General features: G+C 42.8%; 2 non-coding genes and 1 gene segment (V, D, J or C); all 3 read left to right on the top strand.

The window, feature by feature from the left end:
- The first annotated feature begins 36014 nt into the window (after positions 1-36014).
- Positions 36015-36087, top strand: trnak-cuu (transfer RNA lysine (anticodon CUU)). The gene has a single exon. It is a non-coding gene; the product is annotated as a tRNA-Lys (tRNA).
- Positions 36088-38365: 2278 nt separating this feature from the next.
- Positions 38366-38438, top strand: trnav-aac (transfer RNA valine (anticodon AAC)). Its single transcript has one exon. It is a non-coding gene; the product is annotated as a tRNA-Val (tRNA).
- A 15750-nt stretch (positions 38439-54188) lies between these two features.
- On the top strand, positions 54189-68694 carry LOC145362567 (Ig heavy chain C region-like). The segment is given in 6 exon segments: positions 54189-54234; positions 54375-54674; positions 55892-55936; positions 64546-64845; positions 66260-66568; positions 67816-68694. Coding segments are annotated over 6 exon segments (1392 nt in total).
- Positions 68695-72089: the final 3395 nt, after the last annotated feature.

Here is a 72089-nt window from a genome sequence, read left to right as displayed (position 1 = left end):
GGCGCCCAAAACTGCACACAGTACTCCAGCTGCGGCCTCACCAATGCCCTATACAGCCGCAGCAAGACCTCCCTACTTTTATATTCAATCCCCCTCGCTATGAAGGCCAGCATCCCATTCGCCTTCCTGACCACCTGCTGCACCTGCAAGCTGGGTTTTTGCGACTCATGCACAAGGACCCCGAGGTCCCACTGCACCGTCGCCTGCTGCAGTTTTTCGCCCCGTAAGTAATAGTCCTTCCTACCATTCTTCCTACCAAAGTGGACCACCTCGCACTTGCCAACATTAAATTCCATTTGCCATTTCCTGGCCCATTCGCCCAGCCTATCTAGATCCTTCTGCAGTCTCTCCCCACCCTCCGCACAATTTGCCTTTCCCCCAATCTTGGTGTCTTTACACGCAAAGAAGAGAATTTACAGCCTAGATGGGGTGTTGAGGTTCAGGGAAGTATGGGAAGTTGGAAATAATGGAGAGGCAGACATGACAGTGCAGAAGGAGGCCATATGGCCCATTGAGTCTGCACCGAGTCTCCGACAGACCATCCTACCCGCATTGGAATGATCATAGTACATGCTTTCTTTTAAGATCAATGTAAAGGTTTAAGTGTGGAGACCTGAACGCGCCTCTCAATGCACACATATTATTGGTTTCGAGGTAATTTACTTTAGCATTAACATAAACCCATTTATATTATATCAGGATATGCCCGTAAATATTACCGTAAGGATAATATACATCATTGAACTTTTTGCCATTTATCGCCTCCAATAAATTTGTGACTTGATTCATTAAGCGCTAAAATCATTCATCTTTTTTTTCAGGGTTTACAGTAAGAACAAAGAAAATTACAGCCCAGGAACAGGCCCGTTTGGCCCTCGAAGCCTGCACTGACCATGCTGCGTCAACTGAACTAAAATCCTTCCCCTTCCAGCGTCCATATTCCTCCGTTCCCAACCTATTCATGTAGTTGTCAAGACGCCTCTTAAAAGTCACTACCGTATCCGCTTCCACTACTTCCCCCGGCAATGAGTTACAGGCACCCACCACCACTTTTGTAGAAAATAAAATCTGCCTCGTAATCTCCTTTAAACCTTGACCGTCGTACCTTGAACCTGTGCCACCGAGTAAATGACTCTTCCATTCTGGGGAAAAAAAAAGCTTCTGACTACCCACTCTGTCCACCCCTCTCATAATCGTGTAGACTCCTATCAGGTCACCCCTCAACCTCTGTCATTCCAGTGAGGTCAAATTACGTTTTTCCACCTCTCCGCCCAAGTCTCCAATCGATCCATATCTTGCTGCATCCTCTTATGGTCCTCACCGCTATCTGCAAATCCATCAACTTTTGTATCATCCACAAACTTGCAACCGTTGTGTCATACACAATGTTGCAAAAAGGAAAGTTCCCAGCTCTGATCCCTGAGGAATGCCACTTGTCATAACCATCATTCAGAAAAAAAAACAACCTCCCACTGCTACGCTCTGTCTTCTTTGACCAAGCCAGTTTTGTATCGACCTTGCCAGCTCACCTCTGATCCCATGTGATTTCATGTTCTGCATTAGTCTGCTAAGAGGGATCTTGTCAAAGGCCTTACTAATGTCCATGTAGATAACATCCACTACCTTCTCCTCATTAATCATCTTCCTCGAAAACACTTGATCAAGTTAGTGAGACACGATCTCCCCTTCACAAAACCATGTTGCCTCTTACTAATACGTCCACTTACTTCCAAATGGGAACAGATCCTTCTCGAAGTATCCTCTTCAATAACTTTCCTACCGTTGATGTAGGGCTCGTGGCCTGCAATTAACTGGATTGTTCTTGCCACTTGAAGCATAGACAGCAAAATCACTAGCGACTGCATTGTGGTGGCACAGTAGTTAATAGTGTTGCCTCACAGTGCCAGGGACCAGATTTTGAGTGCTGGCCTTGTTCACTGTGTGGAGTTTGTGTGTCCTCCCCTGCGTCATCATGGGTTTCTCCAGGTGTTCCAGTTTCCTCCCACAGTCCAAAAGACCTGTTCGTTCGGGTGCATTTGCCATGATAAATTCTCCATCAGTTTTGCCCGAACAGGCGCCAGAGTGTGGAGACACGTGGATTTTCACAGTAACTTCATTACAGTGTTAATATAAGCAGACTTGTGACATTACTAAATAAACTAAACTCCTCGTCTCCATCCAAACCAAAGATATATTCCAATAACCTCAACATGTGTTAGGGAGGAAATGGCCGAGTGGTATTATCACTTGACTATTAATTGAAAAACTCACCCTATGTCTGGTGGATCATTGGGTCGAATCCCACTACAGCAGATAGTGGAATTCGAACTGAAGGAACGTGACAGTCTATTGCTCTCAGAATCTGAGGCATTGCTGTCTATTGTTCTCAGGTTTTTATCCAGTATTGGAACATCGTAGCGTATTGTTCTCAGATTCTGATCCAGAATTGTAACATTGCAGTCTATTGTTCTCCAGTGCTGCGGAATTTTTGTTATGAAGTGAAGTTGAATAGACTGGGGAATCCGCCGCCCTTTCCTATTCTGGCCTACATATCACTCCAAATCCTCATCACTATGCCTACTTCACAACTATCCTGTAAAAGGGTTAAGCGAGCCATTGAGTTGATTGGTAACTAGACACAAGCTACAAATGCTGGCCCAGCCAACGACATCACGTCCATGAATGAATGAAAATAAAAATAGTCATTCACATTGTGTTTCCTTTCTTGTGGAAAATGATGACACATCTGGTGTATTATTATTATTTAAAATGGGTTTCCTTTACTTATTAACCTTACCTAACCAGTGGTTGGGGTGATGTCTCACAGCACCAGGGACCTGGGCTCGATTCCTGGCTTGAGTCACTATCTGTTCAGAGACAACATGTTCTTTCCGCGTCTGGGTGGGCTTCCCCCGGCTGTTACGATTTCCTCCCAAATTCCAAAGATGTGCGGATTGGTCATGCAAAGTTGCCCCTTATTGTCAGGGGGATTAGCGAGGGTAAATGTGTGGGGTTATGGAGATAGGGCATGGGTTGGTTTGTGTTCAGTGCAGACTAGAATCGCCTCCACCTTCACTGAAGGATTCTATGATATTCCCTATGTTATTAAGGCAGGTGTGGTTCAGAACGAGAAAACTGAACAACCTTTACCCAAAGACAAGACATTGTACATATTACAAATGCCATCTCACAACAGAACATTTTGTGAAACTGAGGGAAATGGAGAGCATGTTTCATTTCGGTGGTCTTTTATTAGGAAGAATTCAGATATTTAGGTTTTTTCTAACCAGTGCAGAGTCAGGGAAAAGACAGAGGGAGAGGAAGAAAGAACAAATGGTCTTGTGATAAGAGGGAAGGCTGGAGTTTTTTTTTATTATTTGACAAAGGGAATGATGCTAAGAGACGATAAGAAATCTCACAACACCTGGTTAATGTCCAAAAGGTTCATTTAGGAATCACAAACTTTTGGAGCGTTGCTCCATCCTCAGGTGAGTGGAGAACTGGGTTTACAAACTCAGCATATATATACTATAAACACACACAGATGCAAATGCAAGTAAGTAGTTGGAATGCGAGTCTTTACAGGTAATTAAGTCTTTAGAGCTACAGAAAATGCAATTGTCGAGAGGATGACTCACAGGTTAAAGAAGTATGAATTGTCACAAGGCAGGATAGTTAACAAGATTTCACAAGCTCAGGCCAAATACTGAGAACGATACGCAGTGTAGCAAGAACTCAACGTTGAGGCCGTCCTCGTGCAGAACTTGGCTATCAGTTTCTGCCCGGTGATTATGCATTGCCGTGTGTCTTGAAGGCCACCTTTGCAGGACACTGACCCAAAGATCGGAAGCTGAGCGGGCTTGACTGCTGACATTTTCCCGGATCAGCATTGCATCGACCTCCTCAGTATTTAAACACAGGACATGACCGACACATTATCCTTCATCATCCAGTACTTTCCCGGACCAGAAAAGCTATGAGATTTTCTTCGGAGCCTTCAACATGTCATTGATGAAGACAAACATCTGGTCAAGGCCTCCCCATACCCCCAATACCTGCCTTCAGACAACCACACAACCTCAAACAGACAATTGTTGCAGCAAACGACCCAGCCTTCAGGAAAATAGCGAACTGGACACCAGACAACAACCTCTGTAGGACGTGCCGGATCATCGACATGGATATCACCATCACAAATGAGGACACTATCCAGCAGACACACGATATATACTCATGTGACTCAGTCAATGTGGTCTACCTTACACACTGCAGGAAAGGATATCCTGAGATGTGGTACGTTGGTGAAACAATGCAGACGCTACGACATTGTATAAATAGATACCGCAGGACAATCACCAGGCAGGAGTGTCCCCTTCCTGTCGGAGAACAGGTCAGCAGTCAGGGGCAATCAGCCTCTGACCATTGGGTCAGCGTTCGCCAAGGCAGCTTTCAAGACACATGGCAACACCAAATCACTGAGCAGAGACCGATAGCCAAGTTCCACATGTGTGAGGATGGTTTCAACCCAGATCTTGGGTTCATGTCACATTACATTTAAACCCCAACATTTGGCCTGAGCTTGCAAAATTTTACTAATTGTCATGGTTTGAGGTAATGCATACCTCTTTAACCTGTGATTATCTCTCCCTTCATTCGCATTATCTGTAACTGGAAAGACTTGATTACCTGCAAAGACTTGAATTGCAAACATTACCTTGCAATTCTGTCGATCTATGTAGGCCCTGTTTGTGAACTCTCCATTCACCTGATGAAGGAGCAGTGCTCCAAAAGTTCGTGTTACCAAATACAGCTGTTGGACTTTAACTTGGTGTTGTGAGACTTCTTTCTGTGGTGACTCCAGTCTAATGTCGGCATTTCTACTTCACGGATATCACCAACAGCACAAACCGTCGCTTCAAAGTGGAGGGGATCTTCAATTATATCATTTACATCGACACAGACATCAAATTCCTACAAAATGCAAGAAAGCCAACAAAGTCCTGAAAGGAAACAGATCACGAACTCAGTCAACACGACCTACTATACAGATTGTGCCAAGAGATGTTGCCGTTGCATCTCTCTCACACTCCTCAACCACCTTGCACACTAGCTCTACAGCGGATGCCATAATGTGGAAACTAAGATAGAGGCAATATTCTGAACTTGCGCTCAGGACACTGCAGACCAGAAAGTAGAGACCACCAAGCAGAAAAGACAGCGGAAGTACACCACCTACATGAGCAACAAGAAGAGGAAACCTGACAAACTCGGCATCACCACCAGCAGCAACCAAGCCTCCCCGGTACCACAGTAGAAAACAATACCACTACAGGGAAGTCCGTTGTCAACTTGTCGGACTACACCCTTCAACCAGATGAAATCGAAGTTCTCAGTCGAAGGCCCAATTTCTGTCCCATCACCAGAATGGGCCCACTAGTTTTGTGGCAGACACAGAGGAAAACATTAGTTGAATGAGGCTGTGGAAGTTCATTGACGACCCTTGAAGCCAACCCAATGAAACAACCAGATTAACTCAACTGATGAAGGAGTAGCGCTCCGAATGTTCGTGATTCCAAATAAAACTGTTGGACTTTAAACTGGTTTAGCAATCAGAAATTTGTTTGGCTGATCCAGTCGTTTAGCAATCGCCTCTGATTGGCTGGGGTGGTCACCCTGTAATCCAGTTTCTTACTGGCTGACGAGGACCGTTAGGGAATTAACCTCTGATTGGCTGAGGTGGCCGTTTAGCCAGTTAGTCCCTAATTGGCAAAGCAGTCATTTGGCGATCCACCCTCTTATTGGCTGAGGTTTTCGTTTAGCAATCCCATCTCTGATTGGCTGTCGCAGTTGTTAGAAATTGAGCGTTTGATTGAGATGTTCAATTATTGACCCAGTCTATTATTGGCTGAGGAGGTCAGTTAATCACCCCAGGCTTACTGGATGTTGCTCAGTTTTGTCTCTTTATTAAATTAGTAATTGCTATAACCGGATATTTCACCGCGATTCTGATCTGCTCCCTGAATTTGGATTGAGTCACTGCATAAATAAATGTGTTTGTGCAGCAATTTAAATCCCGCAGGATAAATCCGACTATTTGGAATGTATATTCAGGAATAGTGAGATACATTAATCCTCTCACATCTACATAGAAAAATTTCACAACATAAACCGACCAGAGCAGAATGAAAACTCCGGATATGCTAAAGAGTAAAATCATTGACTTCCTTCTGCTTTCCATTTCGGGGTCTCTGCGATTATCTCCTTTACTTTGAGCCCTCAGACCCTTCCGCACTCGACTGGTCACTAAAATGTGACTGACTGTTAGAGCATTAATCAACAGGATTAAACTGAATGGGAGCAGTGGGGTTAAAACCTGATTAAACCAGTTAAAACCAATCCACCAGGGATCAGTCCAAACACTTGGCTTGGCATTGCAGCCCCACTCGGCATTGTCGATTATCAGTTGAGGTTCAGATACAAAATAGAAGGGAATGTTTTTCACAGAGAGCAGGATGCCAGTTGTTGCCAGAACCACAGCTGCAGTTTTCCCAGTGCAATATTTAGTTTTCATTTTTTGGCAGCGAATGGCCACAAATCGATCAAAGGAGAAAGTGACAGTGAACCAGACAGAACAGTCTGCAGTTGAAGTCTCCAGGACAGTTTTCATCCGACATACAGATGTGAGGGACAGGAAATTCAGGGGGAAATAATAATTATTTATGTAGTTGAGGATGGGGTTTATGATGATGAACAGTAGATCCACCACTGCCATGGCCACCAGGTAGCGAGTGGTGCAGGTGGAGAGGCCACACTTTCCCCGACTCAGGATCACAATTCCCAGTACATTAACTGTCAGAGAAAAAAAAACAAGGGATAAGAACCTGAAAATTAGTGACAAAAAATGTGAATATTTCTCCATCTCTGAACCGACAATAAGGAGAAGATTTCAGCATCAATCTAACGGGCAGGACTTCCCTATGTGGTGCTGTTGTTCGAGGAGTTCAGTTCAAGATTAGCATTGCAGACTGGTAACAGCCAATACACCATTCCTGGTTAATCGGGGCAGGGGATCAGAAATCTGTGAATTACACTTCTATCAATTTGATGGAGCACATCTGCAAATTATGATCAGACAAATATTACTGAGAGGTTGGATTTCTCATCTGATCTGTGTTACAGGATTAGCTGACACAGGGCGGGTTTTCTAATTAGACCCGAAATGGACAGAAGTATGTCAGAGACTGGCAATGCAATCTGCCATCTGTTCCTACACCCAATTGTAACAGACCACAGCAGTTTGAACACTTCTTTAGACGGGTCAGCTGATTGATTTTGATGTCACTTCAGGATTGTTCGTTCCCTTCTCAAATCTCTTCCTCAATCTGTTATTTCCCCCCAGCTTGTTCTGGTTCTAGTTTCCAGATTCCTTGTTCTGGTTGTCTCTCTTTCCATTCTTGTCTCCCTGTCTCTACAGCTCCCCTATTTCTTTCCTAATCTGACTCTTGCCACCCTATCCCTTTCTCCCTTTGCAGTTTTCTCCCCCGATCTCCAGGTTTCTGTCCCATCCAACCTCTTTCCATTCTTAACTCGCAGTCCAGCTTTTTCCCCATATTTATCCATCTATCTTCGAATATTTCTCGCTCACTTTCCCCATATCTATTCTGCCTGTCTCCAACATCTCTCTCACCCTCTGTTTAACATAGAATCAAAGAAGGTAGTAACAGGAGGAGGCCATTTGGCCCTTTGAGCCTGCTCCGCTAGTCATCACAATCATGGCTGATCATCCAACTGAATAGCCTAATGCTGCTTTCTTCCCATAAATTTCCATACCATTCAGCCCAAATGCTATATCTAGTCGCCTTTTTAATACACTACACATTTTGACATCAAGTGCTTCCTGCAGTAATGAATTTCACAATCTCCCAACTGCTTGGGTGAAGAAATGGCTCCACATCCCTGTCTTAAACGGTTTACCCTGTTTCCTCAGACTGTTACCCCTGGTTCTGGACACTCTCACCATCGGAAACGTCTGTTCTCGCCCTGTTAGAATTTTATGAGTCTGTATGAAATGGTATCAATGGGTGATATTCTGGGTGCTCTTCTGATTGGCGCTTGGTGACAAGTGGAGTGCCCCAGGATCAGTGCTGGGGCCTCAGCTATTTACCATTTATATAGATGATCTTGAGTAGGGGGCTGAGTGTAGGATGATGAAATTTGTTGATGATACGAAGATGAGTGGTAAAGCAAATTGCGTGGAGGGTGAGGAAAGTCTGCAGAGGGAGTTGGATAGGCTGAGCAAGTGGGTGAGGACCTGGCAGATGGAGTATAATGTTAGCCAGTGTGAGGTTATCCACTTTGGCAGAAATAATAGTCGGAGGGATTACTATTTACAGGGTGAAAAGCTGCAGCATGCTACGGTGCAGAGGGACCTGGGGGTCCTTGTGCATGAGTTGCAAAAACCCAGTCTGCAGGTGCAGCAGGTGATCAAGAAGGCGAACGGAATGTTGGCCTTTATAGCGAGGGGGATAGAACATAAAAGCAGGGAGGTCTTGCTGCAACTGTACAGGGCACTGGTGAGGCCGCAGCTGGAGTACTGTGTGCAGTTTTGGTCGCCGCACTTGCGCAAGGATATTTTGGCCTTGGAGGGAGTGCAGAGGAGGTTTACTAGGCTGATACCGGAGATGAGGGGGTTGGACTATGAAGAGAGACTAAATGGACTGGGTCTGTATTCGTTGGATTTTAGAAGGGTGAGGGGGGATCTCATAGGGTCGTATAAGATAATGAAAGGGATGGATAGGGTAGATGTAGAGAGATTTTTCTCACTTAGAAAGGACAGCAGGACTAGAGGGCACAGCCTCAAGATAAGGCGGGGGGGGGGGGGTGGGGGCCGCAGTTTAGATCGGAGTTGAGGAGGAACTTTTTCACTCAAAGAGTTGTGAATCTCTGGAATTCTCTGCCCGTTGAAGTGGTGGAGGCTACCTCGCTGAATATATTTAAGTCACGGGTAGATAGGTTTCTGATAGATAGGGGAATTAAGGGTTATGGGGAGAAAGTGGGAAAGTGGAACTGATTCACTTCAGATCAGCCATGATCTTATTGAATGGTGGGGCAGGATCGAAGGGCTAGATGGCCTACTCCTGCTCCTTGTTCTTATGTTCTTTTGTAAATCCCACTCATTCACCTGAATTTCAGCGAAAACAATCCGAAGCTAACCAATCTCTCCTCATAGATCAGTTCTGCCACCCTGGAATTAGCTTAGTAAACGTCGCTGTACTTCCTCGAGAGCAAGAACATCCTTCCTCTGAAAACGAGACAAAAACTGCACACAATATTGCAATTGTGCCTCACCAAGCCACATTGTAACACACATTCCTGCTTCTCTACTTCGAAGCTTCTCGCCATGAAGGCCCATATACAATTTGCCTTCCATACTGTTTGCTGCACCTGCATGGTTACATTCAGCGATTGGTCCACATGGATACCCAGGATCCATTGTACATTTCTGTGTCCCAATTCACAGCCATTCAGGCAGTAATCTGTCTTCTTGTTTTAATTTCCGAAATGAATAACCTCACATTTATCCAAATTATACTGCATCTGTCATTAATTTACCCACTCACCCAACCTATCCACAACATGCTGATGGACCTCTGCATCCTCGTCACTCTTCTCCCTTCCACCCAATGTGGTATCAACTGCAAGCTTTGAGATGTTGTATTTTGTATTTATATTTTGATCAATCGTCAAATAAGTGATATATGTTATGAATAGCTAAGGCCTCAGCAATGATCCATCTAGCACCACACCACCTACTGCCTGCCAATTTCCAAAGAACCAATTAATTCCTACTCTTTGTTTCATCATTGCCAACGAGTTTTCTAACCATCTCAATCCAACTCCCCCAATCCTATGTGATTTAATCTTGCAGGATAATTTCTTATAGGGGACTTTGGCAAATGCTTTCTGAAAGTCCAAGTATACCACTTGGACTGGCTCCCCCTGGTCAACCCTCCTCGCAATATATTTAAAGACATTTCTCCCCATCTCTCTCTATTTGTCTCTATTCCTGTTCATCTCCCCCAGCATCTAACACTCTGTGTCACACACACACACACACACACATACACACACACACACATACACGTGCTCTCTCTCTCTCTCTGTCACACACACACACACACACACACACACACACACACACACACACACACGCATGCGCGTGCTTTCTCTCTCTCTCTCTCTCACACACACACACACACACACACACTCGCACACAGTATGACAACATACTGTGTAAATTCCTTTGGTAGTTTGTTTTAAAATAAACCCCCCCCCACCCCGTGCTTATTAATGTATTAATTTGTTTGTTTATTTATACATTGATTGATGTCTGTAAATCAACAATCCCAGAGGGTTGTTGCTGATGCTTTTCTTCAGAGACTGGCAGCTGGGCAATAACCCCAACCTGGAGACCCCAGATCCTGTGCCACTTCTCAGCCCCTCGCAGCAATTTGATTTGTGGTTATTGGCAAAGATGGTCAGAAATATTGCATCACTCCTTTGAAAACACAGTGCATAAGAGGCAGGGAAAGTTGCAAAGATATGGACAGTTAGGAGTACTTAGAAGGAGGATAGAAGGAGAGGTTGTGCGTGGGTTGATGCGGGCTCACGACCTAGATAAGAACATCCATCTTCACAATTACAGAGAGTGAGCAGAAGGTGAAAAAGGAAGAATGTAGGTGAAACAGAGAGAGGAGGAAGCCAAAGGTCAAAATAGAGATGGTGAGGGAGGAAGAGAACATGAGGTAGAGACAATGTGTGAAAGCCTCCAGAGTATAGTCACTAGATGCAACTCCAATCACACCCTTTCAGATAGTCTGAACTTGTGGAGAAATATCCTGGGAGAATGATTTTAGAAGTGTCAGGAAGGAATCTGCAGCCCCATCCCAAACTGAGAGAGGGAGTTGAGTAGCTTCTGGACACTGAGATTGGGACAGGAGAAGGGGGTGGGGGAGGACGAACATTTTATTTAGTTTTCGAAGATTCTGTTTGTAGATCGCTATCTTTTTCCATTTCAAATTTCTGCCTGATTTGAAGAAATGGAGGAAATGGGACAGTAAGGAGACAAAAATGAGAGAGGTGTAGAACGATAGAATCATACAGCGCAGGAGCACTTTGGCCAATTGTGTCTGCACCTGCACGCGATAAACAGTTAAAATCACATCTAACCCCATCTGCCAGCACTTGGCCCGTAGCACTGAGGTATCAAGTGTTCAACCAGATATTTTTTAAAGTATGTGGAACAAATCCCTTCTCCCAAACTCCCATGCTGGTTATTCCAGACCGTCACTACCTTCTGGGTTAAAAAAAAAAGTTTTTACTCACAACCCTCCTTACCATCACCTTGAACCTTGTACCCTGTGATTGACCATTCAACTAAGGGGAACAACTCTTCCTTCTCCATTCTGTCCATCTGTCACATAATGTTGGACAACACGATCAGATTACACCTCAGTCATTTCTGTTCCAACGAAAACAAACCAAGCCTATCCAATCTTTTTTCATACATTGATGTTCCATACCAGGCAGCATCCTAGTGAATCTTCTCTACATAAGAACATAAGAACAAGGAGCAGGGGTAGGCCATCTGGACCATTGAGCCTGCTCCGCCATTCAATAAGATCATGGCTGATCTTTTCAAGGACTCAACTCCACTTACCCGCCCGCTCACCACAACCCTTAATTCCTTTACCTTTCTAAAATGTGTCTATTCTTGTCTTAAAAACTTTCAATGAGGTGGCCTCAACTGCTTCACTGGGCAGGAATTCTGCAGATTCTTAAATCTTTGTGTGAGAAGTTCCTCCTCAACACAGTCCTTAGTCTGCTTCACCTTATTTTGAGGCTATGCCCCCTAGTTCTAGTTTCATCCGCCAGTGGAAACAATTTCCCTGCTTCCATAATATCTATTCTCTTCATATTCTTATATGTTTCGATTAGATCACCTCTCATTCTTCTGAATTCCAGTAAGTATAGCCCAGTCTCTCCTCATAAGCCAAACCTCTCAACTCCGCAATCAACCCAGTGAATCTCCTCTGCACCCTCTCCAGAGCCAGTATATCCTTTGCCAGTACATCCACCTCGTGCAATCACCTCCCTCCGATAAAGTAGCGACCGGAAGTGCGCATGACACTATAGTTGTGGCCTCACTAATTTTCTATACAACTCCAACATGACTTCTCCGCTTTGGTAATCTATGTCACAAGTGACAATGCTAAGTGCTCCATACTTTTTCACCGCCCTACGAAAATGTCCTTCTGCTTTCAGAGTTCTGTGAATAACCACATCAAGGTTCCTTTGTTCCACTGAACTTCCTCGTGTCCTACCACACATTTTGTACTTCGTTGTTGAATTACTCATTTCAAATTCTATCATCTCACAATTTTCAGGGCGATATACCACCTGCCACTGATCTGCATATTTGAGCATTCCATCTATATCTTTTTGTAGCCCCATGCACAGTGCACGCTGTTAGGCACTCATCCATTTTTTTGTTGTTATCAGCAAAATTACTAATCATACCCGCGACAGAGTCATCATTGTGTTATTTGTATTATTTCTGATAAATAGGGGGCCAGCACAGATCTCTATTGTATACCACTGGTCTCTGGCTTGCAGTTAGTAAAACAGTTCTTTATCATCACCCTCTGCTTCGACAACTGAGTCAATGTTGAATACATTTTGTCAAATTACCTAGTATCCTATGTGAATTAACATTTTTTACACGCCTCCCACAGAGGACCTTGCCAATGCTTTGCTGCAATCCATATAAACCACCTAGTTTCTTCTGGCATCTTTCTGAACACAGACTGGCCTCCGCTGCAACGTTGACCACACTTGGAATAAAAATAATTACAGATGCAATCACACCCCTCCAAAAAAAAAGTTGCGACCAGAAGTGCACATGACACTATAGTTCTGGCCTCACTAATGTTCCATACACAGAGCATTGCAGATTGTAAAGGCGTGGATACATAATGTCATAAATAGCTGGATACTTAGATCAAATATTCCACTGTGCTAATAGTACAATTCAATACTGATAAATAGACACGGTAATGTTTATTCACTGGTGTCAGGTATTGCACTCCGGTTAGTGATCCACATGCAAAATTTGAATTTATTCGTACTTCTATAAAATTCAGAGCGATCGCCTTCACTGAGATCCAATCTATAAATTTACAAAATAAAATTAGATACAATAATTTCATTGATTAGTGAGCCCGTGAGTTTTATTTGTTCATGACAATACTTAAAATAATACAACACACTTGATTTACATGTATTTCATCATTCACCTGGTGCATATATGGCAGTGAACAGAAGATCAACATGAGACATTTTCATTCAGAATTTAAAATCAGAAAGCCGTTCATACACAGATTGACGCGACTTGACTGGTTATAGTTACTTACCAGGAACGCCAATAATGGCAATGATTGGGTAGATTATTTTCGTAGCTTTCTGAATTGGATAGATCATTCTCAGTGCGCAGTAATGAGTCCCTTCTACTGCTCGCAGTCCCTCTGTCTTAAACTGTGAGGTTTTCCATTCCCAAAGCTTTTAATTTATGCACTATATAATCACCTGAGGGACATTGAGGTAGAACAATGGTTTGAAGTTTTTCTTAATACATGAACAAACAGATTACAACATTTAGTTCAGTGATGGAAAATATGTATTTGTTAATTGACTGACCTCGTTCAAAACATTGGATTCTATTGATCACATTTTTCAACGAATAATACGTTATCTACTCAAACGCCATCAGGCCCATCTCTGGAACTCAGCTGTTACAGTGATAGCTGGATTGTGACCATTCAGTAACCATGTTCCAACTGTTACCAAGTTTTTCCCTTTGTGATTTTTAACTGTGGATATTCAGTTCAATGGCTTAAGTGGGTTATGGGTGAACCTAAATTCCAAAGTTCTACTCATCAATAATCTGGAAGTATTAAGGTGCAAAGATTTTTCTCCTAAATCTAATGCAGCTGATCAAACTGAGAAAACATTAATAAACAACGGAACATCACGAGAAAATTCAGACACTGCACAGATACAGACACATCAGATCAAAGTAAAAAAAAGATTTAACTGTGACAAGTAATGCACAGGCACCAGCTGACATTTGTCCCCAGTCTCATTCAAAACGTTATACAGGGAGAGAACCGGGTGAGGATTATGAACGGATTGGAGTAAGAGGAGGCTCTGAGAGATGGAAGCGAAAAAGAGGAAGATAGAGAGAAATATATAGGGAGAGGGAGTGTGGGAGAGATTCTGTGAGGAGCAGATATTGTAAGAGGAATGGTGTCTATGTAAGTGTCTTAAACTTGAGGGAATTCAGCTCCATCTTAAATAGAACATGGGACACACTCGAGGCCCTTCAGCCCACGATTATGTGCAGAGCGTTGTCTAAACCCAACATCAAGCTATCCCACTCCTGATCATACTTGTGTGCTCCATGTGCCTCTCCAATAACCGCTTGAAAGTTCCTAAAGTGTCGACTCCACTATCACAGTACGCAGTGTATTCCACACTCCAACCACTCTCTGAGTGAAGAATCTATCTCGGACATCCCTCCTATATCTCCCACCATGAACCTTATAGTTATGCCCCCGCGTAAAAGCTATATCTATTCGAGGAAATAACGTCTGCACGTCTGCTCTTTCTATCCATCTCACTATCTTATAAACCTCTATTCAGCCGCGTCTCATCCTCCTCCGCTCCAAAGAGCAAGGTCCCAGCTCCCTCCCCTCAACCTTTCCTCATAAGACCTACCCTCCAAACGAGGCAGCATCCTTGTAAATCTCCTCTGCACTCTTTCCAATGCTTCCACATCTTTCTTGTAGTGAGGTGACCAGAACTGCACACGATATTCCAAATGTGGCCTCGTCAAGGTCCTGTAGAGTTGCAGCATAAACCCACGGCTCTTAAACTCGAACCCCTGCTCTGTCCACTTGAGCGGCAACCTTTATAGCTTTGTGGATATGAAACGCAAGATCTCTCTCTTCCTCCATATTCCTCAGGATCCTGCCATTGACTTTGTAATCCGCATTCAAGTTTGGCCTACCAAAATGACTCGGTGCAGCGCTCACGTTAAATAGCTGAGCTGCTGTATTGTGTCCTGTTCTGGGATACACAAATAGACATGATGTAAAGGCGTTGGCGAGAGAAATGGAGGAGAGGGTCTGACAGGAAATGGCAACTGGGATGAGGGAGAGGGAGAGAGTGATGAGTGAAGCGGGAATAAGATGTTGATGTATACAGATGAGGTGGGTAACTGAAAGACACAGTTTAAATCAGAGATTTAAGGGTACAAGAGTTGAGAGGGTGAGAGACACAGGGATGCGTGGAGAAAAAAAAACTTTGATGGAGTGAAAGCAAGGGAGCGAGGACGCAAGGGGCAGAGAGACGAGGCGAATGGGGCAGATGCCAGATAATGGAAGGAGAGGCAGTTACGATATAATGGAAGGAGAGCTGGAGCAGACGCGGGGAATAGAGAGATAGATAGAGAGAGAGAGACAGACAGACAGAGACAGAGAGAGTGAGTGAGGAGAGTCGGGCCAATGGAGGAAGAATGATCTGAGGGAGGTGGGACAGAACCATGAAGAGAGAAATGCAACAAGGGAGGTGGGACAAGGCTATGGAAGTAGAGATGGCATGAAGGAGGAGGCACATGGAGATGGAGAGAGAGATTGAGTAAGACAGGAGGAATGGGAAAAGTATTTGGTGGATGATGGATCTGGGAAAAGTTGTGTAGATAGTTTGAGTCATATTGAGTTCAAAAACGAGGAGATATTGCAGTTCTTGGGAAACAATAAGATAGACAAGTCCCGAGGGCCTGATGAGATATCTCACAAAATACTGAGCGAGGCAAGGGACGAAAATGCTGGAGACTTGAGATAAATGTTTGTATTCTCAGTTGTTGCAGGGGAGGTCGCAGACGATTGGAGAATAGGGAAAGTTATTCCTTTGTTTAAGACAGGTATCAAAAATAATCCAGGTAATTACAGGCCGGTGATCCTTACATCAGTGGTAGGGAAATTATTGGTGAGTATCCTTGTGACAGGATTACGTTCACTTGGAAATAAGTGGACTTATTAACGAGGGAGAACATGGATTTGTGAAAGGGAGGTCATGTCTGACTAACTTGATCGAGTTTATCGAGGAAGTGATGAAGATGATTGATGAGGCTAGGGCAGTGGATGTTGCCTTAATTGACTCCAGTAATGCCTTTGACAAGGTCACTCATGGCAGGTTGGTGCAGAAGGTGAATTCACGTGGGATCAGAGATGAGCTTGCAAAGTGTATACTGAACTGGTTCAATCCTAGAACACATAGGGCAGCAGTGGAAGAGTGAACCTCTAAAAGCTGTGACAAGTAGCTATCCTCAGGGATCAGTGCTTTTCATAATATATGAGCCCCGGTAGCATCCTAGTAAATCTCTTCTGCACTATTTCTAGTTTAATAATATCATTTTTATAATATGGTGACCAGAACTGTACACGGTATTCCACGTATGGCCTTACCAATGCCTTGTAAAACTTCAGCAAGACATCCCAAATCTAGACATGGAATAGATACATACCGGGACGCCGAATCACCGTGTCTATCCAGTTTTGGCAATGAGCCGGTGGGAATGTCCATTTTGACCTCTGGATGAGGGTCCTTAGTTAGACAGCAACGGAGAAGTGAGTTCAGCCAAGATGGGAGTCAGCCTCCGAATTAAATAGACGAATGAGATATTATTATATCGGATTGTAAAATGTGACTGACTGAGCAACTTGGCAGACATTATTTTTGATGTACGTTTACTGAATGGAATTGGTTTTAAACAAATATGACGCGTGAATGATCAGTAAGAAAATCTATAATTGATCTGATATTGATTGTACACATTAGATTAATCAGAAAGGTTCTGTTGCTCTATTTCAGAGCTGCTTAACACCTTTGGTCATCCCCGAGCAGCTGTTCGTTGTGTTTTTGTTTTAAATAAATGTTATACAGGGATATCTGCCTCGTGAGTTTGTTACTGTCTGTCGTTAAAGACAGCATTGGTCATCGTAAATTATTCCACAATACTACTCATAATTGGGAAATTTGTAATCGATAACGTGCTTATGTGAAAATAAAAAAAAACCCCTCAGTCTCTTCGTTTCACCTCATGGTTTGCACCTCCGTTCTGTATGCGTTTTTTTTTCCCTTGTTGCTTGCCTGTTTGGACGTATCTCATCGGAGGATATTTAGAGAGGTTCACTCTTTTAACCTATGCAGCAGCAACCTTGATAGTATTCTTTCAAGGACAGTGTAAAGGAAACGGTTTTGTCCTGCTTCTGTCTCAGAGCCTTTGCTGTTCAGAATTAACTGAAACTCGGTCAGTGACAGACCAGTTTATGAGTGAAATCACCGAGGTTCTCCTCATTCTTGAATCATTCTGTCTCTGGATTTTATCAGACGAAGGCAAAGATGAAGGTGTCTTTACACGGAAGGGTCACTGGGTGGCGCAGTGCTTCTTTCCCTAATGGCTTCCAGTTCAACCACATCCCACACACGGCTGGGGGAACATGCCTATCTGGGAAAAGGGTGGGGGCGGGGGGGGGGGGGAGGACAGTACTTTAGGGAAAATGGAGCAGAGTTGATGGGGTTGGAAAACGGAATTAAGCCAAGCCAGAGATGGTTAAATTTTTATTCAATATTTATTTCAAAATACCCAGAGAATATTTTACAGAATTTTTTTTTTAAGTTAGAAAAGTGATTGAGGACAGCACAGGGAATCTGTCAATATTTGTACATCTGTTACATACACCAGAAAGAGAAAACAGGACCACAATAAAAATGTGAATTAACAAATGTGAAAACAGAATGATTGTTTTCCTATTTCTCCATGAAATTTCAACTATGGGGAAATTATTAAGCACAATTACCTTATCATAAAGAATGCCTCGCACTTTTTACATTTAAAAAAAACTGAAATAACGTCTCTGATTACCTCAGTTAGAGATTCAGAATGATGCACTGAGAGAATTTTACTGACGGAGTTAGAAACAGTAGATATTGTATTTGAGCCATACAGAGATCTTGGTAATCAGCTGAGGGAAATCTGCAGCGTTCAACATTCAACCCATCATTTGATCTGTAAAATAAAAGACAGAATAATGAAGCAGATGTTTACGATGTGGGACAATAATGTTAGAGTTTTTAATCAGTGAAACATTGAGAGATTTTTCAAATCCATTCTGCCAGTTTGAAATGTGAGCGAATTGAATCATCTCACCTTCACCAGAGTGAGGTTAGTGCTGTAGAAAATGCTCAGAAAGAACAGGATGATGAATGTAGAAGCGGTTGTCCAGATGTTGCTGTTATCATCCTCATTGTCTTCAATCCAGATGCGGTCGGTGGGGTCTGGGGGACAGGGACCAGGAAATGAAATTAGATTACTTAATTTATCCAGGGAATCTTATTGTTATTTTTCTTTCCCCCGTTCTCCTTCATAAGCTGTTAATTTTTTCTCCATAATTTCCAATGTATATCCACTGTTAAATTCAGGACACTCAGTAACCGACTTCCGTGACTATTTTCACACCTGATCTTTATTGATATTCCCGATACAATCCATGTCACAAAGCGCTGAAGATGTTTTCTTGAGTTCAGCACATTTTTGAACAGTTTGGCAAATGCAAAGTCTTAAATACAAATGGTAGGTAAATGATGAAAGTAAAATTTAAACATGAATTTTAATGGGCATATCTACCGACAACTAGCCCAATGTTCATTGCACCAAAAATACGTTGAGAAGCTGAATTAAGCTAGTGATCTACGAACCATACCACCACAAATAAGAAAAGATCAGAAATTACATCACAGTTCTTAATCAGCAACATTCACAGTTTACAGATCAGTAAACATCTGTGAAAACAATCATTGATCAGTGAACGTTCCTCCATATCAGTCATGATATTCTTCAATGAGGAATAGTGCCAAATTGATCAAAAACGAACAGATACTCAAGAAAGCATCTTCAGTGCTTTCTGATATGGACTGTCCAAGGAATGTGCATAAATATCAATGACAAATTTCCAAATTGTGACTAGTGTTATTGGATAATTTGAAGTGTCCAATACTGTCTTTAACTACAGACAATATCAAACTCACGAGGCAGATAAACCTCCTCAACTCTCCGTGCAGGAACAAGGCGTGAAATACAGGTGTCAGTACAAGTGGACAATGTCATGGACACTGCCAAGACTCAGGCCTGAAGTGGAGCTGAGTAATGAGGGGTTTGTAGGGGGAGGGGGCTGACAGGAGTGTGTGAGGTGGGAGTGGAACTGAGTGGGCTGTTCAAGTCGTGAGGGGGTTGAGTGGGGTTCTGAGGGCGGGAGTGGCTGTGTGAGGAGCCTGAGGAGGAGTTGGCTGAGTGGGGATATGTGGAGGACAGGGTCGAGTGGGGTTTTTGAGGATGGGGGAGGGTGAGTGAGGAGTCTGAGGGGGATGGGTTCGGATGGGGTGCTGAGGGTAGGCAGTGCTGATTAAGGAGTCTGAGGGTGAAAGAGGCTGAGTGGGTGTCTGAGGGGGAAGCAGCCTTTGAGAGGATTATGGGTTAGGGTCTGGCTGGGTAGGTGTAGGCTTGTTAGGCCGAATAACTTCCTCCTGCACGCTTGAATTCTATGATTCTAAGAGATAAATACGTATTGCTGCTGATTAACAAGGGATGCAATTGTCCTATCCCGCCCATTATGATTCTCATGGCAGGCGAGACACGGATCATGTAAAAGTCCGTTGACCTCAGGCGGGATTTTGTTTGGCATTGGAACAAACACGGCCGGAAAATCATAGAGTCATTGAGATTTACAACATGGAAACAGGCCCTTCGGCCCAACTTGTCCATGCTGCCTTTTTTATAGACCGCTAAGCTCTCCAATTGCCGGCATTTGACCCATTTTTGTCTATCTTATCCATTTAACAGTCTTCGTGCTTTTTCAAAGTCAAAACTGTACCCACCTCTAGTTCCTCTGGCAGCTTGTTCCAGAAACTGACTACCCTCTATGTGAAACAATTGCTCACCCAGACCCTTCCGTATCTTTTCACCTGACCTTCAACTTATTCCCCCTAGTTTTTGTATCTCCTGCCTTTGGGAAAATATATTGAATATCGAGCTGATCAGTGCCCCCATTATTTTCTTGACCTCTATAAGATGAACCCTAGCCTTCCTACATCCCAGGGAAAAAGTTCTAGTCTCTCAAGTTTCTCCTTAACACACAAACAATCAAGTCCTGATACCCTCTTCGTAAATCTTTTCTGCACTCTTTGTACTTTAATAATACCTTTCTGTAACAGTGTGACCAGAACTGTACAGAGTATTCCAAGTGTGGCCTTACACCTTGGTGTAAGTGTGGTCTTGTACAACTTCAACAAGATTTCCCAACTCCTTTATTCGCTGTTCTGACCAAGGAAACCAAGTATGCCGAATTCATCCTTCACAACTCTGCCTAACTGCGACTCCACTTTCAAGGAGCTATGAACCTGTACCCTCCCAGATTTCTTGGTTCTCTAACTGTCCCCAATACCTCAGCATTAACGAATCGCTGTCCTGGTTCGATCTATGAAATGCATCACCTCACATTTATCTAAATTAAACTCCATCTGCCATTCACCAGTCCACTGGCCCAATTGATCAAGGTCCCGTTACAACCCGAGATAACCTTTTTTTCACTACCCACTATGCCACCAATCTTGGTGTCAACTGAAAACTTACTAACTACGCCTCCTAAATTCTCATCCAAATCATTAATATGAACCACAGATCACAATGGACCCACCCATGGTGTCAGAAGTCACAAGTTAATTTCTCCAAGATTTTGGGTTCAGACTTTCCCGATTTTTTTTCACTGATGCGATGCTGACAGCTCTACATTTCCAGGTTTAAAATGTTTTCCCTTTACGGACAAGTTGGGGGGACTTTTGCATAATGTGTTCCTTTCTTTGTTACAATCCCATCTCCCAGCAGGATTGAAAGATACTGGCCAACCCTTCCGGCATTTCCAAAATTCCTTCCATCAGGAACGCTCACACAGACCCAGAATTATTTTGTGATGCATTGACAAAAATATGTTTTGAATGGAAAATATTAACCTGTTTGTTCAGTGACTGTAATTAATGTCGGAATTAATTCAACCAGTCCTAATCGTGTCTCTGAAGCATTCCCATCCATGCTTCATAAAGGAGTTATGCACGGTGTCATTGGGAGTGTCACAGTGATAAGCGGCTCCACAGAGAGGGAGTCGAGGGATCAACATTGGGAGAAAGAAATTGCAAGCTTTCTGCAATGGACCTGAATCCAGGAAAGGTGGATTTGGACGTTCCCACAATGGTTCAGCATCTGAGGGGCACAGATCTGAATGTTACAACAGTTGAGAGGAGTTTATACTCGATACTTTACACACTTTCTCAAGATTGGCTGTATACAACTGAGCGTGTTGAATATGTACTGAAACTGATTCGATACTTTTACTATCCAATCCTGGCTATTGTTGGTGTCCCCGGTAAGTTTGTTCACTGATTATTAATGATGTAACGCGTGTTTAACTCTGCCACTCTTGCCGTCTGCTTTACCCTGTTTGCAACTGATGTTTGTGGTCTGCGTCCTTATTGAGTTATCACATCTACAAAGCGCGGATCACTATGACAATGCTGCCTGTGTTGTGGGGTTTAGTTTGTAAAGATGGAAAACATGTTTAGGAAGATGAAAAAGAATTGTGAAAACCGGTAGGAGGGGGATAAGTTTTCGATCTCTTTAAAAATGTGTTTTTGTTTGACGCTGAGATGTTTAAATTGCTGAATACACAGAAAGTTTAAGATGTAACAATTATTCCAGAGGCGAAAAACATAGGGGTTGCCTTGGTAATTGGCACGGCAGGTTTTGCATTATGGTCAGGAACGTCCGAAGTCTCACAACACCAGGTTAAAATCCAACAGGTTTATTTGGCACCATTGGCTTTTGGAATGTTGTTCTTTCTTCAGGCGAGTGGGGAGCTGTGTTCAAAAATAGGGCATGTAAAGACACAAACTCAATTAACAAAATAATGGTTGGAATGTGAGTCTTTACGGGTAAACAAGGCTGAAAGATACAGACAATGTAAGTGGAGAGAGGGTTAAGCATAGGTTAAAGGATTGTGTATTGTCTCCTGCCAGGGCAGTTAGTGAGATTTTGCAAGTCCAGACAAGTCGTGGGAGTTGCAGATAATGTGACATCAACCCAAGATCACGGTTGAGGCTGTCCTCATGTGTGCGGGACTTGGCTATCAGTGTCTGGTCAGCGATCCTGCACTGCTGTGTGTCCTGAAGGCCACCTTAGAGAATGCTTACGTGAAGATCTGAGGCTGAATGCCCGTGACTGCTGAAGTATGCTCCAACTGGAAGAGAACACTCCTGGTGATCGACAATCCTGGGTTTGCAAAATCTCACTAGCTGCCCTGGCTGGAGACAATACACACCTCTACAACCTGCACTTGGCCCTCTCTCCACTCACATTGTCTGTATCTTTAAGGCTTGATGCCTCTAAAGACTCACATTCCAACCACTATTTTGTAAATTGAGTTTGTGTCTTTATATGCCCTGTTTGTGAACAGAACTTCCACTCACTGAATGAAGGGACAGCGCTCCAAAAGCTTGTGCTGCCAAATAAACCTGTTGGATTTTAACCTGGTGTTGTGAGACTTCTTACTGTACTTACCCCAGTCCAACGCTGGCATCTCTACATCATGGTTTTGCATTGTGCCAGCCGATGAATTTAAATAAAACACACAACTAAAAGGGACCGATTTGCAGTTATTATTGTTGCCAACCTCAAGCCAATCTGAGTTCAGGGTTGTTGATAGGTCATTAGGGTTATATAAAAAAAACACACAACTGCCTTCAGGGCAGATCCACCAGTGCTGAGCCAGGAGTACCACCAGAAGCAGAGCCCGATCACCTGAAGCAGTTAGATTTAATGCAGACATGGAGAGAAATTACTTCTCTCAATGGAAGGTGAATCTTTTGAATTCATTACCTGAGGGTGCGGCGGGTGTTAGGACTTGATGAAATTGAGGAGACAGAGTCTCACCCTGGGTCATTCCAAGCTCCATCAAACCCCAGCAGCTTCTTACTTATACTGAGTCAGCTGACCACCACATCATTTTCTCATTGGTTAGATAGCTTTCAGCTTGTTCCCATTGGTCACTATAACAGATCTAATGTGTTTCTGTTAGTTGTTATATTGGTTCCATTCTAACATTCCACTTAAACCCGCCTCTCCCACGACCTGATCCCTGACAACCCAACCAACCCAAACCCATCACTTCCAAGACCCTTCCCAGTTATTGTGGTCCCACCAGTTCACCAGCTCCTCCGTCTCTTCCCTGTTCTTGGTGTCATCATTGCAGTGGTGCCATCAGCAAACTTGGATATCAAGTTGGAGGGGAATTTGGCCACCGAGTCATCAGTGTATAAGGAGTATAGTGGGGCTGAGGACACAGTGTTGTGGGGCACCGCTTATGAGGATTATTGTGGAGGAGGTGTTTTGACTGTCCTTATTTATTGTTGTCTGTCAGGATCAAATTGCAATCGGAGGAGTCTAACCCCAGGCCAGAGATTTTGTACAGTTTCATTAGAACAATGATGTTAAAGGCTGAGCTGTAGTCGATAAACAAGAGTCAGGGTTACAATGTTGACTGTAGGGTCAGGGAGATGGCATCCGTGGACCTGTCTTGGAAATAGGTGAACTGTAGCGGATCCAGGCAATCTGGGAGGCTGGAACTGATTCAAGCCATGACAAATCTTTTGCTACATCACGTAATATTGGATATAAGTGTCACTGGACAATAGTCATTAAGGCAGGCTATTTGGTTTTCTTTGGTAGCGGCCTTGGTTTGAGTTTTTCTTACCTGGTGCACAGATGAGGAACTTTCCTACTGAGAGAGGAATCGCTGAGCTTCACTGGTCCAGCAGGTCATAGTGGGCCAGCTGCAAATACACTGGACACATTGGACAGTAGTGTAACAATGAACCCTGAAGCTTTGAAAGCAAACCCCGGTAGTTGAATTCTATGTCATTCGAGTGTGAGATAATGATTTCTTCCTGTATTGTGTGAATGGTGGTCACAATGCCGTGGTCTCTCTGCAGTCTTTTGTAAATATAATAGAGCTTCTGAGCTGTCGAGGCACAAGGAACTCTCTCTGCGAACTGTTGTTTGTTTCCAGAGGAAAGGGTGAAACCAGCATTGTTTGATACCAGCCCTGCTACAGGGGTTGTCAGTAAGCTATCTGAAAGGTGACAGATTACTACATACAGGGCTTGACTCTGAATTTTCTGTCAGGGTTACCCCCACAACCTTCTCAATCTCCAAATCCCCCACAAGTTAGAGAGACTATTTACCTGCAGCTGAGTCAGGGTCAATGTTGAGGACCCCCGGAAAACTCTTTCCAAATTGTATACTATTTTGGCCCTACCATGGAGCAGCACGGTGGCACAGTTGTTAGCACTGCTGACTCACAGCATCAGGGACTTGGCTTCAATCCCAGGCTCGGGTCACTGTCTGTGTCCAGTTTGGACGTTCTTCCCGTGCCTGGGTGGGTTTCCATCAAATGTTTCACTTTCCTCTCACGATCCAAAAGACGTGTCGGATCATAAAAAAGCATAGGGGTGTGTACTGGGATTCTTTATGTTTGTAATTTTCATAGGTGACCTGGATAAGGGATTGGAGGGATGGGTTAATAAGTTTGCCGACGACACGAAGGTTGGTGGTGTTGTGGATAGTCTGGAGGGATGTCAGAAGTTGCAGCGTGACTTAGACAGGATGCAAGACTGGGCGGAGAAGTGGCAGATGGACTTCAACGCGGATAAATGTGTAGTGGTCCATTTTGGCAGGTCCAATGGGATGAAGGAGTATAATATCTAAGCAGTGTTGAGGATCAGAAAGACCTTGGGGCCCGGGTCCATAGGACTCTCAAATCAGTCTCGCAAGTGGAGGATGTGGTCAAGAAGGTATATGGTGTACTAGCCTTCATCAGTCGACGGATTGAGTTTAGAAGTGGGGAGATAATGCTGCAGCTTTATAAGACCCTAGTCACATCAGATTTGGAGTACTGTGCGCAGTTCTGTTTGCCTCATTACAAGAAAGAAGTGGAAGCTATTGAAACGGTGCAGAGGAGATTTACAAGGATGTTGCCAGGATTGGGTGGCATGCCTTATGAGAATAGGTTGATGGAGCTCGGTTTTTTCTCCCTGGGCAGAAGGAGGATGAGAGGTGACCTGATGGAGGTTTATAAGATGTTGAGAGGTATCGATCGCGTGGATTCTTGGAGGCTATTTCCCAGGGCTGAGATGGTCGCTACGAGAAGATACAGGTTTCAGGTGCAGAGGAGTAGGTACAGAGGATATGCCAGGGGTAAGGTTTTCACTCAGAGGGCGGTGGGTTAGTGGAATCAGCTTCCGTCGGTGGTGGTGGAGGTGAACTCTTTGGGGTCTTTCAAGAGACTTGTGGATGTGTACATGGGATTTAATGGGATTGAGGTTTATTGGTAGGTCTATTAGGTAGGGATATGATCAGCGAAACTTGTTGGCCGAAGGGCCTATTTGTGCTGTAGTGTTCCATGTTCTATGTTCTATAAAAAGAGGTTTAAGTGATTCAGTTTGTATACACGTTATTTTTTAAAATGTTGTCCTATTTGCAGTCTAAATTGTCACTTTTCCCCCTGAATCATATCTAATGTTACTCTTCATTTCCTTCCTGACAGTGAACATAATCACAATTGTGACGTTGATGAGCAGAAATTGTGGTCTGTCCAAATGTGTCACTCGTTACCTGGTGGCCATGTCAGCGGGGGATCTGCTGGTTGTCATCCTCGACCTGATATTGAGACAGATTCCCATTGTTTATTGGGAACAGTTTTATTTCTTGCTATCAGTCTCCGTGTGTAACATCCACGCCGTCCTGCTTTATGCAGCCACTGACTGTTCTGTCTGGTTCACCGTCACTTTCACCTTTGATCGATTTGTGGCCATTTGCTGCCCCAAGCTGAAAAGTAAATATTGCACTGAGAAATCGGCGGCTGTGGTTCTGGGAACAGTGACCGTGCTGAGCTTTTTAAAGAACATTTTCTGGTATTTTATGTTATTAAAAGGATATCAGCTGGCGAACAATCCCTGGTTTTGTCGCTTCACATGGGATGTTGTGGAATCTCTGGTCTGGACAACAATCGAGTTCCTCCACAACATTCTAACCCCGTGTGTCCCGTTCGTCCTGATTCTGCTGCTCAATGCTCTCACTGTCAGACACATTTTAGTGAGCAGCAGAGCCCGCAGAAGACTCCGGGCTCACAGCAGTGGGGCGAATCCCAGAGACCCAGAGATGGAGTGTCGGAGGAAATCCATAATTTTACTATTTGTTATCTCAGCCAATTTCATTGTCTTATGGTCGACATTAATGGTTTATTCAATATGGATTCGGATGTATAATTTGGGCTACCAGTCAATGAGGTTACATCTTTTTGTTATGGAATTGGGCTTCATGCTACAACTCACAAGTTGCTGCACAAATACTGCCATTTATGCTGTGACACAGACTCACTTCAGACAGCAGCTAAAAGATCTACTGAAATACCCCATCACTGCAATTCTTCAACTCAATACACCATAACAGGAAACTACAACTACAAGACCCCTGGCTCTTTCTGTTGGGCATTCATACTGTAAACAACAAAACACCCTCACAAAAACAGAAATAGTTACAGATAGGGAGAGAGAGAGGAGCGTGTTAGCAACAATGTGAGTGATAGAGAGAGACAAATTGGTAGAGAGAGGGAAAGGCACAAAACAAGGAGGACTTGAATTTGAAGAGTTTCTAACAGGTACAGGGAAAGAAGCAGACAGAGAGAAAGAGCAAAGACAGAGAGAGGCTCTCACAAAGAGAGGGAGACAGGATAGAGAGTGGAGAAAATGGCGAGGGTGATGTACAGGAAATGAGAAAGGGAGACAGGAAAAGACAGGCAGGCGGTTGTTATAAGAGAGGGAAAGGGAGATGAAAGGAAAACAGGAGACAAAAAGTGAGGCAAAGGGAAATAGCCAGACACAGAGTGAAACAGAGACATCGAGACAGAGAGCGGGACAGAATGGGTAAGAGTGAGACTGAATGAGTATAACGGAAACAATAAAAACAAAAGACCGTGGGGGTGGGGGGAAGAGAGAAAGAGAGAGAGGAGACACAGAAGCACAAAAAAGAGGCATTGAGACATTCTTAATGAGTTTAACGATAAATATCACGTGAGGTTATTGGAATATGAGCCCCCTGATTGAGGCAGTTAATGCTGTCCAATCCGGAAACCTGGCAGACATCTACAATATAGTGTGTCTTGGTGACTGGAACACAGGGTGTGTACACTCATGGTGTGGACTGGTGGTTTTATCAAGAGACTATTAATACAGAAACTCAGTTAATGTTCTGGCACCCGGGTTCCGATCCTGTCACGGCAGACGGTGGAATTTGAATACTATTATCTGGACTTTAGAATCCGCTGGTGAGCATAAAAACATTGTTGATTGTTGGAAAACCCCAAGTGGTTCACCAGTGTCCCAGGGAAGGAAATCTGATGCCCTTCCGTAGTCAGGCTTAATGGTGACTCCAGGGTCACAGCAACGTGGTTGACACTTAATTGCCTTCTGAACATGGGCAACGAGGAGGATGAGGCGTGAAGGCAGATGCCTTGAGTTGATTACAATTAACAATCACTGGTTGCGTCCCTGATGGAAGAGACGATAATCATGATTTTTTTTCAAAACCCTCCCAGTGGCAGCAAATAATATTCGGTTCTGGAAGCAAAATTATCCTGTCCTGAATAAACTGAAGCAGCAAGTGCTGACGGGGAAACCAAAAGGTCGTTACAGCCTGAATTAGACTCATATTGGAGTGGCAGAGAACAGCTGACTGTGGAAGATGAAACACGCTTATGGGGTTCAAGAGTCTCATCCTGAACCAGGTTCCCCATCCCACGAACTTTACCATGGCCATCCAGGAGTGGCAAACTGTAGATCCTCCAAGTTACTATGCCTGGTGTCCAGGTATGGATACAGATATTTGCCCGTGGGTGAGTGTTGGCAATATCAACAAGGACAGAACTGTCACCAGTCACTACTCTTCACACTTGGGAACGGCTGGGACGGCCGTAGACGTGGCTGCACATGGACATTGCCAGACCGCTAATGAGGTCTATGCTCCTGATAATGAGAGATGGTGATTCAAAATGGATGGCCCGATACAGTTTGAGTTCGTCAACTCAAGGACAAGAATGGAGAAAGTTCACGCCTCTTTTTGACACCTGGCATCCCACAGATGTTGGTTTCTGAAAATGAACTACCCTCCATCGGTCAGGAATTTGTGCATTGCATGAAGTTGAACAGAATTTGACACGTTAGGACAGTGTCATATTACCCACCATCCAGCGGCCTGGCAGAAAGAGCAGCCCAAACAGGAAAAACAGGTTCAGAAAACCATTCCACTGCCTCCTTGGACACCAAATCATCCAAATTCATCTTCAGTTACAGGACAATACCACCCTCCCAACACCACCACCTCCTGTCTGCACCAAGTGCAATAGCCCAAGCAGAGTTGCTCATGGGAAGATCGCGTAAATTTAAGTCTGATTCCAAAGGTGGGAGTTGACACTCAGTGCCGTTCCCATCAACCGGGAGAAGCACTTAAAGGCAGTCGCTAGGTTATTCGTAAAGAATCACGGCAATGGATCCGTTACATTATGAGGCACGTTCAAGTCCGGAATAGGACCAGTTTCCTATCAAATCTACTTGGGACATACCATCTCATGGGAATGTTTCAATCATCCACAAGCCATCTAGTCCAAGCCATGCAGGAATAATCAATTCCCGGCACACCAGGATCTTTGGAAAGAATGTCAGGCACTCCAGCTCCTGCTCTCCATCTCCGCCAGTGGGATCCTCGGAGTCTGAAGAGGTTTTAGCCTCTCCACCACATTGTCTCCCGATAAAGGGAACTCGGGCCACAACACTCATGTTGGAAGAGACAAGCACAGGTCTGGTGATCACCACCCACTTCCGAGGCTGAGCAGGAGGAACCGGACCCAGCATGGAAACTCCAAAGAAGGATTCCAAGGCCGTCAGCCCTCGGCAGTTACTCAGACCTAGAGGTTAAGGGGTGCAATGACTTCAAACTGGTTCATGAGTTGAATATACACAAGTATAAACTATCGAATTGAGGCCTGTGTAATCTGCCCACACAGGGAGCTCCACGGGGAGTTCCAAGCTGCAGAGAGTGGAACGCTAAGAGTTGGGGTAAGTGTGGGAGTATAGAGAAGTGGATGGAGTGGAGTTGCTGTGACTTGTGACCCTTACGATTAGGTCCCGTGCAGACGGGTCTTTCCCAGGCATTACATTGCAGAAAGTGATGTGAGCAGATGGGTTTATTGAGGCTTTCAGAAGGATTTAAACAAGGTCTCACATAACAGACTACCATGTAAAGTGAAAGCGCATGGGATCACAGGCAATGTTTTGAGATGGATAAAAAGCTGGTTAGCAGATAGAAATCAAAGAGTTGGCAATCAGTGTCTAATGGGGTGTGCCAGGAATCTGTACACGGACCCAACGGTTCACATTATATATTAATTAATCTGAAAATGGAACTAAATGTATCATTCCCAAATTTGCAGATGGTGGAAGATGGGTGAGAGTGAGTTAGGAAAAACATGCAAACATGCTCCAGTGTGGTTTGATCAGGTTGAGTGAGTGGGCATGCGCAAAACAGTTGCAGTAAAATGTGGGCAAGTGTGAGGTTATAACTTTGCAGCAATAATAGGAAGATAGATTATTATTTGAATGGGTGTAAATTGAGAGAGGTGGATACTCAGCAAGATCTTGGTGCCGCATGCATCAGTACCTGTAACTAAGTGTTCATGTACAATAGGCAGTAATGAAGGCCAATGGTATGCTGACCTTCATAGAGAGAAGATTTGAGTACAGGAATAGAGATGTGTTACTGCAGCTGTACAGGACATTGCTGAGGCCACACTTTGAGTATTGGGTGCAATTTTGATGTCCTTATCTGAGGAAGGATGTCCTTGGTATAGAGGGAGAACAGCGACTGTTTACCAGACCTATTCCTGGGATGGCAATCTGTGATACGAAGAGAGATTAAGTCGGTTCGGGCTTAATTCATTGGAGTTTATTAGGGTGAAACATACAATATCGGAACAGGTTTAGACAGGGGAGGTTGAGAAAGAATGTTCCCGATGCTCAGAAAGTTGAGGTCTGTGTCTGAATCGTGTGTAACCCTGAGCCTCACCTGAGTTCGAACCTTGTGTGAATCTGAACCGCGTCTCTGTCTGAACCTGTGTAGGTCTGAAACTGGTGTGGGCCCAAACCTGGTATGGGCCCTATCGACATGAATACCAGCATTCAATGTGCTTTTCTAACTGCTGATTGAACCTTCAGGTTAACCTTCAGAGAATCTTGAACAGGGACTCCCAAGTTCCCTTGTGCATCTGATTTTCTAAGTATTGCCCCATTTAGAAAACAATTTATGCCTCCATTCCTCTTTCAAAAGTGCATAATCTCACACTTTTCCTCATTGTATTCCATCTGTCATCTCTTTGCCCACTCTCTAACCTGTACATGTCCTTCTGCAGCCCTCCCTCCGCACCACCACCACCCCCCCCCCCCGACTTTCTCAATACTCCCTGTCATTCTACATATCTTTGTATCATCTGCAACATCACCTTCATTTCGTTCTTCCAAATCATTAATGAATATTGTGAATCGTTGTGTCCCCAGCACCGAACCCTGAGGCACACCAGTAGTCACTGGCTGCCACCCTGAAAACAGATCCCCTCATCCCCACTCTCTGCCTTCTGTCAGCCAGCCAATCCTCTATCCATGCCAAGATCTTGCTCTCATCTCCTTTGGCACTTAACTCATTTAAGAGTCTCCAATGCGGCACTATATCAATGGCCTTCTGGTAATCGAAATAAATCAGTTCAATTGGTTCCCCCTGTCTAACTTTCTTGTTACCTGCTCAAAGAACTCTGACAGATTTGTTAGACATGAGGTCCCCTTCACAGAGCCAAACTGACTCAGTCCTATTGTGAAGTTGTATGAATTAAGTTGTGGCAGATTGTAACATTGGTGAACCATTTAGTGCACAATAAGGAAAGCTGACTCTGCACAACCTAAGACATGAAGAAGACCTGAGAAGGTCAAGACCTGATAAGGCTGACTCCGCATAACCTAGGGCTGTATGAGTAAGACAAGATCAGGTCAGGGAGGAAGGAGCCACCGACTTTCTCCTGTTCTTTCAAAGTACAGGATAAAAGTATGAATGGTGAGACGAAGAGTTCTCGGAGATCAGCAGGTTGTACCATGATTGATGGCATTTCTTATGATGCTTCTATTGATCAAATTCCTGAATAAGCTCTGGTCATGCAAACTGATAATGATTATGTATAATTACTGAACTGAGTCTTTATGTAAGTGCGGACTTGAGTAGGAATTAGCAAGTTGTAATGACTGCTCTCCAAATTCAAGTTACTGCCAATAGTGCATGCAGTCTTTTGTAAATAAAGACTAGTTTTTTTTTCAGAATTTATTTTGTTGATTCTTTCTATCACAGTCAAGAAGCAGGGAAGTTTTCACTTCAACAATATTTTATCATCTTCTGCCACCTCATCTTTCATAATGAACTCTAAAATGTTGCCAATGACTGAAGTCTGGCGAACTAGCTTATAATTTCCCGTCTTCTGCCTCTCTCCCTTCTTAACCAATTGACTTTCTGGCCTTCTGGTCCCGTCCCTGCGTCCAGTGATTCCTGAAAGGTCACCACCATTGCCTCCACAATTTCCTCAGCTATCTCTTTCGAACCCTGGGGCATAGTCCATTTGGTCCAGGTGATTTATCCAACTTCAGATTTTTCAGTTTCCCCTGAATCTTCTCCTTAGTGACAGCCACTACACTCACCTGTTCCCCCCGACTCTCCTGGAGCTCTGGCATCTCACTGGTGTCTCGAACTGTGAAGGCCGATGCAAAGTAACTATTCATTTCCTGTGCCATTTCTTTGTTTCCCATTATTCCTTCTCCAGCCTCATTTCCAGTGGTCCAATGGCTATTTTTGCCTCTCTCTCACCTTTTATGTATTGAAAAAGGATCTTCCTATCTTCTTTTATATTACTAGCCAACTTACGCTCATATTTCATCTTCTTCCCCCTTACTCCTTTTTTAGTTGTTCTCTGCTCGCTTTTAAAGGCTCCCCAATCCTCTGGCTTCCCACTAATCCTCACCACTTTGTATGCTTTCTCTTTTGTGTTGATGTTGTCGTTGACTTGCCTCGTCAGCCATGGATGCCTCATCCTCCCTGTGACATTGGGATGAATTTCTGATGTGCCTCCTGAATTTCTGTTGTCCCTCTAAAAACTCCTGCCATTGCTGTTCCACTCTTTTCCCTGCTAGGTTCCCTTTCAAATCAACTCTGGCCAGTTCCTCCCTCATGTCTTTGTAATTACCTTTATTTAATTCTGATACCGTTACATCTGACTCCAGCTTCTCCTCTCAAACGGCAGGGTCAATTCTATCATATTGTGGTCACTGCTCCCAAAGCGTTCCTTTACCTTAAATTTCCCTGTTCAAGTCTGCCTCATTGCACACCACCAAATCCAGAATTGGCTATTCCCTAGTAGGCTGTATCACAATCTGCTCCAAAAAAACATAGAGCATAAGAACATAAGAAATAGGAGCAGGAGTAGGCCATCTCGCCCTTCGAGCCTGTCCCGCCATTGAATAAGATCATGGCTGATCTGTCGCTGCTCAGTTCCACATTCCCGCCCTCTCCCCATAACCCTTAATCCCCTCTCTTATCAAAAACCCATCAACCCGCTTCTTAAAAATATTTAGCGAGGCAGCCTCCACCACTTCAACGGGCAGAGAATTCCAGAGATTCACCACCCTTTGAGTGAAGGAGTTCTTCCTCAACTCCGTTCTAAACCGCACCACCCCGCCTTTATCTTGAGGCTGTGCCCTCTAGTCCTACAAACATTGACACTCCACAATTTTTTTTGGGATAACTACCTACCTGATTTTCCAAGTCCATCAACATAATGATGTCCCCCATGATTATTGTAATATCAGCAGTTTTATATGCTTTTTCTATCTCGTGATGTATTTTCTGCCCACATCCTGACTGCAGCTAGGAGGGTTTGTATCTAACTCCCTTCAGGGTCTTTTCATCTTTGTGATTCCTCAACTCCACCTACAGCGATTCTCTCCTTTTTGATCCTTTATTGCTTCTTGCTATCGATTTAATTTCATTCCTTACTAACAATGCAACACCATCTCCTCTGCCCACCTGCCTACCCTTTCGATAGGACAAATATCCTTAGATATTTAGAACCCAACCCTGATCCCCTTGCAGACACGTCTGTGTGATGCCCACAACATCGTACTGGCCGATTTCAATGCGTGCAACAAGCTCATTTACCTTGTTCAGTAAACTGCACGCATTTGGGTACAACACACTCAGTCCTGCATTGACCACCTCACTTCTCATACTTGTCACCTTTTTTTTCACTGTTGCCAGAGGTTAGATTTCTGCCAGCTACTATAATCTCTGGTTTATTATGTGGGAGGCCAGGGACCGTAAGACCATAAGATATAGGAGCAAAATTAGGCCACTTGCCCATCGGGTCTGCTCCACCATTCAATCATGGTTGTTTTTTTCTTTCCTTATACCCAGTCTCCTGCCTTTTCCCCATAATCCCCTTATTAATCAAGAACCTACCTCCCTCTGTTTTAGAGACTCTCAATGGCCGGGCCTCCACAGCCTTCTGTGGCAAAGTGTTCCACAGATTCACCACTCTCTGGCTGCAGAAATTCCTCCTCGTCTTTGTTATAATGGATTGTCCCTTTAGTCCGAGGTTGTTCCCTCTGGCTCTAGTTTTTCCTCCTACTGGAAACACTAGTGGGAGTCCTGGTATCAGCAGCTCCTCCACTCATGGAGGGGACAGAGGAGTCGAAATTGTTTACTGACGACGGGCGGGAATAGGATCAAACGTTGGAGGGTTCATCGAGGCTTCACTCTCCAGAGAGGCTCTTTAAACTGTCTCCAGTCCCCAGGCATCAACTCCCAGCAGAATGTCACTCCCCCTGATCAGGTCTATGTCAGATGGACGTAAGGATCAGGAATCAGCTGTAGGCTGTATTATATTGTAAATATCCTGTGGGTTCTGCATCAAGCCCGTATGAAGTGAATAGAGGAAAATATTCAGTTGTTTGCAAATGTACTGGGAGTGGGGGTAGGGGGTTGTTATTTACAGGAGAGGAGTGTTGTATATATGTTGGGGCATTCCTTTCAGGGAACGGGTCATCTGATCTCAGGTGTGGGTTGAGCTGTTGGATCCTCCCAGATTGGGCAGCCAATATTTGGCGTGTTGTGTGAACAGATGGAATAAAGAGTTCTGTTCCCAATGTGTCCTTCTCACACTCTCCTCAAGGTGCTGAGTCTCTGTCCCGGTGTCCCTGTGTCTCCTTCTCGCATCTCCCCAAGGTGCTGACTGTACGTCCCAGTGTCCCCGTGTCCCCTGTCACACCCTCCTCAAGCTGCTGACTGTCTGTCCCAATGTTCCACTGTCCCCCCTCACACTCTCCTCAAGATGCTGCCTGACTGTCCCACTGTCCCACTGTCCCCTCCCCCCTCACACTCTCCACAAGGTGCTGACTGACTGTCCCAGTGTCCCACTGCCCCCTCCCCCCTCACACTCTCCACAAGGTGCTGACTGACTGTCCCAATGTCCCACTGTCCCCCCTCACACTCTCCACAAGGTGCTGCCTGACTGTCCCACTGTCCCACTGTCCCCTCCCCCCCCACACTCTCCACAAGGTGCTGACTGACTGTCCCAGTGTCCCACTGCCCCCTCCCCCCTCACACTCTCCACAAGGTGCTGACTGACTGTCCCAATGTCCCACTGTCCCCCCTCCCCACACTCTCCACAAGGTGCTGACTGTCTGTCCCAGTGTCCCACTGCCCCCTCCCCCCCCACACTCTCCACAAGGTGCTGACTGACTGTCCCAATGTCCCACTGTCCCCCCTCCCCACACTCTCCTCAAGGTGCTGACTGTCTGTCCCAGTGTCCCACTGCCCCCTCCCCCCTCACACTCTCCACAAGGTGCTGACTGTCTGTCCCAGTGTCCCACTGCCCCCTCCCCCCTCACACTCTCCACAAGGTGCTGACTGTCTGTCCCAGTGTCCCACTGCCCCCTCCCCCCCCACACTCTCCACAAGGTGCTGACTGACTGTCCCAGTGTCCCACTGTCCCCCCTCACACTCTCCACAAGGTGCTGCCTATCTGTCCCAGTGTCCCACTGTCCCCCCTCACACTCTCCACAAGGTGCTAACTGTCTGTCCCAGTGTCCCACTGCCCCCTCCCCCCCCACACTCTCCACAAGGTGCTAACTGTCTGTCCCAGTGTCCCACTGCCCTCTCCCCCCCCACACTCTCCACAAGGTGCTGACTGACTGTCCCAGTGTCCCACTGTCCCCCCTCACACTCTCCACAAGGTGCTAACTGTCTGTCCCAGTGTCCCACTGCCCCCTCCCCCCTTACACTCTCCACAAGGTGCTGACTGTCTGTCCCAGTGTCCCACTGCCCCCTCCCCCCTTACACTCTCCACAAGGTGCTGACTGTCTGTCTCAGTATCCCAGTTTCCCCCCTCTCACACTCTGTTTGGGAGAGGTGAAGCTAAGAATTTAAAGATGTGAATGATGTAATTGATGATTGAGAGGGATGGATGGAAACTTTGGGGATTCTGTCGGTGGATTCATTGTAAATGTTGAAATCTGAATAAACTGAGACACCAGATGGAAAAGTCATAGTTTCTCCACGCATTTTAGGTTAAGGAAAGCACTGTACTGCATGTGCCCGGCTAGCTCAGTCGGTAGAGCGTGAGACACTTAATCTTAGGGTCGTGGGTTCGAGCCCCACGTTGGGCGCCATTTCTTTTTAAAGTTTGACTCATTCCTGGGTGAATTCCAGATCTCTGTTCCTTCAGAAGTGTCACGGCACAAACTGAGTCTCTCTCTCCTTTCTACGTTGTTCATCTCACAGTTGTGAATGAAAACTGCGTCCAGATCACTGGAAGGCAATGAGTTTAGCGCTGAACTCAACGAGAGGTTTTGTTCCCATTTATTATGAGATTTAAACCCAGATCTGCGAGATTGTGTCAGTGGAAACAACAATCATCTCCATTGTAATTCAATCACGCCAGCCTTCCATCCTATCAAAAGCCTATTTGTTCATCCATCCTCTCTGTCTCTATTTTTCTTGACTCTGTACTTGCTTGAAAACCATTAAATCATCAATTTCTTCCAGTTAGGGTCAAAGGTCAGCAAGCTGTATCATTCCCTCTCTTTCCCTCCACAGAAGCTGTTGAAACTGATGAATCTTCCAACATTTTCCGTTTTGAGGTGGGATTTGCAGCAACTAAAATTCCTTCTTTTGGATCACAGTGGATCACTTTTCTCTGACTGAACCATAACTGTCTCAATAGTTAAAGGGCTGAGGTTTTAAATAATAAGATCCCTGAATATGTCACCCTGTCTGACATGAAATGAAACAAAATGAAAATTATTAATTCTTTCATAAAATGCTGCTAACACAATATAGATTTCATTGTCAGCATTTGTTGTCCATCCCTATTTCCCACTGAACTAACTATGTTGTTGGGCCTTTTCAGTGGGCAGTTTAGACTCAATTACATTGTCTTACATTCTCTCTCCAGGGATGCCGTCATGCCTGGTGAGATTTTCCAGCATTTTAAGTTTTTTTTTAAGTTCCGGCATCTGCAGTAATTTGCTGTTGGCTGAAGGAGTCATTCCTGTTCGATCTAAACAATTTTTTTTCCTTCGACAAGCCGTTCTGGAGAATTTGAAAAACGTTGCAATGTATCGGTCAGATTAAGCCAACTGCTCGCACCTTCCCTGGTCGCCTAGTAGTTAGGATTCGGCGCTCTCACCGTCGCGGCCCGTGTTCAATTCCCGGGCAGGGAATGTAGACTTTATTGCTGCCGACCAGCACAAGATTTAGGAGGGGCTGAAATTCCTTCCTGATGGAAAAGAGGAGCGATCATTATGTCAGTTCGAACTACCTGGAGAAACAAAATAAACTCATTGGCCCAATCCCAGCAATTTATATTTACATTCCCCTTGCTGCTTCCTCCTGTCAAAATGAATAATACATTCTACTCCACTACATTTCACTGTAGGTCACCACGCTCAATGAGCAGCTGAACTGGGGAAGCCTTTGGGTAGAGACTGCGCTGCTGCTATTTCCCTTCCTGACCACCAGAGGTCGCAGCAACTCGAACGGGCGCTGCTCCTCCCAATATTACCTCTTGCCCACTCCTGCCCGGCCGCTGCTCGTTGGTGCAACATCCGGGTCATGTAGAGAGGCGGGGCCAGCCGCCATGTTGCCGTGACGTCACCTTCAGTCCCTCCTCCCGCCGAGGAAAAAGCGACGGTTCAGAAATGCAGAAAGTGAGAGAAATTCCGCCCCGGAAATCCCGCCCGGAGCGGAATTAAAATTAAATAAAATACATATTTTTATAAAGAGGCAGGTGGCGGAACCGCGCATGTGCTGTAGTATTTTCCCAGAGCGCACCGCGCTGGAGTGATTGAAAAATAGACGCAATAACAAAAATGTTCCCGAATGGAGAAGGAACCGAAAGTCTGACGGGTGAGGATGTGAATGATAATCATCAAGATTCAACATATTAAAAGATTAAAATGTAACTGCCTGGGCGCATGTGCAGGAAGGGAATTTCCCCAGAGTGCACTGAAACTAAATATTGAAACATATACAGAGTACAATTGTACAATGAGCGTTGACAAGATGTCATCTGGACTCGAAATGTCAGCCCCTTTCACTCCTTATAGTTGCTGCCAGTCCTTGTGAGACTTGCCAGAATTTTCCGTTTTCGTTTCCGATTCCAGTAACCGACTAATTTACTGAATGCAATTGATTGAGATTATTCGAAAGAAGATGAAAATGACGCATTAATAAATGGGCAGAAATCATTGCTCCCTTCGATATTTTCGAGACTGACACTTTTAAATTTTGATGTTCGGGATATGTTGTACCATCAGATTGAAAGTAACGGTTATCTTCCTGAATTCAGTGACATGGGCTCTCAGTCTAACCATCGGAACCTGCAGCAACACAGCGCAGTTGAACATTGCAGACAGGCAGATTTGCTCGAATGTATTTCAAGCTGTTTCTGTAGTGTAGTGGTTATCACGTTCGCCTAACACGCGAAAAGTCCCCGGTTCGAAACCGGGCAGAAACATTTAGTCAAATTTTAGCTTTCTGATGTCTGCAATGGAGCATTCCTTGATTTCAGTTTGTTGTTCAACATTATCCGAACCTCGATGTTAAAGGCATGTTTTCATTGCTCTGATGTCACTCTCAAATGTCTGCTGGAAAATAATAAACTCCTTTTTGACGCACTGACAGGAAAGCTCGATTTTGACACCGAGCACTTATTCCCATCCTGTTCAGGCTCCAACAGAATTTAATGGGTTTCCAGCTGCAGACTCATATGGTTAATCACCATCTGAAATATCTGATAGTACTGTGTGCTCAAAAAGACAGATACAAGTGATACTGTAAGTGAACTTGTGGAAATGGCGGACATTTCACAGAATAATCTTTTTAATGGCTTTTCATCACTAAGAAACAGGAAAAGCCACTCAGACAGATGAGGGAATCGATGCTCAGTTCGGATCTACTGGACTTTCCTGTAAAGGGCCGGATTTTATGCGCCTGAATGTTTCACACCCATAGTGAAAAAAGCTCAAGTGTGAACAACAGATAGTTCTTGATTCCCCTCCATTTAAATGTAGTTGACTTTGTGTAAAAGCTGACGACAGCCAATCTGAAAATTGTGATCTGTGTTACCCGGAGATTTTATTCGTTCTGTTGGTCAGTTATGTTTTCAATTCAGTGATGATCAACATCCCTTGAAAGCTTTTGTTTGAAAGCTGACTGTGGTCAATTTCAAAATAAGAGCCATGGGATGTGTATTTCCCAGTGATTCGCATTCTTTTGTTGGTTAGTCATGCTTGCAATTCAATGCTGTCTATTTCAAAGATATTCAGTCCAGAATGAGGGCATTTCGTGTCAAATAAATGTATTGAAGTTAAAGGTTGAATCAAAGAACCAGGAAGGTGCAATGTAATTCGATGGGATTTTTATTTTTCGCCAATTTTCATATCGGCAAATTGTCACTATGTGCAAAAGGAGGCCATGATGTTCGGTTAGTGATCAGAGAGCGCCCTCACGTGGACAGTACAGCATTGGAAACAGACGCAGAACCAAGACCCGAGATATCTGCACTCAGAGACACATCCAATACAGGCACAACACTGGACAAGAGGAAACTTCCTCTCAACATCCACACTGTTAGCACCTCTTGGAGTTTTGAAGGTTTCAGTCAATTTGCCTCTTACTCTTCTGAATTCTCGTGGGCACAAGCCTGACGTCACCATCCTTTCCTCATAAGATAACCCGCTCATAGCTGGCAATAGTTCAATGAAACTCCTCTGAACTTTTTCTAACGCATTAACATATTTCTTAAGAAAAGGAGGCAAGTAGTGTGCACAATATTCGAGATATATCCAATGCCCTCACTAATGCCAAAATTTTCGATCTATCTTTGTATGTCAGCACATTTAACATTTATATCTTCACTCTCTTCATCACTGCAGGAATCATCCCAATTATATGTTTCTTGACCAATTCAGCCCGAGTATATTTGTTCAGGTCAAATCCAGATCAATTAACTTGTTTGAATTTTATGCTGTGTGACAGAGATTGCTTGTGAGGATATTTATCTTAATGGACGTTCAAAAGCCACGTGATACGGTGCTGCACCACAGTCTTGTTCAATGGCAGAAGGATCTTGACACAGAGGACGCGGGTTGAAGTAAATTGGTAGAAGAAACATGGAGACATCACGAAAAGCATTGTCAGACAGTGAGTGATCCAGACCTCGAATGTGCTGCTTCAGAGTGTGGTGCAGGCAGAGACAATTAATGGTTTCAAAATGGAATTGCACATGGTCTGAAAATGAACAAAATGCTAGACTGTGGGGTACAGAGTGTTATTGGATGAATTGCCCCTTTAAAGGGCCAACACATACATGAATCTTCAAAATGCCTTCTTCTCTGCTGTAAGTACTTTGTCAGTGTTGAAAGCGAGACAGTGTCATAGTGGTAATATTTCTGAGAGAGTAATTCCGAGGGTAGGCAAATTTCTCAATATATATATTCAAATCCACTTACAAAAGGCTTTAAAATGCAATTACAATTTTGAATTTAAAGTTCATTTCTGTAACTGTGGCCATGACAAGAAATATATCAGATTATCTAATGCCCTGCAGGAAAGGAAACCTTCCATCATTCACCAGTTTGTCCCAGAGGTGACTCCAGGCGCACACGTGCTTGCGATTACGTGCCTTCTATGATGGTCTAGAAAACCAGTAAATTCAGTGTATTAACGATTGCCAATATATGCTAGCCTTACCTGCTGGGTATACAGCCCATCAAGGAATAAGAAACAGCAACTGAGTTCAGCATTTCACAACACCTGCAATAACAAAGATAGTCCAGGAGGTGGCAGTGAAAATGTTCTTTTTGGCACGACACGATACAGATGATCATCTCAGTTATTTCTGCAGTAGACTCAGCCTTTGTCCATCCTAAACGTGACCCAGTTTCTCTGACACGAAATAATTTTTCTGATTATATGATAATAATTCTCAGCTGATTTTGTACTCAACAAAATCCCAGTTGTTGCTATACTGCACCAAGCCTCATTTGACATTACACCGTTCATTCTGGCAGATATGACAGCACGGAATTAATCCTCGTCTAATGGCATGAAACTCTATATCTCCGTTGTTACTTCACTGGACCCTCTCTCTCCTGATAATGTACCTGGATATGTTACTGTTTGCATTACACGAGGCTCCGTCTCAGTTATTACATTGCTGAAACCTGCCACATATAAAGAAACATTGACAATATCTCAATCACTGCTGCACTAGTCCACCTCCCTGTTTATACCGAATAATATTCTGTCTCTAATTATTATTCTGTTTCATGATTTATTTATTTCTGCAATTGCCCCTGTCAAAGTTTATATCAATCTAAAGGTTTGGTTTGAAATTACTGCATCGGCTTTGTCTCAGTTTATATTATGCAATGACCAGAATCAGACAAAATTACACTGGGAGACAGTTCTATTGCGCCAGCTGCTCTCTCTTTTATCAGTGTGCCAAACCATACCTCTGCTCATTTTACACATTATCCTTTCTCAATTATTGCTTTATTCTGCATTGCCTCACTTTTTATTCCACTGGGTCACATCTCTGTTTATATCACACTAGATCATGTCCCTATTTTCTGTTAGCGCTGATACGCTGGAACCAGTCTCAGTTTAAATTACAGCGCACATTGCCCCTGCTTATATTAGAATAGGCCTTGTCTTCGTCAAAACTAAGTATGTCATGTCTCTGTTTAGATAAGAAAACACCACGCTGGTTAGTAATATACTGTGTACACTCTCTCAGTAATGACTGAACTGGGCCCAGTCTGTATTCTTATTAGTACAGTTGCTGTATCGATACCTGGTGCATTCGGCTCTATCTCTGTATTATTGCACAAAACCCATCCCTCGTTTATATTACAACAGATAGCATTAGTTGGATTGCCCATGCAAAATTGCCCGTTATTTTCCCTTACAGTATGTGGATTAGCCATGGTAAATGTGTGGGGCTAACGGGGATAGGGCAGAGGGGAGGACCTGGGGTATGACGCAGACTCGGTGGGCCAGATGGCCTTTCTTCTGAACTGTAGGAATTCTACGGTTCTATGCCTAAGAAATATCATAGACATTTGTGTGCTTGTGTATTTTATATATTGTATTTTCTAATAACCCCCTTTGGAGAAATGATCTCTTTTAGCAATTCCCCTTCAGTTTTCCCAGTGATAACCTTCAGCCCATCATTGCCTTCCATGAATGCATGAAAACACCAAACAGTTCATGTGCTTCAACTGAAGGTCATTTAAGTTGTAAGTATTTAGTGACAACCATTCGGTTGTGTGCTCTTGCATACAAAATGATTTCAGCCTCACTATTTTGTTCTCGGCGTTGACTTATCTGTCTTTAGGGATCTGTTGGAAAATGAATAAATCGCATCTTGAATGACGAGGAGATTATGAAAATTGAACTTCTCAATGTCTCACTGAAGTTCCTGATATAGGACTCAATTGTGTGCTGATTTGTGAAAATGATGGTGAAAATGACCCTGGATATATAGCCGACAGGACATAATTGTACCTCTAATTCTCAGACTTCTTATTCCTATTAATGCTAAGGATTGAAACATCTGCTGCTCTCCTGAGAAGGTTCAATATTTTTATTTAACCGTTATCTTCATCAATTCCATGGTAACTATCCCAAATATTTTCTACTGTGTATGGATTATACAATCTCGGTAATACGATGAATCAGGATCAGGTGTATCATAAGGGTGGCCAGACCTTATGTGATATAAACAGTGATGTTGCCTGGTGAACATGGACTGCAGCGATTCAAGATAGCAGCTCATCACAACTTTGTCAGGGGCAATTAGAGAAGGGGAACAGGTGTCAGTGCTCCCCACATCCTGTAAATGATTAAAAATTCTGCAGTAACAACAGAGACAGAATCGAATCTAATATAGACAGATATTCTTGCACAGTTATGACATAAACTGACCAAGAGAGTCATGCAAAGCAATGTATGGGATCTCTAGAGAGACAGAGCATGATATCATATTTAAATAAACATTTCTTGTGCGATTGATAATTCTGGAAAAAAGTAATTTGTTCAATAATAATCGACAGGTGTCCAATGAAGGAAATCAGATTCAGGTTCTAATTCACAACTGATTGGGCAACGCTTTCCAAAAAATAGTCACAGGGAATTAGAACATTATAATTTGAATGACTGGCTTCAGTGTAGCACTAACAGAGACAGCTGGGCCCGGAGCCAGACTGGGACCTGATATAAAAAAGCAATTATTTCTTGGGCCTTCGCCCAGGTGTCGTTGTCATGACGAGTGACGCAGGGATTTGTGTGGCAAACAAGGATTGGAAACCCTATGGCAACCGCAGGAGTGACTGACTCCACCTGACTAAGAGCTGTTATTCCCAAGGTGGGGAGGGGGGCAGTCAGTCATGGGAGACTCCATATTTTCCTGTTATCTGAGGCAATAATGGTGAATAATTGTGAATAATCTGGTCCCTCTCATTCTTACAAATAGTCCTGCAGTTACAGCCAAAATTAGGACACGTGAAGACTGAAAAAACTAAATATAAAAACATCATCGGAGGCAAAAAGAACAGTGCAATAAATGTTAAGGATTGTTGTGCTTTTCCTAAACAAGTTCGATCCAATGCTAATTTGTTCAAAGAGGGGGGCTTGTATGTAGAATTGAATAATTGAATTTCGGAATAGTCCACCTCCCCGCCCCCACCCTCCCCACCCCCCAGCACTCCTCCCCCACGCACACACACAAACACAAGTGCTGTCACAAGATAAGAGTAGCACAAGATCAAAGCTGTGTGAATGTTGCATTTCATTCAGGCTCAATGAAGGCCGGGGGTGCGGGGGGGGGGGGGGGGGGTGGTGCGGGGGTGGTGGGGGGAGGGGTACAGAATCGATGCTTGGACAATGATACTAGGCCATTAAAATGGACCTATTCTCGAAAAATCCTTCAAATTTTAACTCTATGAAGGATATATCTCATTAATTTTCCAAAGTTACTGTGAAATCTGATTCCATCAGCCTTTCAAGCTCTTTATTCCATTTCATGACAACTGCTATGTCAAGGTGAACAATTAAAATTCTGTCGCCCTGTTCAATAAAATAAATCTTTTCCCATTGGTTACCGACCGCCCTTCGAGTAGAAATATACTCTCTTTAATTACCCCACTCACAACTTCACGATCTTGAACTCGAATTAAAGTGTTGAAATGATTAACAAGGAAATGGAGAGAGACAACGGGAGATTTGGGAGAAAGAAGAACAGGGTGCTGACAGATAAAAGCTGAGGAACAAAAATAAATAACAGATGGACAGAAAATGATCAAACAAGGAAAGATAACAGCTATCATTCCCTCCCTTCACGGAGTCCGGGGGAGTTCAGTGACTGATCCACTGACCATTCCGATAATGTCCGGGAATGGAACCTCTGAACAGATCGCAATAGAATCATTTGTAAATGATACCGTAATGTGATCTGTGTGACTCTGCCCTGACTCTGTGGGCGGATATAAGCCGCACTGACAGATGTTCTCACCAGATTGTGGTCTCTCGATTTATTTTCTGCTCAGAAGTGAGATGTGCGGTTTGGAACCGGCAGCAGAGAAACAGGAAGTTGTGTTACCTGAGAATGAAACAACCGGGGCCAGTTTGATGTTATCACGGTGAACAGTCTTCCTGCCTGTGAGGGTGAACTCACTCTGAAAACATCAAGAACAACCACACAGATTGCTGCCGGTCTCAGCATTACATTCACTTCCATTCCCATTTTAAGGAATCAAGAAAATTATCATATTAGGGGGTTTAAACAGATTAATTGAAGGGAAAATGGACTGACGATTATCACTGAGAGAAAAGAGGAAAAATTAAAGCAACATTTCTTTCCCGCCGAGGTGTTTTAAAATAGGAAGTTTAAGTGTGTTCGGTGCTGTGTGAGAGAAATCGAGGAGAGGGGTTTAAGCGAATGAACTGCTTTGTTTCCGACACTGAATTTTCCACTGATGAGACTTTTGTGCTTCATCTTTTTAGTCAAAAGATGTCGTAACCAAAAAAATAAACTTTTTTTTTCAACGAGTAGCCAGATCCGTTTCCTGGGTACCCGTGTAAGTGAGTTAATGGAGACTGAGGGAGAGAATAAAATTTATCTGATTTAGGTGCAGTCTGAGGCAGGGAAAGATAGGAGAGAAGTTCAGTGAGTCATTTGAAAGATGCATTGCACTGGCAGCGGAATGGTCAGCTGTACATCACATTCAAGGGCGCCCCGGACAAATCATTACACTTAGGTATTGACTGAGACATGGAATGTGCAAGTAAATACTGAATATGTTACTCATATCATTTTCAAAGTTAGTAAGAATTATTTACACAGTGGTTAGCACTGCAACCTCACACTGTTACGGACACAGGTTCCATTTCGGCCTTGTGTAACTGTATGGTGTTTGAAAAATCACCCCGTGTGTGCGTGGGTTTCCTCCAGGTTTACCGCTTTCCCTCTACATTCCAAAAATGTACAGGGTGGTTGGAATGGCCATGCTCAGTTACCCTTTAGTGTCCATTTACAGTGCAACGTGACATACATTTATTATGTTCTTCAATTTATTTTGAACAAGAGAACGCTACAAGTTTCATCCCAAGCTTTCAAGAAAAGCTTGGCCTGGGTCCCACAGATCCCTGGGCAATGTTTATAGTGTCTTCTTCCTTACAACAGTCTTGGATCAACCTACAATTCATTCGTCCCAGGGATTCAGAATCAATTCACTCCGCCCAAAGACACGTAAAAAAAGTCAAGAGAAAACGCTGGAAAATCTCAGCAAGTCTGACAGCGTCTGTAAGGAGAGAGAAGAGCTGACTTTTCGAGTCCAATGACCCTTCATCAACGCTTTGTGAAAAGGTCATCTGGACTGGAAACGCCAGCTCTTTTCTCTCCTTACAGATATTACCAGACCTGCTGAGATTTTCCAGCATTTTGTTTTCTGTTGGTTTCAATTCCAGAATACACAGTAATTTACTTTTATACTTCAAACAACACCGTTCTTTGGAAATAACACGAGAACCGAAGATTCCTATCTTTACTCTGTCAGTCCCAGATAGACTCCAGTTCCACTATGAGGAAAATAACCCTTCACCACCACTGAAATTTCCGAGCAAGCCACCCAGTTGTATCAAAGCTTTTATCGACAGTCAAACAATAAAATCATCCCGAGGGCAAGTTTCACCAAGGTGGTTCACAACCGCCTTTTCAGCAGGGATAATTAATGTTGGCTTTGTTGCTCACATCCAGAGGATCAATGAAAGCAGCGCAAAGTGCTGCAGGTTCCAGAAATCTAAACAATAAAAACGCTACTTAGCAGCTCAATGGGCATCAGCAGAGAGAGAAGCAGATTCACATTCAAGATCGATGCCAGGATGCAAAATCTCATGATATAACTACAAAGAGCAAAGCTGTTATGCCCAATATCCGACACAAATCCTCATTTTTCAAATAAAATCGCAAAGTGATGGTCATTTATCATATCTCGGTTTGTTAGAGCAAGTTAAGCGTCCATTACTTACTGTATTTCGAACATTATAGCAGTGACTAAATTCAGCAAAGTGAGCTGTAAGAACGTTGAGTCGGCATGAGGTCGGGTAAAATGTTCTATAAATGCAAGTTCCACCAAAATGAAAGTTGTAATTTTTTGGAAGTTCTGAGATTATTGCGGATATATTCATTCTTCTGCCTGATCAAAGCAGCATGAACTCATAGAATCCCTACAGTTCGAATGGAGGCCATCCTGTCCAAAAAGTCTGCAGCAGCTCTCGAGCAGAGCACCCTACCTGGGCCCAGCCTTCACCCTATCCCGACAACGATACATATTCACAGGCTAACCCCCCGAACCTACACATCGCTGGACACTAATAGGAAATTTAACATAGACAATCCACCTTGTGAAGGATGCTCTGATGGATAGCTGGTGCAGACTTGATGAATAGAATGGCCTCCTTCTGCACTGTAGGGATTCCGTGATTCTACGTTGCACATCATTGGACGCTAAGGGGCAATTTATCAAAGCCAATCCATCTAACCTGCATATCCTTGCACTGTGTAAGGAAACTGGAACACTCGGAGGGAATTCACATGGATATGGGTCGAATGTGAAAACCATTCACATTCACCCAGGGTTGGAATCGAACGCGTTTCCCTGTGAGGCAGCAAAATTAATTGTATCTCTTAGTGATAACCATATTGGATTTTTTATTCTTCTGTCGTGTGAGTGTAATCACTATTTGTGACAGGAATATTGAGACATCAGGTCTCTTTTTTTTCAATTGAACTTGTCTAGTTTAAACAGATTAAAACCTCAATCAGATTAACATTCAGAAGAATATCTGTGTTCACAGATGCTTCATTACTTGCGACATCAGAACTTTCAGAACTAATTCTGAAATGAAATGTATCATTTTCTTTTAATTAAATACAACTGGTGTTATGAATGTTCAAAAGATTCTATTCATTTCGAACCAACTGTTAAAATTCTTAAAATAAATCGCTATTTTGAGTTGAAACTGATCAATAAGTGACGGTTTATCTGTTTTTGCTGTCATGAACATTTCATTGTAAACAGTGAGGTATTTATGTAAATAAATACAAAAATAGAAATTTCAAATTAGATTGTTGACTGGCAAAAACACAACAAATATTTCCCCACCAACACAGCACAGAAATAGAGACAACCATGCAAATCAATCAACGGATTCCAGCAATGATTGTTTTTCAACATTATTTATTCATCAGTTATGTGAGGAAAAACATCATGATGATATCTATGTTCGAAGTTAGGAAATAATCCCTCTGATCCCGAAATAAAATGACACAGAAAACACAGAACATCTCTTGTGTTTCATCTCTTTCTCTGTCTTTCTCCTGTCTAGTTCTGTGTCGTGTTTCTCCACGATGGTTCATCGTCTTCACTCCACAGATAAAGTCAATATCTGCCCAAAGTATTCTCTCAGCCAGAGTTACAAGCTTCTAAAATGTACAATTAAATTAATTTGAATCCGTCAGTGAGATGTACTCTAAAAGATCTCTTGAACATTCCATGATCTTGAAATGCTTGCTACATTTTCTTTTGCATCTAACCTCGGGTGTAGCTAATGATAAAAATTCGATGTGGCAGCACCAAGGGACCTTTCCCTAGTTTTAGCCGGTGTTATCCCTGTCCTTGGAGTGTTTGACTGGACAGTGTGGAGGAACATTTTCTCTACATCTCAACTCACTGCAGCTGCCTTCTGAATGTTTGATGTGACTTTGTCAATATCAAAATTTAATCCGTATCTAATCTCTGTTGTACCCGACCTGGATGTGTTTTATTGAAGTGTGTAGCCGATTTTTCCTCTGTACCTAGCATCTGCATCCCGAATCTCTAAAGAAAAAGTACAGGAGAAGGTTTACGTCGAATAGAGTCCATTCTCTTTCTGCCTTCATTTTGTTTGAGCTGACTTTGTACAAGGAGGTTCACTCTGTTTCTATACACGATACTGTTCCGGGAATGTTGGATTTGAATAGTGTAGAGTGAGATTCACTTTGTACTGATTCATGCTATTCCTGACTTGGGAGTATTTAATTTGGCAATGCAGACAGAATTTTGCATTCTGCAGCTAAGCCCATGTTACTCCTGTCCTGCAAGTTTATGATGATGCAATCGCCATCTCTGCAAATTTCATGGGGATTGAGTTTGCTTTTTATATTACAGTAAATGTACCCTGTGTCAACTTATATTATGAGGCTATGTATTTCTTTATGTTTCACTGGAGCCTAACTCATTTTGTATTGCATGTAGAATTTTATATTGCCTGTCTCTACTCATATTAAACTTAATCTTTTATCTGTTTACACTAAGTTAGACGCTGTCCCTGTTTATGTTGTACGTAATTTTGCTCTTTATGTAAAGCGAGACGTTGTCTCTGCTTATATTAATTTAGATATTTCTCGGTTTGTATCAAACTAGATGCATTCTTGTTTCTGAAATTGACCGTGTCCATGTATATATTGCATGAGACATTGTCTCAGTTTTTATTGCACTGGTCAAGGCCAGTAATGATAAAACTGGCTGGAAGAACACAATTTTCTGCATCCTTCTGCAACTGCAAACTCGATGAGATTTTGGGCTTTGGAAAAGAAGAAGCGATATCTGAAATCTGCTTCTGCTGACTGCATTCAAAATGGATACCAATTCCTGTGTAGAATACACCGTCAACAAAGAACAAAAACCAAAGACAATTACAGCACAAGAAAAGGCCCTTCGGCCCTCCAAGACTGCACCAACCAAATACTGTCGACCTAATACTGCCCGTTTCTGGATCCTGCCTGATAGCAATAATTTTATCCCGACTTATTATCTCTTCTTCTCGAAGAACGGTGTATTAACACAGACATAATTCAAATAGAGGTTTACTTAAGTGCACGAATAATACTGACACATTCTACTGAAATATATACAGGGTCAGTATCAAACATTACATATCCAGAGAGAATGTCTGGTGCAATGTAAACTGAGTTCTGATCTAGCAGAGTATTAACAGAGTCAGACTGTATTTTAATATAAATAGGGGCCTGATCCAACAAAATAGAAATGAGTGAGTGCCGAGTGCCATGTGGGGGCGGTCAAATGCCAGATTCCAATGACACCCACATCCCATGAAAGAAACATTTTGAAAAAAATGACATTGTCAAGGAAAAGAAAACTGAAACAGTGTATTCTGCAGTTTTACTGATATAGGTGCTTGTGTCGTGAACTGAGACATTGCCGACTAATTAATGATACTGGAACGAGATTTATATGAGCTGAGATGGAGCCAAGTGCATGAGTCATAATGACTGGTACAAGATTGAGGCATGTTTAATCTGAGACAGAGTCCAGAGTGTTCGTGATAGCGACTGATACGGAACACTGACTGATATAAACTAAGGCAGAGCCTACTTTATTCGTAATAATTGTTGATACAGGACCGAGACTGATACACACTGAGATTCCGACAATGCAGCAAAGAGAAGTGCAATAAAATTGAGATATGGCGTAGTCTTAAATAATCAAACACATTGTTTGTGCAGGGTTAACTTAGACATAACTTAGACATGACTTAGACATGACTAATGAACTATTAGCATAGTAACTGTGGCAGAACCATGTGTAACGCATGAAGGCTGTATTTCCACTTTAGTATACGGCGGCAAATGTTGTGAGGCAGCAAGAATTAGAACATAGAACATAGAACATAGAACATTACAGCGCAGAACAGGCCCTTCGGCCCACGATGTTGCGCCGACCAGTTACAAAAACAATGACCCACTAGCCTATACCAATCCCTTTTCGTCCATAAACCTATCCAGAGATCTCTTAAACGCCCCCAAACTAGACGCATTTACAACTGCAGCAGGCAGGGCATTCCAATCCCTCACCACCCGCTGGGTAAAGAACCTACCCCTGACATCCGTCCTGTAGCTACCCCCCCTTAATTTAAAGCCATGCCCCCTCGTGCTAGCTTTCTCCATCCGAGGAAAAAGGCTATCACTATCCACCCTATCTAAACCTCTAATCATCTTATATGTTTCAATAAGATCCCCTCTTAGCCGCCTTCTTTCCAACGAAAACAACCCTAGATCCCTCAGTCTCTCCTCATAGGACCTCCCCACCATACCAGGCAACATCCTAGTAAACCTCCTCTGCACCCTCTCCAACGCCTCCACATCCTTCTTGTAATGCGGGGACCAGAACTGCACACAGTACTCCAAGTGCGGCCGCACTAGAGTAGTGTACAGTTGCAACATTACACTGCGACTCCTAAATTCAATCCCCCTACTAATAAACGCCAAGACACCGTACGCCTTCTTGACAACCTTATCTACTTGATTCCCAACTTTCAGGGATCTATGTACACACACACCTAGATCCCTCTGTTCATCCACACTATTCAAAGTCCTCCCGTTAGCCCTATACTCGACACATCTGTTGCTCCTACCAAAGTGAATTACCTCACACTTCTCCGCATTAAATTCCATCCGCCACCTCTCGGCCCAGCTCTGCAACCTATCTAAGTCTCCCTGCAGACTATGACACCCTTCCTCACAATCTACCACACCTCCAACTTTGGTGTCATCAGCAAATTTACTAATCCAAATTAAGATACAGCCTCTTGTCAGATTAGAAGAGACACAGATAATTGTGGTCATAACTTAGAAATTATAATATTAACAGGGCCGCTACATCATATATGAATACCTGAAATTGAGCCGAGTGCAGGGAAATAAAACTTAGATAGCACCTCAGATAGAAATGTGATCCAGGCAGAGCCCAGTGTAACACAGACAGAGTCAGAGGCGAGTTGAGTATAGGCGAAATATAATACGTTTAAAATTAGAAAAACAAACATAGAAAATTTCAGCTCAGAATCAGGCCTTTTGGCCCTTCTTGTCTGTGCCGAACCATTTTTTTGCCTAGTCCCACCGACCTGCACTTGGACCATATCCCTCCACGGCCCTCTCATCCATGAACCCGTCCAAGTTTTTCTCAAATGTTAAATGTGACCCCGCATTTACCACTTTATCCGGCAGCTCATTCCACACTCCCAACACTCTCTGCGTGAAGAAACCCCCCCACCCCCAATATTCCCTTTAAACTTCTCTTCTTTCACCCTTCACCCATGCCCTCTGTTTTTTTTTTCCTAGCCTCCTTAATTCATAAGATTTTGGCGTCACTGGTGAAGTCAACTTTTGTTGTTATATCCTAATTTCCTTTGAGAACGTGGTGACAGGCTTTGGAAAGCTGGTGAGTGGGGTGTTCTTCGAGACAGCTACTTTTTCCAGAATGGTATTGAGATTTTTGAGTGGCACAAGTCGGACAAGTAGAAAATATTCAATCGTTTATGTTGCAACAGAGGCCGGTTCATGTGCGGTATTGTCCTTTGTTCTTTGTTCATACTCCCCACTTTTGCCTTGTAGATGACGAATAGAGTTTGGGAATTCAGGAAGTCAGCTGTTCACAGCAGAACTCCTGGCATCTGACCTGCTCTTGCAGCCACATGATTTAAATGCCTGTTCCAGTTCAGATTTTCATGAATTCTAATGCCCAGGATGTTGGTAGTGAGAGATTCTGCGATAATAATGCTACTTAATGTCAAGGGGAAATCGTTGGAATCTCCCTTATTGGAGATGGTTATTGCCTGCCACTTGTGTGGCATTAATGTTACTTGCCATTCATTAGCCCAAGACTGAATGTTTTCTCAGAAGTGGCCTAGAGAAGGAATCAGTCCAATGGAATCTGGGACAGGAAAAACTGCTGGTCTTTCTACCAACTCAAACATTCCAAGGAAAAATAAGGGAAATAAAATGCAAACATACATGTTCATGCATCATCTGTCTGAGACATCTCTCAGTTTGCCTGTAATTCTTCATATCCATCCATCTATCACAATATCCTGATGCCTTGGGGGAAAAAAAAATCTTTGTTGCTAACGGGGTGCCAAAGAAGCTGGGTGACTTTCCTTTCTTTAGAGATGGGAAACATCATCTAAATTCACAACGTTTAAAAACTAAAGTGCCTCCAATACTGTTGCTGGGTAGATTTGTATATAAATAGTCCGCATTGACAACGTGAAGGGTTTTAATTTGGCTTGCAGCCAAACGGTCAGTACAGAGGAAACAGATCTTTGATCTACTGCACAAACAGCCCCAGATGTTTCCTGTCAATAACTTTGAGCATTTGACAGCAGCCTGGATTGCTGCCAAATACTGTGTGGGACAGATTAGCGTGAAGCTGAAGGGACAAAATGGGATTCAGCCATTTAAACAATAAATGTTTCATTCCCTCAAGAAAGGCACATTTTCAATCGTAATCATTCTAATCAAATATTTTCATTCAATGTCCTGTTCGTTATCTGAGTAAATAGTATCGCAAAACAATAAAGTGACCCAATGTTTTTTTTTATTTGTATAGTTTCCAAGTAAATTTCATTCCAATAATTAATGTTTATTAACCACTTCATGAAATGTGAGAGAAAGATGTTGATGGGACCAATTCCCCAGTGAAGTGAAATCGATGCAATGGCATGAAATAGTATTAAAACAACATCATAAAACTGGCATGAACACCGGGGATTCCTGTAATATTCTGAAAGTTTTGCACCTGACTGATCTTGTGCCAGGTTTGCACCGTGTTCTATTGTACAGAATAATCTGATTTCTGTTATTGAAGAGTTCCTCTCATAGCTGCCCATGAGTGGAGAAATGATCAGTTCATAACCTGATTCAATGGAAGATAAAACATTTATTCTTGTGATACTGTGCGATGTGCCGCAAAGTCCTGATATCTTTTGTTCCCAATACCAGTGAATGTTAGACAGCCGGTGGCCAATAGAGTGAGCTGTAATGATCTGGATGCTGAAGGAGAACTTTAATGATCTCAGTGTCCGTTCCGATTCATTAACTTCTCCGTCAAAAATCAATTTAATTTTATGTTTCTCTGTCAACTCACTGTTTAATTATGAGGAGGGCGGGAGTCCTATTATTTTCAAAGAACTGCCTTCGACATTGGGGAAGTTTGACAAATATAAGGAGAAACATTGTGTCGTGTGAGATTTTCTTCTCATCTCCAAACCCAAATTGTACAGTGATAGCCATCCACGCTGCAAATCGAATCACTTTCTTCATCCCCCGCATTTAGTTACAGAAATCGATAACTTTTTTTCTGATAAATTATGCTTTATTATTGTAAAGTGACAGAGACCCGGAATTGTTGCAAAATAGACTGACAGTTTATTTATGTTCCAAAAATGTTACTTCATCATTTTTAGATGTGTCTTCTTGTTAGGGGCTTGGTAATAAAAGCACCACATTTACAATGGAATTAGTTTTTTTAAAAATAAAGAGATGATGAACTGTAATATCACCATCAGAAATAATGGGGACAATACAATGAACAGATTCAGCCAAACTAATAACTCAACACAGGTAAAATGCCCATTTTAATATGAATCTATTGTAAATCTCCGAGTCCATTCTGTTGGGGGTGTGGAAGGTGGGACGTGGATCCAGGCGCCGCCTCCAGCAGGGAATCAACAGGCGGCGCCTGGAAAGCCGCCCCCTTCTGCTGGGTATTTAAATACCGCTCACTGGGACCGGAATCCAACAGTCCGGGAGCTGGTTTGTTCACTGAGTTCCTGACACAACCATTTCCCCCAAATCACCAGAAAGATGAGGTCGGCCATTTCTCTCAGTTTGTGGCTGACTTTCTTATCCGGTGAGTATTTTTTTTTTATTATTGTTCAAGTCTCTCACTGTTACTGTCTCAGTGTTAGTCTCTCTCTCTGGAATGTTCCAGAGTCAGCAATCATTTCACTAAGATTCATCCTCGTTTTTTTTTTTAATTTATTTTTACAGGTGTCCAGTCGGAGAATGTATTGACTCAGCCAGAGGCAGAGACCGGGCATCCCGGAGGCTCCCTGAGACTGACCTGTAAAACCAGCGGATTCAGTATTGGCAGCACTTATATGTACTGGGTCCGACAGGTTCCCGGACAGGGGCTGGAGTGGCTGCTGTGGTACTTTAGTTCATCCAGCAACAACTACATCCCAGCAATTAAGGATCGATTTACTGCGTCCAAAGAGACTTCAAACAACATCTTCTCTTTGGAGATGACGAGGCTGAAGATCGAAGACACCGCTATCTATTACTGTGCAAAAGACCACAGCGAGAGGAACCAGGGATGGACCCGAACAAGAACAGCTCAAGAGGGAATTCAGCAACTTCCATCATAACCTGAAGGTCAGTATCTGTTTTAAATATAATAGTAACGACAGTGATCAGAATCAAAACACAAACTACTTCTGACAAACCTAACTTAGTGAAAATTAAACATTAAATCAGTAAAACACACAGACATAATGAGCCGAGATTTTCACTCTGTTTATATTTACTGTTTCAGCTGGATATAATGCTCGTTTTACTATTTCTGATACTTGGTGGAGGTGTTTCTAGATTGTGTTTTGTAAACAGCTGCATAAATTGTAAATTACATCAGGAATACGGGTCTATTTGAAGTAAATATTGAGCGGCAGTACTGAACAGAGAGTGAGTGCAGTTTTTGTGCGGGTGTGTGTCACTGTGATGCTACGGGGGTCACAGTGCTGAGCACAGCGACATCCTCATACAAAAACCTCAGGGAAAGATATTGTTCAAATTAGCAATCAGTACCACAGCAGCATTTCCAAAGTAAACGAGGCTTCAAAGAAATAATGTGTGGACGTAATATTAGTTTGTGATTAGGTATAAAACTCTTTCCATAAAATCGATATTGACCGACATGCTAAATCTACACGGAGAGTTTAAAAGCAATCCGATACCCTTTCTAAATATAATGACCAGGTCAAGCTGAAATAACTCACTCATTCGCTCTTGGATGAGGCAGAATCAGATTTTTCACGGAGCAGTGAAATTAAATCTCTGTATTTTCCAGTTAGCAGATGGGCACAGTATTTGACATTCTGTGTCTCACTGTGATAACTGGGTGACACAACAGTTACTGTCAATACAAAAACCCCTCAGCGCTAATTGACTGAGTCTGGGGCAGTGCTCTGTTTTACAATCAGGCATTATTTACAGTGCTGAATGATCTATATCCCAGCACCATACAAATAGCGAGAATTAAGACGGAAAATTTATGATAACTATTTGATTATCAGTTAGTGTGATCATGTGATCCTCTGTGAAATATAAAACATTAAGGTTATTTCTGTTGAGCGAACGGCATCCACCTGGGTAGCAATAATGTCACGAAAAATGCAGTGATTTACTTTCTCTCTGGCTTGTGATTTTGTTTAAATACTGATGGATTTCTGTCTATTTTGTGCAGGGATGGTTATTGTATGACCCAGCCTAGAGAATGTGACACTGTGACGCTATGGGCTACTGGGGACAAGGGACCATGGTGACGGTGGCTGCAGGTAAGAACCATGCATTTATTTAGTCAGTGTTTTATTTGAGTTTTTGTTTTATATTTTCCTCGATTTTATTAATTCACTTGTTCACTGAAATGTGGTTTGGTGGATTCTGTGCTGAAAAATCTTTACAATGTTTCAGGTGCTCTTGCTTAAATTGGGGTTACAGAATTCTACTGTTAATTGATAAGAGGTGAATTCAGTCTCTTGTTGTGATTTGGTGTTTATCTGCTGAGGACAGTGTGTGTGTCTGGGTTACATTAAATGCCTTCCTTTTGTTAAACAGTTCGGCGTTTCTGCAATGTTTAATCTCAGTGACATCTAGTGGCTGCGAGTTGCACCATCTACTCCACAAGTGTTAAAAATCGAACCCAGTCTGAGCAAGATGTGTTAAAGTTTCTGCATTAATGTCATGAACATGTTCGGCTGAATCACAATGCTGGTTTTGTTATGTTATTGCTGTGCTCAGTTTAATTATTAATTACTTTGGTGATGGGCGGATTGGCTGGATTTTTAACTGAGATTTTCCGCCAATGTGAAATTTGATTCTGTTGAAACTGTTTGTAGAATTGAGCTGTTTCTGCATGAACCGGGGTTCAGTCCCTCAGTGATGTATTTTTCTGGTGAGGAGATTGTCTGTCTTGGTGACATTGAAGAAGTGAAATTTGTGAAATGGTTTGGCGATTCTGCATTGTTCACACTCCGTCATACTGAGCTGTTAAACACTTTGTGATTGAATCCAGAGTCTGCGGGTTTTAAACTATTTCACGTGTGCCTACACAGAGAAATCAGGCAGGGTTTATTGTATTTGTTTTTTCTTTTTTTAATCGTAACTGATAATTGCTGGTTAAATCAAACCACCGTTTACGCCATTCGTCCAAAACACAGTTTGCCACTGCATTCCCAATTTGGGGTACGTGCAATGTTTTACCTGATGGCTGCAGGCAAATGTATAAATATGTTTGAAATCTTTTTGAAATATGACCCAATATGAATAGAATGTGGTAAAGTTTCAATGTTAATTTGTTGCACATATTTCACCTCCTCGAAATGCTGTTACTCTTATTCTAGATTTCTGTTTAGTTTAGTCATTCATATATTTGGTGACGAGTTGGTTTGCCGGATTGGATATTTTGATTTTCTTGCGATGATATTTTTGATTTCATTGAATGGCTACATTCAACGGATTCATTCCCTCATTGATTTGTTTTGGTGTGTTTCTGTTGAGGAGGTTCTGTGGTTCGGTCACAATGAATGTTTAAAATGTGCGAAATGGTTTGGTGTTTCGGCATTGTTTCTGCATTGTTTAAACTCGGTGGCACTGAAGTTACATGTTGTCTGGTTAACTGCAAAGAATCGATGAGTGTGAAAATCCTTGTAGGAGAAAAAGGCAGGTTTTGGAAAAAAATAAACATATTACAGCATTTTTTAATTAAATTTTAACTGCCGTTTACAAACTAAAATAAATCGTGACATACAACGTTCATTCGGACACCAAGTCGTTGCTGCATATACAGACTTCTCATTAACAATTTTAATCGTAAAATTAATATAAATTAAATATTTTTAAATCGGTAATATAATTCCATGTTCACCACAGATTGTTTTATATTAATATCATTATTCATTAATCCCTCCAAATAGTTGTACTGTACTTCGCACACAACTGACATGACCTTAAATGTTTTTAGGCTGGAAATATTTTGTGGTAATTCAGGAAACTGTTTCAATGATAACAAACTGTTTCCACAGCATTGCTTAGTTCATCAAGATACTTTGCATTAATTGTTATGTCCCAATGAAGTTCGTTTTCACGTAAATACGAATTTTAGAGAAGAAGACGTGGCTATTTGGCATTTTGGGTCCGATTATTACATTCTTTCTGTGGAGGCACAGCATTCCTTCCAATTCATTTGTAGTTGGATGACAATGCAGTTACTTACTAATGTAATCTCAAAATTTTTGAAATGGTTTGGTGTTTCTCAATTGCTTCTGTATTTTTTGAGTACCGTGATACTGAGCGGTTACACTTTTTTCCAGCTAAATGAACGAAAAAAAAACGTTTAAAAAATTATTTTCAGGATAAAACAAACAAGTATCAAAAAAATAAAATAAATGCATGCCAGGGCATTTTATTCATGTTAACTAATAGTTGCAGATTATAATAAAATATGAATTATAATTCTTACTGCTTCACGATATCTCTGTTAGGGACATTACACTACCCTGAATCTGTTACATTTGATGTGCTTATTTTCAGAAAAAAAGGATATATTTTATGCCCAATTTTCTAGTTTAAGACAGAGAGGTACAGGTAGTTAAAAGTCGAAGGGGATTTTGAAATTAATATCAGTTTAATTTAAAATAAGTTAGTAATTCTTTGTTGTAATTTGACAATTGACCACTTAGAATCCCACATTTTGAACAATCTTGACAGAGTGAACACAGTTTTCTGACAGTTGGAATTCGTTAACACTAAACAGTGGTTCAATTAATGGTGTTTGAATTGTTGTAAGTGTCAATAGAAACTGGATAGAGATTGACAAGTTAGTACATGAAATTCAAAAAGATTAATTTATATACAAATATTATAATAATATTATAATAGTAATATTTGTTCTACGCTTAATCATAGCATCATGGCCCCATTACTGCTGAAAACAGAATAAATGTTGAATAAAGATGAATACATGACAGGATAGAAGAATCAATTCTATTGGAATATTATGTTTAATTCTTATTAATTATTATACTGAAGAAAAAGTCTCGACTTATTTTGTGCATCATGCTTCAATGTTGCAGAGGATTTGAATCAATTGTCCTCATTGAATTTTTCACTGTTTAATTCAGATCTTCTTAAATTAATCAATATTTTCAGTCAGTAAATTATATGGATGATCCAAATTATTCAATCTAAGAAGCAGATTCATCGATCTCAAACTGCCAGGCCGTTACAGCAAATACAAATACAGAAGCATGCATTTTAACACGTTTGTAGGCATTGGCAGTAAAAGTGGAAATGAAAAACATTACAACGTGATTCGATTTTAGCAAATTAATTACAGATGTTTGAATATTTCCATTCAGTAATTTGAAGTTTATTGTTTAAGATTTAATTGAAATCTAATTACTTCACAGTGTTCGAGTCAAAGGCAAGTTTTGAATGATTGAAAACTGATTTTATTACGGAGCACAAATCAGTAACAGGAGAACAAACCACCAATTAATAAAAACAAAATATAATATTGGTGCTAATTAATTCAAAACAAAAAACCTTGAATATTGCACTGGTGTACAAAATACAATCCGTTTTAGAGAATACTTAATTGTATCAAAAATGAATTCAGAAACAAAACATTTCTTTACTCAGCTCTGCTCAGCTCGATAAAGTATTTTGCCTTTATTCATGTGTTGACTACATTTAATGAAGAAATTAGTTCGTATCGTGTAATGATTTTCAATGTTAATGTTTCCATGCTTGTTTAATTCTTATGATGTTATGGCATCTCTGTTAAAGACATTGAACTGTCCTGAAACAGATATTTTTGATTGCTCATTTTCAGCGAAATTACATCTTTATGAGAGGTGATACAGATAGAGATAAATAATTAAAAGTCAAGGGAATTTGTTTTTTTTCAAATGACTATCAGTTTAATTTAAAATAGGTTTTTTTTTGTTGTTGTAAGTTGACTATTGATCAATGAGAATCCAAAAGTTTGAATGAAGTTTACAGATTGAACAGATCTTTCTGCCGGGAACTCGGCTGTTGCACCGTTTGTGTCTGTTCTGTTTCTGAGCGCGTGGTCACCGTGATGGGGGCAGGAATCTGTCTGACTGGTTATAAACCTTCTGGCCCCTTCTGCTGTATTTCGGGGACTGAAATTTGATTTATTTCTTCAATACACTTGTATCTGTGAGAATTATGACTGGCTCGGCGTCTCAGAAATTAGATCCCGAAAGCATATGGTGTCCATCAGAGAAGCAGAAACTTCAGACCGTAGAGGGAGAATTGGGTGATTTTTAAGCAGTGATGTACCCGCCTTGGGAATGTTCGAATAACAAACGCAAAGTGAGATTTACTATGTCGTGCTCCGTACTACAGCAGCCCCTGAACTGTTTAGTATGACAATTGAAGGGTCAAATTCATTTACATCTTGTTTTGAATCTTCTAAAGACATTTTAGAGTCATTTGCTCGGCCAGAATTTTTAATCTTCCCTAATTGTTCCTTGAGAAAGTGTTGACATGAAACATCCTTGAATAACAGCAGTCCATCTGCTGCAGACATTCGCCGTGCTGTTGGGCAGGAAGCTCCAGGATTTTGACCCTGCGACCAGGAATGAACCGAGATATTGTTTCAGGTCAGGATGGTGTGTGTTTTGGGGGGTAATTTACGGGTTATAGTGTTTCAGGTGTGTCTGCTGCCCTTGTCCTGTTAGGATGTAAAGGCAGCGGGTTTGGACAATGTAATCTATGGAGCCTTGGTGAGTTGCTGTAGTGCATGTTGTATGTAATACACACAGTGCTGGCACTGCTTGTTAGTGATGGAGAGAATGAATAGGGTGAATGAGGAGGTGGGTAAACTTGTGGATGGCTTTGCCCTGGATTGTGTCAGATTGCGTGAGGTTTTACAAGTTTCTCTCATCGAGGAAAGAGAAAATTATTCAATTGTGACTGACTTGTGAAAGATTTAAATGTTTTTCCAACACTTGCCCCACAGTCCGCATTGTGCTCGCTTGTCACTCCCACTTACTGTGTGAGTGGGTGAGTATGTGTGGAGTGAGGGTGCTTTTCCAGACTGAATCAGCCAGATAGAGACTTACACACATCACACACTCTCACACACATAAATACAAACATACAGACGCTCATATTCTCTCACACATACATACGCACAGTTACTTTCTCTCTCAAACGATATTTCACACACATTCTCTTTCTCTCACGGTCTACATACTCTGTCTCAAATACAAATACAGACATACTCCCGCTCTCTCAATCAGTCTCTCACATCTCATACACAAAAACACTCACGCACACACCTCCACACACATTCTCTCTAACACACAGACACACACATACACACACACACACACACACACACACACACAAGCATAGTCTCACGCTCTCGCACACGCACTCTCTCTCCCACACTCTGTCACACACACTCAAGTGGTCTCACATTTATTCACACACACTCTCTCTCAATTCCTCTTGCACACACATCTATCTCTCTTTCTCTGTCTCTCTCACACACACATATATTTCTATCCCTTTTGCACGCACTATTTCGCGCCTTTACATTCTTGCTCTCACACACTAGCTCTCTCACAAACACTCTCTCACAAACATAGACCGAGGCACACACTCTAACTTATACAGCAAGATGGTAATGGTTGTTGGAGGTCAAACATCTAAGTTGAGATATCACTTCAAGAGTTCGGCAGGGGACTGTTCTGGGTCCAACAATCTTCTATTGCTTCATCAATGACACATTTCATCCAACATGAGGTCAGAAGTAGGGATTTCCATGTGTTACACCGGACACAAAGACACAATCAATAAGAAGGGATCTGGCTGAGACTAAGTCCGCCTGGCTCCCCAATACTGGTGTAAACTTGGTGTTTGATTCCTGTGTGACCCTAGTTTTGCTGGAAGCTTCCCTTCCAGCTCCCTCAGTCTGTCTATTTGTTCACTGATCCGTGTTTCTGAAAGAAAGGCCCCGACGTTAAAGCAGCTGCCCGGTGATCTACACTGATTCCTGACTTTACACAGCCCTGTTACTGAAAGCTGATCAATGGAGAGAATCGGGAAAAGATCGATGGAGAGGGAGAGGAGGAGGTGGCTCACTGACTCTCTCACCCTCACCCACACTGACTCAGTCACCCTCAATCTCTCATCCTCACTCAAATAACTTCACTCACTCACCTTATCTTACCCACCTTCCCTCACTGACACACTCTCACTCACTCACCCTCATTCACTCACCCTCAATCTCTCATCCTCACTCAAATAACTTCACTCACTCACCTTATCTTACCTGCCTTCTCTCGCTGACACACTCTCACTCACTCACCCTCACTCACTCACCTTCACTCACAACCACAATCACTCACCCTCACTCACACATTCTCATTCACGCTCACTCCCTCGCCCTCACGCCCTCGCCCTCACTCCCTCGCCCTCACTCCCTCGCCCTTACACACTCAACCCCACTCACTCACCCCCACTCACTCATCCCCACTCACTCATCCTCATTGACCCTTACTCACTCGCCCTCAAGCGCTCGCCCTCACGCACTCGCCCTCACGCACTCAACCTCACGCACTCAACCTCACGCACTCAACCTCAAGCACTCAACCTCATGCACTCACCCACAGAAACTTACTGATCCTGATTAACCCTGAGTCACTCACCCTCACACACTCACTCACTCACAATCACTCACTCATATTTGCTCACTCACTCTCATCCATTCTCACTCACACCCACAAGCACTCAGACACCCTTATTCAACCTCGCTCATTCACTCAAACACACACCCTGACTCACTCATCCTCACACCCTCACTCACGCACCCACATTCACTCTCTCACACGTACTCACCCTCACGCACTCACCCTCACGCACCTTCATTAACTCACCATCACTCAGCCACCCACACTGATACACCATCACTCACTCAACCTCACTCACTAATCCTCACTCACTGACTTAGACCCTCAGTCAGTCACCAACATTCATACTCACCTTCATTCACTCATCCCACTAATCCACCCTCACTCGCCCAGTCTCAAACACCCTCACTCGCTCACTCCATTCACTAACGCTCACTCACTCACCCCACTTACCCACCCTCCCTCATCCAGTCTCACTCACTCTCACTCACTCACCCCACTTACCCACCTCACTCATCCAGTCTCACTCACTCTCACTCACCCTCACTCACTCACCCCATTCTCTCACAATCACTCACTCACCCCACTTACCTACCCTCACTCATCCAGTCTCACTCACTCTCACTCACACTCACTCATCTACCCACCCTCAATCACCCAGACTCACCCGCACAAACTCAAGCTCAATGACCCTCTCTCTGTGTGTCTCTCTCACTTCCGCCAGGTCACCCATTCAAACTCACGCAAACACATTCACTCACACACCCTCACATACTCGTCATCACTCAACTTCACGCACGCTAACTCACAAATCCTCAATCACTCATCCTCATCAAACACCTCCACTCACTCACCCTCATTCTCCCACCCATCCACATTCATTCTCCCTCACACACTCTCACACACCACCCTCAATAACACACCCTGACTCACTCACACTCACCCCTCACTTACTCAGTTACATTCACTCCCTCACCCTCATTCACTCAATCTCACTCACTTTCACTCACCCACCTCCACTAACCTTCACACATCCTCACTCACTCTCCCTCATTCTTTCAATCTTGCTTACCTACACTCATCCAACCACCTTCACTCACCTACCCTCTCTCACTCACTGTCATTTACTCACGCTCTCTTACCCTCACCCACACTTACTCACCCTCAATCGCTCATCGTCACTCAAAGAAGTTCGCTCACTTAAACTCTCTTACCCACCTTCCGTCACGCATACACCGTCACTCATCCACTCTCACTCATTTAATCACTCACCCTCACACACTCACATTCTCTCACCCACACTCACAAAATCTGTGTGGGGAAGGTCTGCAACGAGAGAGAAGAAAGATCTCAAGCGGCAGTTTGGTGTTTAAATGTGGGAGCTGCCCTGGGAGTGCAGAGAACTGAAGGGAGTCGCTGGGGGCTCGGGGCCAGGGACAATGACAAAGAGTCAGGGGAGAACAGGAGGCGAGGGAAAGGGCAGAGAGCCGGGGTGGGGGGAGGGCAGAGAGCCGGGGGAAACAGCAGAGAGCTGGGGGAAGGGCAGAGAGGCCGGGGAAAGGGCACTAGTGTGGAGATGCCGGGGTGAGTTTGGTGTGGGCACAGTAAGGATCTCACTGCACCTGGTTAAAGTCCAACAGGTTTATTTGGAATCAAAAGCTGTTGGAGCTCCCTCATCAGGTAAGTGGATGATATGAACGAAGAGAATACTTCTTCATCACAAAGTGTTGTTTGAGAAATAAATGGTTGCTGCAATAATGGAGAAAATCTTTGCAGTTCACTGTTAATCCAGTGAATGACATGTCATTGTGAGAATAACAGAATGTGTTTTTTTTCCTTCCTAATTTCATAGAAGTGGAGACAGGGATATGAGTTTCTACAGAGATGACAATTCCCAAATGATAAAAGTAACATAATTTCAAAGGCGGAAGAAAGTTTTAATCCGGAAGTGTTAGGAAAGTCCATAATTTTAATCAATGTTCGAGATAGAAACATAGAAAATAGAAGCCGGAGAAGACCATTCGGCCCATTGAGCCGACTTCGCCATTCACTTTGGTCAGAGCTCATCAATATCCTGATCACCCCTACTACCCATATCCCTTCATCCCTTCAACACCAAGAACTATATCTAATACAGAAACATATTTGTAACAACATGTTTGATGACTTAATAAACGCAAATAAGAGTCTAACTTGTTCAATCGGCTATCCTTTCCCAGCGACAGCGTCTCCGCCCACTCTCTACGGCCTGGTCTCCTCCTGTCAGCAACAGAACTCCGACGGCTCCATCACTTACGGCTGTTTGGCGATGGATTACCTTCCAGATGTCTCCAAAGTGACATGGAAGAAAAATGGGCAGCCGTTCACCACTGGGTTTAAGACGTACCCTTCAGTGAGAAACACGAAGGGAACCTACACCCTGAGCAGCCAGTTAACCATCAGCGACTCAGCGGGAGAATGCCCCAGAATTGACTGTGAGGTTCAACACAGCAGCTCTGTCAAGAGCGTTAAAATACCATGTAAGTGTTGTGGAGCTTGTGTAAAACAGAAACACTGTGGTTAGCATGTAGGGCCTTGGTTATAACTCAGTTAAATAGATGTGCATAATCCAGACCCCTGGATTGTTCCGGCTAGTGTCTATTGACTGCAAATGAGTTGCTAATGTAGACAAAAGTTTAATTGATCCACATCTTCTGGAAATGACGAATGTGCTTTTTTTCTGAAGGTCCTAAAGTTTTCCATCCAACCATTATCCTCACCGTGAGTTCCAGTGAAGAAATCTCAAGCAGCAAATTTGCAACCATCGTCTGTTCAATCATCGATTTCCAGCCAGGGTCACTGACGGTGAAGTGGCTGAAGAATGGGGAACCCGTGGATTCAGGAATTGTCACCTCTCCCCCCTGTGAAGTGAACGGGAACTTCTCGGCCAGCAGTCGGCTGACAGTCTCCGCTGGGGAATGGTTCAGCAAAGCGGTCTATACCTGCCAGGTCATTCATCAAGAATTCACTCAGAGTCAGAACATCAGCGTATCTCGGGGTAAGAGACTCAAATCGTGCATAAAATATACAATTCTGGTGTTAATTGGAATTAGGGATCTATTAAAGTTAGTACAAAGCATCGAACAATTTCTAAGTTATTGTCATGTAGTTTGCTGCATTCAGACAGTGCTACTCAGAATTTCATCACAACAGCAATTTTTGTTATTGCTTCCTGAGATGTGCATTTATATTCCATCCCTGAGGGCACTTAAGTGTCAACCACGTTGCTGTGAATCTGGAGTCACATGCATGCCAGGCCAGATAAAGACAGCAGGTTTACTTTTCTAAAGAACATTCGTGAACCAGGTGGGCTTTTACAACAAAGGCTTCATGGTGATCATTTGACTTTTAATCACAGATTTTTATTAAATTCCCATTTCACCATCTGCAGTGGTGAGATTCGAATCTATTTCCCCAGAGTGTCGCCCTAGGTTACAACTCCATCGACAACACACCATGCTACTGTCTCCTTTTCAAATAATGTTCCCTTCTGTCTTGAAGTGAATGAGGTGGCCTTGACGTGACCTTTTTTTTTCTTGAGACAGCCAGTAAGACTTGGAGAGACACTGGGTATCGGACTGTTTCACAGGTCACAGCACAGGGGTAAAATATTGCAAAATGCATCTTAACCTTATAAACCAACGGCCAGTACTTTGTTCCTGAGTTCAGGGTGGTATCAGTTGTAATGCTGATTCATGAGAATGATACAGCAGCTACAATACTTTAATAAAGGGAATAATTTCATAGAACAAGCTGGTTTGCCATCGCCTATAGAAATTGAAAGGCGATAGTTGGAGATTGATACCTCGAAGGCAACTTGGTCTCCTTCAGTCTGAAGACTGCTGTCCTGCTTCTGAAGGGGAACTAGGGTTGATTTTCATTTTTCATTCACAGATCCTCTCGAATGCCATGAATCTACAGTGAAGATACAGCCACCACCAATAGAACAGGTCTTACTGGAGGCGACCGTGACCTTAACCTGCATCATTTCTCATGCTCCTGATGGAGTTAACGTGTCCTGGATCCGAGACAGGAAGTATTTGAAATCAGAGATTGCCGAAAAGCCCGGAGCGGATCCTGACAGCGTGATCAGCAAATTAAACATCTCCACACAAGCCTGGCTGAGTGCGGCTGTGTTTGAGTGCGTGGTGAGCCATCAGGATCTGCCGACTCCTTTAAGAACATCTATCCACAAGGAAACAGGTGAGCTGAGAGACTGAAGCAATAAATGTAGGGTCAAAATGTAGGTAGGGTTCTGAGGAATGTGGAGGAACCGGAAGATCTTGGGGTTCATATCCACAGATCTCTAAAGGTTACCACTCAAGTGGATAGAACCGTGAAGAAGACCTATAGTGTTTTACCGGTTATTTATAGGGAGTTTGAGTTGAAGGCTGTGGGGTTATGCTGCAACTATATCGGATCACATTTGGAATATTGAGTGCAGTTCTGGTCACCTCACTATAAGAAGGATGTGGAAGCATTGGAGAGAGTGCAGAGGACATTTACCAGGATGCTGCCTGGTTTGGAGGGTGGGTCTCATGAGGAAAGGTTGAGGGAGCTGGGGCTTTTCTCTTTAGAACAGAGGAGGATCAAAGGCGACTTAAAAGAGATGTATAAGATGATGGGGGGGGGGGGGGCGGATAGATAGAGTGGACGTGCAGAGAATATTTCCTCAGGTGGATGCAGCTGTTACTAGGGGGCATAAATTTAAAGTTCATGGTGGGAGATATAGGAGGGATGTCCAAGATACATTATTCACTCAGGGAGTGGTGGGGTGTAGAATACACTGCCTGCTGCGATAGTGGAGTCGGACACTTTAGGAAGTTTCAAGTGATTATTGGATAGGCACATGGAGCACACCAGAATGATAGGGAGTGGGATAGCTTGATCTTAGGATTGGACATCGTTCGGCACAGCATTGAGGGCCAAAGGGCATGTACTGTGCTGTACTATTCTATGTTTCTATGTAAATGCATCACTGTGGCTATCTCCAGTGGAAGTGTACAAGTCAATATTTAATATTCAGTGCATTAATGGTCTCCCCTGAATGGAAAAAAAACTACAACGAAACGACTATGGGCGATCGATATTTTTATGGGGAGTTTGATGTGTTGATGAATGAAAAGTGAACTGAAGGCGATGTTACTAGGTTTATATCGAAGAAGAAGGGGGGAGTCTGATGTGGTGCATCAAAACTAGGAAACCAATAAGAAAAGTGGATCAGTTGGGCCGAATGGCCTGATTCTGTGCTGTAAAATTTCTGAAACTTTCCAATCCGCCCCCCTGAATTATTTGAGAAAACAATTGTGTTCACCTCTCCTCCAAGCTGGAAGTCAAAAATGGAAACATTTAAAATCAAAAGCGAAGCACATTTTCCTAATATCTAACCAGCGGTTTCATTGTCTCCAGAATTCTCCAGTTTATTGACATTTATTGTACATTTTCTGCAGATCCAAATCCGCGGGAACCGGTCGTCTCTGTCCTCCTGCCCTCGGCAGAAGACGTCTCCGCTCAGAGTTTCGTCTCTCTCAGCTGCTTAGTGAGACGTTTCTCCCCCCGAGAGATCTTCGTCAAGTGGACCGTCAACGACAAGCCGGTGAATCCCGGCAACTACAAGAACACCGAGGTGGTGGCGGAGAACGGCAATAACTCCTTCTTCATGTACAGCCTGTTATCCATTGCAGCAGAGGAATGGTCCAGCGGCGCTTCTTACTCCTGTGTGGTGGGACATGAAGCCATCCCCTTGAAGATCATCAACAGAACAGTTGACAAATCCAGCGGTAAACCCAGTTTTGTGAACATTTCCCTTGCACTGATGGATACGGTTAATTCATGTCAATGAGAATCACTTGGTTACATTTAAAACTACAATAAAAAGAATAAATTCATTTTCCTCTAACGATAAATGAAATACCCAATCGCTTCATTGATTGCTTTTCAGTTTTCCTTCCAATTGATTTTTTTTTGGTTTGAGTCAGATATTTTCAGGCCAAATTCCAAGTCTTGTTGAACTTCTGCGCCCAGTTCAGATCCACCCTGTCTTAGAGACAGAATAGAGCTCATTTATTACAGGATTCTCCAAAATAAATTCACTGACTTTCCTCCCTGAGGAAAAATCCAACAATTTCAACATTTCTGACAAACAAACACAACATTTAGATCTCGGTGTTTCTGCTTCTCTCATTGTCCATGCTTTTACCCTTCGTCAGTTTTAAGCTGCTGCACCAAACCCACTGGGAACTGAAGTGAGGGTCACACAAAAACATCGAGCAACAATCCCCCCATCAGAGAGAGGGATTGTTAACATACCGGATTCCTACTTACCCAACAAAGAGAGGGGAGGATCAATAGCTAACCCATGTACCACAACTTCTTCAATGAAAAGAGGAGGAATGCCATTATTTAATCCACTCACCTCCACTTCCTCAGTGGTCAGAACCATCAGGAACATCGCTTCACAGGATAGAGAGTTTACCACTATGAGCTCACTCTCCTCCCTCTCATAAGTAGCATGTTTGGAAGGGAACGGCTGCCTATAATCAGGAGTCAGTTGTCAACAGTACAAATTAGATTCCTTCTTTGCTACAGATTTTGAAGTATCATTATCATTATCAAAGTATCACTGAAGTGTATAATACACATAAACTAATATATGCAAAATAATTCAAAAATGTTTCAACACTCTTGTTTCTGTTAATCATGTGCTGACATTGATTTCCCATAACACAAATTTAAATACATAATTAAATCCTCCCCGGTTTTCACTGTTTGTTACTGGGGTTTCTGAGATGCATCAATGAATTATTTCATTCACTCTCCTCATATCACCGTAGCACTCATATAAAAGAAACTTAAAGAGCAGACTCTGAAAATGTGCTCCATTGTTCGGATTATTTGGATCATGTTCAGTTAATAATTGCCGGTGAATCTTAAAGCAACAGTTAAAAAATACACGCACTGACAATACTGCGCAAAACTATCACAATTAGAAATACACGTGTAGCCACACACACACACACACACACACACAGACACACACACACACAGACACACACACTCACACACACACACACGAATATGTAGACTCACACTTGTACAAACAGGCACAAAAACTACAGCATATGCACACAATCAATTGTATGCAAAAGCACGCATACATACACGCATAAAACACACAAGTGCATACACTTATGTGAGTCGGTACACAGACCCAAACACAAACACATACATGCATGGAAACAACACAGACAGACACACATTCATGCTGATCCACATACGTGCATTCATATACATATTTATACATATACTCAAATAAGTGTATATATATTAGCACACATTCACTCTGACAGGATTATAGATATAGGGATACACAATGTTATACACATTAACAGATATATACGGAAATGCATATAAACAAATAAGCAGGCTGCATATAGATGAACTGACAGCAAAACATTTGCATGCAAACATGTAGACACAAAAACTAACAAGATCATACAGAACAGAATACCATAGCACACATTACTACATATTGAAACACAAACATATATCAAGATATCGTTATGAAGAATTATCAACACGTATATACATACATACATGTTAACAGGTATACACACAGACACATGGGGAAACAGACACACACATAAAGGGAAACAAACATTACTAGAATGAAAGAAATTAACTCATAGGAAAAAACAGAAACATATGTGCACCCATTAAGAGTGGCATTAATAAATTTACATACACTTAACACAATAATAGAGTCATTACATACACAATGTCAGAATAAAATATACACACCGATGCAGGCACACAACTACACAAATCAACAAACACAGGGAAATGAACGCGTACATTAACGCTCGTGTACATATATTAACTCAGAGCCAAAGATTAATGCAGAGCACAAGATGCGAATGTACACACACACAAATGAAATAATTTAAATACAAATGGTAGGTAAATGATGAAAGTAAAATTTAAACATGAAATTTAATGGACATAACTACCGACAACTAGCCCAATGTACATTGCACCAAAAACACGTTGAGAAACTAAATTAAGCTAGTTATCAACGATCCATTTCCATCATGAATAAGAAAAGATCGGAAATTACATCCCAGCTCATAAACAGCAGTATTCACAGTTTGCAGATCAGTCACCATCTGTGAAAACATTCATTGATCAGTGAACGTTCCTCCAGATCAGTCATAATATTCTTCAATAAGGGATACTGACAAACAGTTCGAAAATGAACTGATTCTCAAGAAACCACCTTCAGTGCTTTCTGATGTGGCCTGTCCAAGGAATGTACATAAAGATCAAGTGTGAAGATAGTTACAGAGGTCAGTTACTGAGTGTCCTGAACTTAACAGTAGATATACATTGAAAATTATACAAGAAAATGTTTTAACAGTTTATGAAGGGAAAAGAAAAATAACAATTAAATTCCCTGGATAAATAAAGTCATCTAATTTCATTTCCTGGTCTCCGCCCCCAGACCCCACCGACCGCATCTGGATTGAAGGCAATGAGGATGATAACAGCAACATCTGGACAACCGCTTCCACATTTATCGTCCTGTTCTTCCTGAGCATTTTCTACAGCACTGCCGTCACTCTGATGAAGGTGAGATGATTCAATTCACTCACATTTCAAACTGACAGAATGGATTTGAAAACCTCTCAATGTTTCACTGATTAAAAACTCTAACATTAATGTCCCGCATCAGAAACATCTGCTTCAATATTGCCTCTATTTTACAGATCAAATGACGGGTTGAACTTTGGACGCTGAAGATTTCCCTCAGCTGATTATCAAGATCTCTGTACGGCTCAACTCCAATCTCAGCTCTCGGTGACTGTATCAGTAAAATTCTCCCAGCTTATCATTCTGAATCTGTAACTGAGGCTACCTTAGATTTTATTTCAGTTTTCAGTGTAAATTGTATGAGGCATTTTTGTTAAAATGTAATTATGGTTAATAGTTTCCCCGTAGTTCAAGTTTCATGTGTAAATAAGAAACTTGTTTTATTTCTTATTCACATTTGTTAATTCCTCTTCCTGTTAATATCCTGTTTTCTATTTCTGGTGTATGTAACAGATGTACAAATATTGATGGATTCCCTGTGCATGTGTTCTATTTTCAATGTAAAGTTCGATCGTTATCTTCACTTTTCTAGCTTCAAAAAAAATCGTTGTAAAATCTCTGAACTTTTAAAATAAACATTGAATAAAAATTTAACCATCTCTGGCTTGGCTTAATTCCGTTCTCTAAAAGCCATCAACTCCGCTCCATTTCCCTATTATAGGGTCCGCCCCCCCCCCTACCCCACAAACCCTACTTTCCCAGACAGGCATGTCCCCCCAGTCATGTATGGGATGTGGCTGAACTCAAGGCCCATCCGTGAAAGAGTCATTGCGCCACCCAGCGATCCACCCGTGTAAAAACACCTTCATCTCTGCCTTTTTATGATAAAATCCAGAGACAGAATGAGTGAACAATGAGGAGACATCGGTGATTTCATTCATAAATTAGTCCCTCACTGACGAGTTTCAGATAATTCTAAACAGCAAAGGCTTTGCTTCATCAGAGGCCGATGCAGGACAGTGCTAGGCAGGAAATAGTTCCCTTTACACTGCCCCTTAAAAACACTATCAGAGTCGATACAGCGTGGATTGAGAGAACGAATCTCTGTACATTGTCCGATGAAACAATTTCAAGG

Source organism: Carcharhinus amblyrhynchos, unplaced genomic scaffold (assembly GCF_965287045.1).
Source record: "Carcharhinus amblyrhynchos unplaced genomic scaffold, sCarAmb.v2.hapA scaffold_38, whole genome shotgun sequence".
Lineage (NCBI taxonomy): Eukaryota > Metazoa > Chordata > Chondrichthyes > Carcharhiniformes > Carcharhinidae > Carcharhinus > Carcharhinus amblyrhynchos.
This window is presented reverse-complemented; position numbering and strand designations above follow the sequence as displayed.